The sequence below is a fragment of the Hyperolius riggenbachi genome, chromosome 1, assembly GCF_040937935.1.
Source record: "Hyperolius riggenbachi isolate aHypRig1 chromosome 1, aHypRig1.pri, whole genome shotgun sequence".
NCBI classification, from domain to species: domain Eukaryota; kingdom Metazoa; phylum Chordata; class Amphibia; order Anura; family Hyperoliidae; genus Hyperolius; species Hyperolius riggenbachi.
Window position 1 is genome coordinate 327252455 of NC_090646.1, and position 72089 is coordinate 327324543.

Here is a 72089-nt window from a genome sequence, read left to right on the forward strand (position 1 = left end):
GATGAAGAAGATGAAGAAGAAGAAGAAGAAGACGATATAAAAGAAGAAGAAGATATAGAAGAAGATATAGAAGAAGAAGATATAGAAGAAGAAGATATAGAAGAAGAAGAAGAAGAAGATATAGAAGATAAAGAAGAAGAAGAAGAAGTATATACAGTACTGAACAAATTTCTGGACACAACTTCTCTTTTCAACTTTTTTTTTTTAAAGGAACATCCCCACATAATCACTTGCTGTTGTTACTTGGAAAAAAAGAGGTTTCTTGCATCATTCACCCTCAAAACAAGTGTTGGAAGCTATTTAAGGCCATTTCGAATAGTCAGCTCGAATAATGAGCTCGAATACCGACTCGAATAGTGAGCTCGAATTCCGAGGTCGAATCGAATAGTAAAAATTATTCGACTCGAATATTCGACTGACCTCGAATAATTTACTATTCAAATTCGACCTAACTCGAATTTTGAAAAGGGGTATTTGAGCACCACTGCACTAGAGTCTCTTGAAAATTTTGCAATCTTTAGGGTACAATTTTTCTTTTTTTTTCGATTAGATAATTTAGTTTGATTATTCCGTTAGATCGAATATAAAGATTTTTCCAGCATGTCCGATCTGATTTTTCTTGAAAAAACGGGATAATCGTTCGAATTTCTTGATCGAAAAAAAAAATATTTTCAACTTTCATTCGATTCCATCATTTAGATCTAATAAACAGGATACTCGAACGTTTTTATTGTACCGTGTACTGTGTATGGCCACCATTATAGGCGTATAGTAGATTGGGTGAAACCAGCGAAATTGAATAAGTTTGTCTCTGGAGCTAATGACAGTTTTCATGTAAGATTCTGCCATTCAGACACCTGAATATCTTCCCCCCCAATCCTTCTAGCTTGATCTGGCCTTGGCCAGTTTAAAGCCAGATTTATAATCCATTAAATTGGAATAGGATCTTGAGATGAGTTTATCAGAATCTTTGAATAAAAGCCATTTTCAACAATGCCTGGAGATAAAGCAACAGTGAGACTACCAAATTGGGATTTGGCTGCATGACGGAGTTGATAATATCGGAATCGCGCGTGTTCAAGGAGAGAAAATTCTAGTACCATTTGGGACCAAGATTTAAATTTATTATTATGAAAAAGATGATTAACATACTTCAATCCCTTATTTACCCAGAATCATGCATCATCCAAAAGTAGACATTCGGGCAGTTTTGGATTACTCCATAGGGAGAACAATTCGATTTATTATCACCTACATTTTTTGGCACATATAGTAAACCTTAAGGGAATATTAATGCCATTATTACTAAATATTTCTCCCTTAGAAATGATATTGCATAAGGTTTAATTGAGTATGCCATATCCGCTTCAGCGTCCATAGAGGCATTGTCTCTTATATTATGAAGCCAACAGTAAACATACATGAGTTGGGCCGCATACTGTAATAATATATTTGAAAGTGAGGGAGGGCAAGGCCTCCTTTGCTGATGTTTTATAAATTTAATGAGAAGATCCTTTTTTATTAATACTTATCCAAATTCTATTTAATGGGAGCTTAGACAGCCAGGACAACAGAAACATGCTGGGAGTCAATACATCATATAGGGCACACCATGTTGGTGTTTTTTTTTACTGTCTGTGTTACAGTGGCATAGTGGATAGCACTCTTGCCTTGCAGTGCTGGGTCCCCAGTCCAAACCCCAGCCAGAGCTCTATCAGCACAGAGTTTGTATGTATTTCTTGTGTCTGTGTGGGTTTCCTCTGGGTGCTAAGGTTTCCACCCACTACCCAAAACCAAACAGATATGTTAATTGGCAATGGATTGTTGTCTGTCTAAAATGGAGAGATCTGCACACACAGAGAGTAAAATTAGTCTCTCTAGTGGGCCATAGACATTGAAACAAATCTGACAGAGGTTGCAAGCCTTCGCTTTTAATCCAAAGCTAACAAAATGGTGAGAGTTCTTCTTTAATGTACCTATTTATTGAACTGTAAAGTACAATGTATTGAGCAATTCAGAAGTACAAATCTATGTACTAAATTATTTAGTACTCAGCCAACTTTGTTACAGGAAAGGCAAGATTATGATAACAGGAAAGGAAATTGTTTGTGAGCAACACATGTGTCTGTTTTACTTCAATGCTATTGGCCCGCATCACATTTCAGTGATTTTCTGTTCCTCATTTTCATTTTCCCACTTGGCCTTGTTCTGGGGCTTCTCTGTCATCTCTTCGTAGGCTGGTTCTGCCTCCAGTCCATCATTGGTGTAAACATTCATGTCAACTCTTCATTTATTAAATAAAAACAGAAAGAAATAAGGTGACTAAAAATTATACACATGCAGGCAACCTGCATTTTTCCCTTAGCTTAAGGTGACCACACACAATACAACCAAAATGCTCAGTGCGTTTGGTGAAATTATAAAATTCGTTTTGCTCATCTATTTATTGAAGAAATGTTTCCTAAGTAAACTATTTACCAGTAGCCAAAGTATGTTACTATTTGCTTTCAGTAAGGGCTTACTGTATTTCCAATGGGAGCCGCAGCCATCTCCAATTTGTCCGTGGCTGTTGTTTGCTGTGTAGCCTCAGCCTGAATCGCTAGCCATGCCATGCATAGTTAAAGTGGACCTGAACTCTTGCACAGGACAGAAGGAAAACAGAGAGAAATGCACCCTGTATGTATTTAGAGAGTTTAGCCTGTCTTATTCCCCCTTATTTGTGTGTAATCACAAGTTGTAAGCTGATCTCTCCCCTGTGTCACATGACTGCCATAGGCAGAGATGGCAGATAAGCCCACTTGAAAGCACAGGAGCAGGAGGTTAACAATATGTCTGCTTCCATGAATCAGGAAGAATAAACAGTGCAGATTTATTTTAAGATTTGTATCAGCTGGAACAAAGAAATGATTTTTGTTTAAAGGTTATTATGCTGTGGTGTATCTTTTAGAGCAGAGAGGACTTATGAGTTCAGGTCCGCTTTAAGGGATTCGGCTGCATGCCGTCCAGATTTGCACCTGGACAGCAAGCCACTACAAAGATAGGCGTTTCCTCGTGCAGCTCGCATGCAGGGAAATGTGAATCTGGATGTAGTAGAAAGGGGCCCTAGCTGTTGTTCCCTGCACTCTGCTCACCAGAATTGAAGCAATGGATCTATTGGCAATGGATATGTCAGAATAGATACTATGCTTAGCACGGTATCTGTTAACACATTGGCAGGGGCGTAGCAATAGGGGGTGCAGAGGTAGCGACCGCATCGGGGCCCTTGGGCCAGAGGGGCCCCGAAGGGTCCACCCTTCATCACAGTATTAGCTCTCTGTTGGTCCTGTGCTGGTAATAATCACTTTTATAGATGCTTTGAATAGTAGTAATCCTTAAAACACTGTTCCCCATCTCCTTCTTGCAACTCTGACTCTGTGGTTGTCTTTGGCAGGTTTTGGTGCGCCAAGTCAATTGTTATGTATAGAGTGCTTGGGGGGGCCCCATGTAAAACTTGCACCGGGGCCCACAGCTCCTTAGCTACGCCACTGCACATTGGCTTTCAATCCGATAAATTACCATTTTCACTTTCAATGTGAACCCAGTCGTAAACCTTTTTCAGAGTACATTTAATAAGAGTGCCTGTTAATTTCGGCACTAGCCTTGCCATTAGTTGGAATATCCGTAATGTAAGATCAGCAATATTCTACTATCTCAACCCCCCACCTACTAACCTCCAACCTACACCTGACACTATCCCTTCACCAACACATAATAATAACCAGTATAGCCAAGCGCCACGCCAAAGCCAATTTGGTGCTATCTGATAGTCGTACCCCTGTGCCTATTAATCACATGATGTCTACAGTCGTACCCCTGTGCCTATTAATCACATGATGTCTACATTTCAACCATATAACAGCCAGTTAACAGGTGTTGCTAATTCACCACTGCTCCACATGATTGCTGATATTCTGAGTTCAGCTACATAGTAGCTGAACCCCGGAGGCCAGTTATCCATCCCCCTGCTGTCTGCTCATGTTAAGTTTACCATCCTTTTGTACATATACCCCATGTACTGTACATTGTGATGAGCCCACAATAAAGAAGCATTATAAAATGACAGTGCACAGTGGGTTTTCTATTTTTGGAAAAACAAACACTTGAATATTAGATTCTGAGCCCCTCTGAGGGACAGTTAGTGATAAAAAATATATACTGTGTGAAGTGTTGTGGAAGATGCCAGTGCTATATACAGGATCTTCTCAAAAAATTAGCATATTGTGATAAAGTTCATTATTTTCTGTAATGTACTGAGAAACATTAGACTTTCATATATTTTAGATTCAAATACACACAACTGAAGTTTTATTTTTTTAATATTGATGATTTTGGCATACAGCTTATGAAAACCCAACATTCCTATCTCAAAAAATTAGCATATTTCATCCGACCAATAAAAGAAAAGTGTTTTTAAAACAAAAAAAGTCAACCTTCAAATAATTATGTTCAGTTATGCACTCAATACTTGGTCGGGAATCCTTTTGCAGAAATGACTGCTTCAATACGGCGTGGCATGGAGGCAATCAGCCTGTGGCACTGCTCAGGTGTTATGGAGGCCCAGGATGCTTCGATAGCGGCCTTAAGCTCATCCAGAGTGTTGGGTCTTGCGTCTCTCAACCTAGTCTTCACAATATCCCACAGATTCTCTATGGGGTTCAGGTCAGGAGAGTTGGCAGGTCAATTGAGCACAGTAATACCATGGTCAGTAAACCATTTACCAGTGGTTTTGGCACTGTGAGCAGGTGCCAGGTCATGCTGAAAAATGAAATCTTCATCTCCATAAAGCTTTTGGAGTATGTCTCCTAGTATGTCTCCTTTGTTTACATTTACTAAAAAAGTGTCACACATGTGGTATCGCCGTACTCAGAAGAAGTAGTATAATGTGTTTTGGGGTGTATTTTTATACATACCCATGCTGGGTATGTGTAAAAATACACCCCAAAACACATTATACTACTTCTCCTGAGTACGGCAATACCACATGTGTGGCACTTTTTTGCAGCCTAACTGCGCTAAGGGGCCCAAAGTCCAATGAGCATCTTTAGGCTTTACAGGGGTGCTTACAATTAGGCACCCCCCAAAATGCCAGGACAGTGAACACACCCCACAAATTACCCCATTTTGGAAAGTAGACACTTCAAGGTATTCAGAGAGGAGCATAGTGAGTCCGTGGCAGATTTCATTTTTTTTTGTCGCAAGTTAGAAGAAATGGAAACTTTTTTTTTTTTGTCACAAAGTGTCATTTTCCGCTAACTTGTGACAAAAAAATAAAATCTTCTATGAACTCACCATGCCTCTCACTGAATACTTTGTGATGTCTTCTTTCCAAAATGGGGTCATTTGGGGGGTATTTGTACTATCCTGGAATTTTAGCCCCTCATGAAACCTGATAGGTGCGCAGAAAGTCAGAGATGCTTGAAAAATGGGAAAATTCACTTTTGGCACCATAGTTTGTAAACGCTATAACTTTTACCCAAACCAATAAATATACACTGAATGGGTTTTTTTTTTATCAAAGACATGTAGCAGAATAACTTTCGCGCTCAAATGTATAGGAAATTTTACTTTATTTGAAAAATGTCAGCACAGAAAGTTAAAAAAGTCATTTTTTTGACAAAATTCATGTCTTTTTTGATGAATATAATAAAAAGTAAAACTTGCAGCGGCAATCAAATAGCACCGAAAGAAAGCTGTATTAGTGACAAGAAAAGGAGGTAAAATTCATTTAGGTGGTAGGTTGTATGAGCGAGCAATAAACCGTGAAAGCTGCAGTGGTCTGAATGGAGAAAAAGGCTCTGGTCCTTAAAGAGAATCTGTACTCTAATATTCTTACAATAAAAAGCATACCATTCTATTCATTATTTTCTCCTGTGCCCCTCTGTGCTGTTTCTGCCACTCTCTGCTGCAATCCTGGCTTGTAATTAACAGTTTTAGGCAGTGTTTACAAACAAACTAACCAGCTTCTAATAGGCTCAGCTAAGCATAGTGTATGAGTCATTCAGAGTATGCAGGGGGCCTGCAGAGGGTGTGTATCGCTTCTACCAATCACAAGCAGCCCTGCACATTCCACACAATCAAGCTTTAGCCCGACAAACAGGACAGAGGAAAGATACATTGATTTATTACAGAGACAGTGCAGTGCAGTTAGGAAAGACTGCAGTAAGCCAGAGCAGATTAGAACAGGCATAGGAACTTATAGGGTAGAAGAACTAAGGCTGAAAAATTTGTTACAGAGTCTCTTTAAGGGGCGAAAAGACTGTGGTCCTCAAGTGGTTAAACTCTGCAAATGCAGTACTACATCTGCTGTGAATTTGTGTTTTCATGTCCACAAAGTTCTTGATGCAGGTGCAACCCCAAATGATCCTTCAAAATCTAGGCCAATATTGCAGAATCACATAAAGCTTGTGACATAGAACTTGTTTGTATTCTGATTGAAAATAGTCTAATGCAGTGCAGCCAATTGGTCCAGTTCCAGTTTACATACAATTTGCAACCAAATTTTCATCAACTCACAAAAAATAGTGCCTCATTGGTGATCTCTAATGCGAACAAGAAAATAAGCTCTTATATGCTACTACTAGGTAATGCCCAGTGGTGTTGGTCTAGGGATTTTACAGTATCTGATTGCCATCTGGAGTCTGGAAGGAATTTTTTCCCTTTTGGGGCTAATTGGACCATGCCTTGTAAGGGTTTTCGCCTTCCTCTGGATCAACAGGGATATGTGAGGGAGCAGGCTGGTGTTGTACTTGATTTTCTTGCACTCGATGGATGTCTGTATATGTAACTGTAACTATATCTGTACTGTCTTCTTCCCCATTTTCCAAACGAAAAGGCAAGGGGAAAAAAAAAATGAAAACTATGATTTTTAGCCCTATTTTTGACCTGAAATAAAAATTATCCTCATTGATGAAAGTGTTATGACCCATGACTCTTAACCACCTTGGTGGTTTGATTATGTTAGGGTTTTTTTTCTTTTTTTTTAATGTGAAGTGGTATATTGTTTACCAATAAAAGTATAGGTAGTCATAAAGTGCCCTCCGTATTGGAGGCCAGTGAGTGCCACTCCGTATAAGTATCCAGTGAATGCCCCCCCCCCCTTCTTACCACAGTATATATAGCCAGAGAGGGCGTACCCGTCCACATGCATGTGCAACAACTCACCTCTCCAGGATCTGGCAGATGCATGCGACCGGTTTTCATACTCTCCTCCTAGGTGCTCCATATCTATGGTGCAAGTACATCAGCACGTGACAGATGGCGCTCGCACCATCGAGACGGAACATCTAGGAGGAGAGAATGAACATGGGTGGCTTGGGGCCAGTTCCTGGAGGTTTCAGTTGTTCACCACCCTGTGGCATTCTCTCATTGGTATCTCTGAGTGTGGCTCAGGGTTACCACTTTTGCTACTTTTGATTAATGCTGGGCCACACTCAGAATTACCACCAGGGAGGGTAAGGTGGTCATACATGGGATAGATTTTTTGGCAGTAATCAATTTACCTGTGCAAGCCCACTGATAAACCTCCAATTGTTTTCAGATCCTTTATTATTTATTAAAATTGTTACAACATCTTATATTATTTTGATTAAGATGATGAGGAGAGAATATTGTTACCACTTCTTTATTTTTGTGTTGTGTTGTTCTTTTTTTTTTTACCTCGTTAGGCTTAATTTGTTGATATGTTAACTTAAAGCGGAATATAACCCTGCATTTCAACTTTGCTCTAAAACATTATTTACAGCATATTATATGCAAAAAGCATATTTTTTTTACTAGACCAGCATTGGAAGGGTTAAACACAGAGGTTTTAAGTTCCGTGCAGACATTCAGATAGTTACATTCTATTTAGTTAGATGTATCTATTGATAAACAGTTACACACTCTTTGGCTGTCCTCCAAGCTCCTTCTCAGTGAGAGAGATGAGTCACAATAAACACTTAAAAGATACATATTTGTAAACAAAAAGTATCTAACTGAAGTTCGGATGGGTCTGCAGAAATCTCTAGGGACTTTAAAGCCCTGTGTAACCCTTCCAATGCTGGTCTAGTAAAAAAAAAAAAATGCTGGTTGCATATAATATACTGTAAATAATGTTTTAAAGCAAAGTTGAAATGCAGGGTTATATTCCGCTTTAAGCAATGTATATTTTATATCTCTTTTTTTCATTCCAAGGGATACAAGCTGTGTTTTTGCCATGATGTTGTATGCACCATTAAAAAGACATAAAAATACTGTTCTTAATAAAGAGCAAAAGATAATTCAGTAGTACGGTAATTAAAGCATTGCAATAGTATACAAAACACAATAAATATAGTAATACTGTACCTTTGTTTGTTACTGTAGTCCTCTTCATACTCATTCCTAGAAAATATAAAGCAGAGTTTTGTTGTATTTGAGACTCAGAAAATATATGACTTCACTAAGCATGGGACGTATATTTTCACAACAAAGATACTTAAAGTAACTAGAGATGTCTCGAAACTCCGATTTTAGGTTCGCAAACCTCGAACGTGAAGTTCCGCAAAAGTTCGCGAACCAGTGAACTTCGAGAACCGAAATAGACTTCAATGGGCAGATGAACTTTGAAAAATACAAACACTGTTTCTGGCCACAAAAGTGATGGAAAAGATGTTTCAAGGGATGGAGGGGGGCATGGTGGAGTGGGAGACACGCCAAAAGCCCCGGGGAAAATTACGGATTTGACGCAGAGCAGGGTTTTAAGAGCAGAAATCACATTGCATTGCTAAATTGGAGGCATAAAGTGCTTGAAAACATCTTGCGTGTATATATATATATATATATATATATATATATATATATATATATATATATATCAATCAGGTGGCGTAATTTGTGTACTGCTTCACACTGACAGACTAAACTCACTGTGTAACGCACCGCAAACAGCTGTTTGTGTAGTGATGGTCATGCTGGACTGGTGCGCACCATGTCGAGAGTGCAAGCAATGGCGGTTTTCAAGCTCATATGGTCGGGCTGAGGTAGCTCAATGACAGAACAACAATGACTGTCCAGCTGATCGAATTTCGTCTGTCTACAATGAAGCAACGACCTTATTTTCTTTGGTGTGCCCCCCAACACACTCATATAGGTCATTGCTTCATTCTGATAAACCCCCTTCACCGCGGCAAGGTACATGTACATGCCTTTTGTTTTGTTGTTGCAGCCGCAGTGCAGCCAGAAAAATTAGGCAGGCATGTACACGCACCAGAAAAAAATTATTATTCTTTTTGTTAGTGGCCGCTGCTAGCAGCTGCCTTGAAAATTCAGGAATCCACCTGGAGTCCTGGACTCTGTTGGTGGTGGCAGAGAAGGCAGTCAAGCGGCCTGCAGGCAGAGATGCTGTGTGGGGACTGACTTAGTCAGTCTTGGGGCAGGCAGTCACACGGCGTGCAGACAGAGATGCTGTGTGTGGGGACTGACTTAGTCTTCAAGCAGGCCTGACCATGCTTTGCAGACCTGGCATCCGTGGTCATATGGACCCCTGGCCCAACGCTGTGTGCCAGAGATGACACCACTTGCCTTTCAACATCACGGTACAGTTTGGGTATCACCTTTTTTGAACAAGGTGATAGCCTGGTATCTTCCACTGCAGTGTGTGGCTTTGCTTTTGTGTGCTGCTTTTCCTCAGGTGGTCATCCCATTGCAGTTTGTGCTTTCTCATCATGTGCCTTCGTAAGGCAGTTGTCCCTATGCGGGTCTTGGTCTTTCTACGGCTCAATTTTCTGTGGCAGAGAGTACAGATGGCATCGCTCTCATCTGAGGCAGACACAAAAAAAAATTTCCACACCGCTCAGCCCTGGGATGATGACACTTTGGTGATGGCTGCTGACTGAGTGTTAAGTGGGGTGCCAGAATCAGAGCAGGAGGAGGAAGATATGTCACGCTTCCGTGCCGAAGCTGTGGAAGATGAGGTGTTCTGTGTTAAATAGTCAACTACGTCCTGACAATATTTGGGGTTGATGGCACATGCCTTCTTTTGAACACTGTACTTTGGTCGAGGGCAGCATGAAATCACGACAGCATGACCTTGAACAGACCTGCCGAGTGGCCTGCCTCTGGCTCTGCCTCTGCCTGTTGTTCTGTCCATATTAGGGGGGGATGACGTGAACGGTCGCATGAGCCTGCAGGCATTTCGCATGAGTGTCCAGTTCTTCAGCCAGAACATCCCCATCTCCCCAGAGCATGTCCTTCTACTGTAGTTGTAGAGATACTGGGTGATGGCTTTCTCCTGTTGTAGCAGGTGGTCGAACATCAGGAGGGTCGAATTCCAGTGAGTCGGGCTATCGCAAATCAAGTGCCTCACCGGCAAGTTGTTTCTCCGCTGAATATCGGCCAAGCGTGCCATGGCCGTGTAAGACTGCCTGAAATGGCCACACAACTTTCTGGCCTGCTTAACGTCCTGTAAGCCTGGGTAATTACACACAAATCTCTGGATTACGAGATTGAGCACATGTGCCATGCAGGGTACATGTGTCAACTTTCCCAAATTCAAAGCCGAAATGAGATTGCTGCCGTTGTCACACACCACGTTGCCGATCTCCAGTTGGTGCGGGGTCAGCCACTGATCCACCTGTTTGTTCAGAGCAGCCATGAGAGCTGCTTCAGTGTGACTCTCCGCTTTGAGGAAAGACATGTCTAAGATGGCGTGACACCGTCATACTTGGCATGCAGCATAGGCCCTGGGGAGCTGGGGCTGTGTAGCTGGAGAGGAGATTGCAGCACCAGTAGAGTAGCACTGCCACTCAGCCAAGGAGGAGACGAACGACTGCAAAGAGGATGTAGCAGGAGGAGTAGGAGGAGAAGGAGATGAGGTGGCAGCAGGCCTGCCTGCAAGCCGTGGAGGTGTCACAACTAGGTCCACTGCACAGCTGCGTTCTGCCTGCTTGCCATTTGTGTCTCCACGGCCTGCAAGCCGTGGAGGTGTCACAACTAGGTCCGCTGCACAGCTGCGTTCTCCCTGCTTGCCATCGGTCACCAGGTTGACCCAATGGGCTGTGTAAGTAATGTACTTGCCCTGATTGTGCTTGGCAGACCAGGCATCCATGGTCAGATGGACCCTTGACCCAACGCTGTGTGCCAGAGATGACACCACTTGCTTTTCTACTTCACGGTACAGTTTGGGTATCACCTTTTTTGAGAAATAATTGTGGCCTGGTATCTTCCACTGCGGTGTCCCAATGCCACAAATTTTCGGAAGGCATCAGAGTCCACCAGCTGGTATGGTAACAGCTGGCGGGATAACAGTTCCACCAAGTAAGCTGTCAGACGCCGGGCAAGGGGGTGACTGGCAGACATTGGCTTCTTCCGCTCAAAGATTTCCCTCACGGACACCTGGCTGCTGCTGTGCGCAGAGGAGCAGGAGCCGCTCAAGGTGAGAGGTGGAGTGGAGGAGGTTGGCTGTGATTGTGAAGGTGCAAGGGAGAAAGCAGCTGAAGATCATGCACCTGAAGTAGGAAGAGGAGAAGGAGGGTGGCTTTGCTTTTTTGTGCTGCTTTTGCTCAGGCGGTCTTCCCATTGCAGTTTGTGCCTTTTCTCCATGTGCCTTCGTAAGGCAGTTGTCTCTACGTGGGTGTTGGCCTTTCCACGGCTCAATTTTTGGTGGCAGAGAGTACAGATGGCATTGCTCTGATCTTTGGAATACACACAAAAAATTGTCCACACCGCTGAGCCCCCTGGGGTGTGGGCACTATGGTGGCGTCAGCAGCTGCCGTTGAAGGGCATGTTGGCTGGCTGTCCATAGGTGGCGATACATGGCGCCGGACACTGCCACCAGCTGTTTCTGATGACGAGCTCCCCCTGTTTCTTTCAGGAACTCGTCTCCTCCTACTCATCTCTGACTCCCCCTCTGAACTGTCCCCTTGGTCATCTTGTCTCTTAGGAACCCACGTGGCATCCATATTATCATAATCATCCTCCCCAGCTTCGCTTGCCTCAGACACCTCATAAACTGCACCAACAGCAGGTACTTCATCATCCTCCTCCTCACACCTTACGTCCATAGTGTCACCTAACTCAGACATATGAGGTGCTGTAACTTGCTTAGCACCTTCATCTTGTTGTAACAATAATGGCTGTGAATCAGTGAATTCCCCACCAAATAACTCCTGCGAAGTGTCAAATGTAGCAGATGTGGTACTTGGAGTAGCATTGGTGGCTGCGGAATATGAGGCGTTTTGTGTTAAATAGTCAACCATGTCCTGACAATCTTGGGAGTTGATGGGACGTGCCTTCTCCTGAGCACTGTACTTTGGTCTAGGGCGCACGAAATCACGTCAGCACGACCTCGAATAGACCTGCCGGGTGGCCTGCCTCTGGGTCTGCCTCTGCCTGTTGTTTTGTCCATATCGGGGGGATGCGCAGGGGGGCGCCTATTCCTAGTTACGCCCCTGGCCGGGTCTGACGCTGGCTGTTAAGGTAAGGGGGGCACCTGTCACTACCTAACTGGGGGTCCCTGTCACTACCTAACCTGGGGGGCGCCTGTCACTCACTACCTAACCTGGGGTTCCCTGTCACTCACTACCTAACCTGGGGGGCGCCTGTCATTCACTACCTAACCTGGGGGGTCCCTGTCACTCACTACCTAACCTGGGGGGTGCCTGTCACTCACTATCTAACCTCGGGGTCCCTGTCACTCACTACCTAAACTGAGGGACTCCTGGCGCTACCTTAACTAGGGGGCACCTTTCACTACCTAACCTGGGGGGCGTCTGTCACTCACTTCCTAACATGGGGGGTGCCTTTCGATCACTACCTAATCTGGGGGTCCCTGTCACTCACTACCTAACCTGGGGGGTCCCTGTCACTCACTACCTAACCTGGGGATCCCTGTCACTCACTACCTAACCTGGGGGTCCCTGTCACTCACTACCTAAACTGTGGTCTCCTGTCTCTACCTAATCTGGGGGCTTCGGTCACTACATACACTGGGGGGTTCCTGTCACTACCTGGACTGGGGGGCACCTGTCACTACATACACTGGGGGGCTCCTGTCACTAAATGAGCTGGGGGGCTCCTGTCACTGCCTGAACTGGGGTGCTACTGTCACTACCTAAACTGGGGACTCCTGGCGCTACCTTAACTAGGGGGCACCTGTCACTACCTAAACTATCCAGGCCAGCCAGCCCAGAATCACTGTCAAAAAGGCCACAGCATCACCACCAGTCAGGCCAGAATTTACTTCAAACAGCCAAGCACAGCCCAGCATTACCGCCAGCCAGGTCACAGCATCACCGCAAGCCAACCCAGCCACAGCATCGGCCATAGCATCAACACCAGCCAACCCAGCCACAGCATCACTGCCAGCCAGGCCCCAGCATCACCGCCAGGCCTTTCAGCCCACACATCATCCCCAATCCACCCAAAAACAGTATTGCCAGGCACAGCAGCCAGTAGAGGAGAATTCAGAAGCCAGGCGAGAGGTGTCTACCATATTAAGGTGGCATTCTGCCTATTTATGTGAAATGCTGTCTATTTATGTGCCTCATGACTGCTGAATTTGTCTTGTTGGGGGCCTCATTATTGCTGAATTTGTCTTGTTGGGGGCCTCATGATTTGTTGGGGGCCTCAAAATTGCTGAATTTGTCTTGTTGGGGGCCTCATGATTTGTTGGGGGCCTCATGATTGCTGAATTTGTCTTGTTGGGGGCCTCACGATTGCTGAATTTGTCATGTTGGGGGCCTCATGATTGCTGAATTTGTCTTGTTGGAGGCCTCATGATTGCTGAATTTGTCTTGATAGGGGCCTCATGATTGCTGAATTTGTCTTGTTGGGGGTCACATGATTGCTAACTGCGAGACTATGGGAAAAGCTGAATCATTATCATATGAGACAATAGCATTAAACCTAATTTTTTTTTAGCTTTTCAAAACAGAAAATAACACTGGGAGGTTCTACAAAAATGAATACATTTTTCAGTAGTAGGATGGATGAAATTGTTTATCTTCACAGTTTATTTTCAACTTGGATTTTCCATAATGTTCATGTATGAGTTAAAACGTTTGTACAGCATTTAGTTTAAATTGCTGTTGCCACTTTGCGATAGATAAGTGACTTTTGGGTTGCAGTTTGGGCACTCGGCCTCCAAAAGGTTCGCCACCACTGTCCTAATCTAATGTCCCACCATTGCTAGGTTCATGTAAATTTGTCTCCACCCGTGACCACGCCCACATTCTGGTCCATGGCCTCACCCATGTTTCATGTGTGTGTGTGTGTGGGGGGGGGGGGGGCGACGACATGCATTTATGTCTGATGTAACATTTGCTGTGTCTTATAAATGCTGAGTAATATATGCATTTCACATGTGCGATAACGGTGTCTGTATTTGACATTTGAGGTATTTCTGCATTTGCCATCTGGGGTAGCAGTTTCTGCATTTTATATTTGGGGTAGTGTTTGTTTTATTAGTTATGTCTTGCTAGTTGGACCTTTTTTTGCTTTCAGAACTGCCTTAATTCTTCATAGCATGCCTTAGATTTTGTTCATATTGACATGATAGCATAATACAGTTTATGCAGATGTATTGTCTGCACATCCGTGATGTGAGACCACCACATCATGGAGAAAAGCTGCGTGTGTGTGTGTGTGTGTGTGTGTGTATGAGCAGAGTGTGTGTGTAGTGTGTGTGTGTGTGTGTGTGTGTATGAGCAGAGTGTGTGTGTAGTGTGTGTGTGTGTGTGTGTGTGTGTGTGTGTGTGTGTGTGTGTGTGTGTGTGTGTGTGTGTGTGTGTGTGTGTGTGTGTGTGTGTGTGTGTGTGTGTGTGTGTGTGTGTGTGTGTGTGTGTGTGTGTGTGTGTGTGTGTGTGTGTGTGTGTGTGTGTGTGTGTGTGTGTGTGTGTGTGTGTGTTTTCTTTGCAGGGGAAATGCTGCTTTATTAAATTTGTTGATGCCCCAAGTTGCCCCGGATCTTTTGGGATCCTAGACACCAGACCACCCTTGTGTGTATTCTCCAATTTTCTGTTACATATAACATATAATGTAATCCTTACTTTTTCTTCTTACACCACACTCTGTTTATTATCATCAAGATAAACACAATGAACAGGAAAACCACCATGGCAGTCAGACCCAAGAGCCATGGCTCAAGTGATTTAGAACTTGATGTAGATGACGCTCGTTGTTTATCTAGAAGAAAAGTGGGACAAATATTTATTAGTATTTTCTGAAACCCTGATGTAGTGACAATTTCTTATTTTCTTTGGTATGTTATATTGTAATGATACAGAACACCTAGAACTAGGAAGGAGGAAGGAATCCCGGGAGGTGAATAACAGCTTCTGCTGCACGCTCTGCAAGCACCCTCCCACCTGTGGCTGCCTGGGTACCCAAACAGAGGCTCTCTGGCTACCTAAAGGGGGGGGGGGGACTCTCTGGTGACCTAAACGGGGGCTATCTGGCTACCTAGAGCGTGGACTCCCTGACTACCTACGTGAAGGGGGGCTCTCTGGTTACCTACACTGGGAGTAGGGGCGCTCTGGCTACCTGTACTTCAGGGTATCTTATACTGGGGGCTGCATCTATGTTGAGGGGGCTGCATCTGTCTAATACTGGAGGCTCCTCTGGCTACCTATACAGGGTAATGGGGGCTACATCTACAGGGGAAAACACTGGATTTTTAAAGGTGGCATTCCTGAAAGGTCCAGAAGCACTTATGTCCTCAAGTGCTTCCAAAGACAGGCGGCTCCATACTGTCCATGCACAAAAGTGCGCTGGCGTATTATGGAGCTGCCTAGCTTTGGAAGTACTCAAGGACACGAGTGTTTCTGAGGGCTTTTAGTAGCAGAAAATCTGAACAGGGGACAGCACTGGAAAAACTCCCCGAGAGAGGAGATAGACTTAGTTTGGACAATTCAGTGGAATATGCCACATAGGGCCATATTCTATTGCTGAATTTGCCAGCGCTAAGCACTGGCGAGTTCTTAACTTAGGCGATAGGGGCATCGCCTAATCTAATTAAACTTTAGACCCCCCCAGGCGGAAAAGAACTCGCTTGGGCGATATAATCGCCCAGCGAGTTCTTACCACGGAATCCAATTACCCTTATCATGTCCGGGAAGCGATGTGTTACGATACCTCTGCACTGGTAACATAAAACATCACATGCAGTGCATAGGAATTGCAGGTTAGTCACTAATGTGGAAATACACCATAGACCAAGACTCCTGCAAAAAAGGAAACCATACACAGGACTAGTAATAGTCAGGGATATATATACACTAAGTGCTCCTTGCATATAGTGAATATGCAAGGCAGCCTTAAGCATATATCACTAGTGTGCACACTAAACCCTGGAACCTGGTTAATATATATATACACATAAACTATATACAATATATACATACACAAGGCGACTAAAGCAGATATCGACAGGCAACGGATAGTCATACAAGCAGAGTCAAACCAGGAAATCATACAGAGATATAATCGCTTAGGCAAAAGATTAGTCGAGGAAATAGCAAAAAGGTCATACACGGCAGGAAACAAGAGCGAAGCAGGGAAGGCTAGAACTCGGGGATCAGGTCCAGGAAACAGGCTTGAAGAACTAGCACTGAACTGGTCTGCTGAAGCTGGTTAAATAGTGTGTTGGGAGGTCAGGTGACAATGTCCATGTGATCCCATCCCTGCCTTCATTAGCAGTCTAACAGAAATGTTTCTGGAAATAGAGACCTCTGCTGGTGGGCAGAGAGCAGTTCAGGCTGCACAATCCCTGAAGAGATTGGTGACATCTGCTGGTGAGACATAGGAAGTCCATCCATAGAGTTCATGATGTTACCAGCAGATGCAGATCGTGACACGATGCTTCTTGGCAGACATGAGCGTTAGCTTAGACCTGCAAAAAGCAGGTCTAAACTAGCTTGCGCACGTCGTCGCCGCAGCATCTGGGGGTCTCCTTTAATAAGGAGACCCCCAGAGCTCCCCGTCGGGTCGCCGCACAGTTTAGAAGCCCCCACGCAGCTCTGCAAAGGCTCCCCTGTCATACGTACCACCGCCGATCACCCGCCGCCTCTCGCCGCAAAATCCGTCACGAAATTACTGTCCGCATAGAAGGAGCCCGGGCAAAGCATCTTTGAATCTGCAGCCTGGGCTCCCCATTGGTCCGCTGTCTGAGCCATTTTATTGGCATCTGCAAGCTACTTATCACCTTGAATAGGATATGGCCCATAGGCTCATATGCAATTAATTTTTTCACCTAAGTTATCTCCTAGGAGATAATTTTCACCTTCTCTATAAACTAAATTTTCAGCATTTTACAACTGAAAAAGTACCAAAAAGTCAGTGAAGAGGTACTATCAAAATTATTTTGAGCATTTTGTTGTTTGCTGGTGGTTTAAATAGCATTTTATGACAACTTTTGAAAATATCACCTAGGAGAAAACTCAGGTGAAAAAGTGAATTGCATATTCACTTCTGAGTGTGACACTTTATAGTGTCACATAGCGCAAGCGATAGCCATATGATGCAGGGATATATGCATCTGCGGAAGATGTCGGCGCTATATAAATACTAAATAATAATAACAACATTAGCACCTGTAAATAAGCTACTTATCACTTCAGAGGATAGAAACAAATTTCAAGTCTCACAAACCAATTCCAGTAGAAGGGTACATACTGTATATTGTCAGTATATAGATCAGTACATCAGTTCCAAGGCTTGAAAAGGGACAAAAGAATTTGGCACCAAAAGACCTGTTCCTCTGTAGAAGGAACAGCTAGTACCCAGTTTTTACAAAACTTTCAAAGTGATACAAAGGGCTCATTCACACTAGACAACGCATGCATGAACGCAATTTCATACATGCGTTGCAATGTGCTAAATTGCATAGGTCGGCATCTTCCATTCTATAAAAAAAAATGCATGACAGTGCTATGATGTTCCCGGCTAAGTTACGACGCAGCACACGGGAACGCAAACTGTAGTGTGAATGGTAACATGAAAGTCTATAGACTTTCATGCTACCTGCATTGCAGGCATTATATATGGTGCTGTCTGTCATGACTCACCACACATAGTGTGAATGAGCCCTAAAGCAATACCAATACCAACTGCCATCTAAATAGTATATTCAGCAATGAATAGACAAACAAATCCTTGCAGTGCAGGGCCTTTTAACACCTAGCTTTAATTACAACACAGCATAGAAAGCAAACATATCTCCACATTTAATGTTCATATCAGAAGACACACTTTTTGTCTCAAAGGTGCAATTTATGGCAGCATGGACCAGGGGAGGACTGGGCCCTTTTGGCCTGAGGGAAACACAAACTAGAGGCTCGTTATCATGGCAGGCCCAGCCCAAATGATGTCACACATGCACCCCACATCGTATATGCCAGTAGTCACGTGGGGCGCCAATGCGGAAATACAGAAAGAACACTCTAGGAACAGTGTGACAGGTAAAGTACAGGCACCGGGGGGTACATAATTCATTTTGAAGGACAATGGCCGGGGTTTATGTCATGTCTATCATTCATGGTTATCGCATGCTGTGATTATCGCACCTGACAACCACACCTGACAACCGAGATTTCCCAACATCTCAGATTGATACATTCAACCAACTTCCACCCAAAATTTGTATCCGCTTTGATAATATCAAAACGGTTGGCTGATCGGCTGTCAGGTCAACAGATGTATGGCCACTTTAATTCCCCAAAGCTCATTGCTCCCCCCCCCCCCCCCACACACACACACACTTACTTATGTCCTCCCCTTCGCCACCATCTCTACTAATCCCTCACTGCGGAAGATCGTGGCGCTATATAAATACTAAATAATAATAATAATTTGCCTCACCAGGATTGCACTTTTACTTAGCTTTCCTGTATGACAAGAAGACACAGACACCCAGCATTAGGGGAATAGGAAAACAAAGGTGAATGAGGGAGGGCTGGTGCACACCAAGAGTGCTTCTGAGCGTTTTTCAAATCGACAGTGATTTGAAAAGCGCTTGGCTAATGTTACTCTATTACGGTGTTCTCACAGCCGCGTTGTGATTTTTTAAAAATCACAAACACACTGCATGTAGCATTTTTTTTTTGAGCAATTCATTCAAAAATCGCTCTGAAAATCGCTTCACAAAAATCGCACTCACAAATTACTAGCGATAGCTATTGTGATTTTGGCTTGCACTAGCCCAGAGAGAGGAGGAATGCAGAGAAATTGAGAATAGCCTGAGATGGAGCAGAGAGCTTATCTGTATTGCAGTCCCACATCACACAGAGGCTACTTGCCTGTAATAGTACTCCTGTCCTTGTCAGTCTCTCACACAAGTCAGACAACAGCCCTCTTGGAGTCTAGGGACTGTCAAAAACTTTTCAACTTGTTTAACATCTTATCCACACATGCAGTCATCAGTGGCGTAACTAAGGAGCTGTGGGCCCCGATGCAAGTTTTACAGTGGGGCCCCCCAAGCACTCTATATATAACAATTGATACGGCACACCAAAACCTGCCAATGGCAACTACAGTGATTGCTAATGATTACCACTATTCAAAGCATCTATTGAAGTGGTTATTATGAGCACAGGACTAATAGAGAGCTAATACTGTAGTTGAGGGAGGGCCTTTCAGGGCCCCTCTGGCCCGAGGGCCCCGATGCGATCGCTACTTCTGCACCCCCTATTGCTACGCCCCTGGCAGTCATTATAACATAGGGGAGAGACCAGACAGATATTTTTCCACGGACCCTCCAGGCAACTCTGCATCATGATGTGTATATTTACCAGCTTACCTGTCCTCTAATTGCACTTTAGGGCTGGTTCAGACGGACGCTTGCAGAGCGTTTACTGCCAGCGTTCGGGGCTTGGCGTTAAACGCTCCCATTCAAGTGAATGGGAGGGTTTGTACCAAGCTTTTACGCGCGTTTGCACAAACGCGGCGTTCGGGTCCCGATTTTTACTGGCGTTCAAGGAGCCCCTGGAAGCTACATGTTGCTTCCAGGGGCGGTTAACCGCGACGAGTAATGTTCCCCTAGGGGAAGAAAAAACGCGACCGCATCCGAACGCAATGCGAACGCTGCTGAAAGCCCGAACGCATTGCCGCCGCGACGCCAACGAACGCGACGCCTCCAAACGTCCGTCTGAACCAGCCCTTAATCAGCTAGCCTAGTGTTTCACATTGCCTTACAACAACACACCTGAATACACCAGGCACCTGACCAGTCCTAAATCACTGAATGAAAGGTGGCCTGAGGGGAGATTGCCCCCCTTCCCCCATGGCCAGTCCAGGCCTGGCCTGGACACATCCAGCCAGCACTAGGGGAAGGGGGAAAACAAGGGTGAATGAGGGAGAGAGGAGGAGTGGAGAGACTAAGTGTTGGTTCACATTAGGCTAAAATAGCTTACGTTCTGCTCCAATGAGTGGAACGCAGCAGCGGAAGCAATGCTTTCCCGATGGGAAAGTTCACATTGCTACGTTCCGCTCAGTTCCGCACTCTGCGTTCCGCTCATTGGAGCAGACGTTCCCGACCTGCACAATCCTTCTGCTCCACTCTGCTTCACGGAGCGGAACGCAGCACAGGAGCGGATGCGTGCCAATGTGAACCCGGCCTGAGATAGAACAGAGAGTGTCTCTGTATTGCAGTCCCACATCACACAGAGGCTACTTGCCTGTAATGTGTCTCCTGTCCCTGCCAGCCTCTCACACAAGCTGCAGGCAGCCCTCCTGAAGTTTAGGGACTGTGAGAAACTTTTCAACCTGTGAAATACCTTATGTAGCTGTCCACATGCAGTCTTTACAATAGTGAAAGAGCTGAGTTTTTCCCACAGACCCTGCAGGAAGCAATCCTCTGTATATTTACCAGCTTGTCCGCTTCAGCGATTTCAGCATTTTTTTTTAAAGGCACAGGAGTCTCAAGGGGGGTATTCCAGACATCGGTAACCCCAGGCTAAATGCATCAGTGATCTGGTTAAAGCGTCGGCCATGATCTCACTCTGTCTGCTGCTGTATTAGTGAGAGAAGGGAGAGGTTGCTGCAGAGACATAGGGAAAGCTTAGGCTCTTGCTAGGCTTGTTAGCTTTCTCCTTGCTGATACTTATTGCTAAAAAGCACCACCAAAAGAGCTCTTTTGAGAGCTAATGTTCTTGTTATGTTTTTTTTTTTTTGTGTGGCCCACTGACACTTGCATATACAGCCCTGTCTGTTGCAGCTGGCCCTTGCTAATTGCTATACTGTGCCAGGCCCAGCACATTCAATGCCTACCTTTTCACTGCACCTGTGTGGGTGTCAGCTGCACATTTGTAATACCAGTCCATGCATACCTGTTCACTGCACCTGTGTGACAGCACGCAGTTTTATATACCAGTCACTGCATACCTGTTTACTGCACCTGTGTGACTGCACATTGTTATACCAGCAGTCACTGAATACCTTTCACTGCATCTGTCACTGTACATTGTATTATACCTGGGAGTCAGTGCATACCTTTCACGTGAATGGATGGCAGACTTGCCCTCCATAACAGATTCTCGTTAAAGGCAAGTGGTGTCATCTCTGGCACACAGCGTTGGGTCAAGGGTCCATTGACCACAGATGCCTGGCTGCAAAGCATGGTCAGGGCAGGTACATTACTTATACAGCAAATGGGTCCTTACTTGGATGTGTGGTGGTGGTAGCCGGTTCTCAGGCTCCCACTCTGGACTGGAATCGAACCCTGATTCCCCGGCCATTACCCATGATCACCAAGGTGCAGAAAGTACCAAAGAGAGTTGACCACACAGTTAAATGAATGGCAGACTTGCCCTCCATAACATATTCCCGTTAAAGGATTTCAAGTGTACTCATCATTATACAGGTCCTTGAAAGCCATACCCTTTCTTTAATAATGGTAGAGTCTGAGCAGTGATGAGCCCCTGGACTACTGGGTGCGCAGGCTTGACCTGTGGCCAGAGCTGTCACAATTTGCCATCCAACTTCTGGCTTGCCCTGCCTCAAGCTTCCTAGAAAGGACCTTCAGCGCAGCTGGAGGCATTGTCAGTGAGAAGAGAAGTCGCCTAGGTCAAAAAAAGTGTTCAGTACATCACCTTTATTAAAATGAATGAGGCATGGATCCTGGAGGGCTACTGCCTGCCCAAAGACTAAGTCAGTCTCCACACTCACAGCATCTCTGCCTGCACGCCGTGTGACTGCCTGCCCCAAGACTAAGTCAGTCCCCACACAGCATCTCTGCCTGCAGGCCCCTTGACTGCCTTTTCCGCCACCACCAACAGGGTCCAGGACTCCAGGTGGATTCCTGAACAAAAAGAATAATACATTTTCTGGTGCATGTACATGCCTGCCTAATTTTTTTCTGGATGCACTGGGGCTGCAACAACAAAACAATAGGCATGTACATGTGTCAATTCCCCTTCGTGATCATTACCTTGCCGCGGTGAAGGGGCTTGCGTATCACAATGAAGCAATGACCGCCGGCTATATGAGTGTGTTGGGGGGCACACCCAAGATAATAAGGTCGTTGCTTCATTGTGGACAGACCAAATTCGATCAGCTGGACAGTCACTGTTGTTCTATCATTGAGCTACCACAGCCCGGCAACTATATGGGCTTGAAAATCACCATTGCCTGCACTCTCGCCATGGTGCGCACCAGTCCAGCACGGCCATCACTACACAAACAGCTGTTTACGGTGCGTTACACAGTGAGTTTAGTCTGTCAGTGTGAAGCAGTACACTAATTACACTACCTGATTGATGTATACATATGCAAGATGTTTTAAAGCACTTTAGGCCTCCAATTTAGCAATGCAATGGGATTTCTGCCCTTAAACCCTGCTGTGCGTCAAATCTGTGCGTCAAATTTTTCCCCGGGACTTTTGGCGTGTATCCCACTCCGCCATGCCCCCCTCCAGGTATTAGACCCCCTGAAACATCTTTTCCATCACTTTTGTGGCCACAATTAGTGTTTGTAGTTTTGAAAGTTTGCCTGCCCATTGTAGTCTATGGCGGTTCGTGAAGTTCGCCAGTTCACAAACTTTTTTCGCATGTTCACGTTCGAGGTTCTTGAACCTAAAATCAGAGGTTCGAGACAACTCTATTGGTTAATACATACAGTACTAATAATAATGATAATTCTGGAGTTAGAACCATCTGGGTATCACCTCCATTTTCAAAAAGTCCCTGATGGAAGGCAGGGTCCCCTGCTGCTTTAAGTGTTCCATGATAATCCCAGTCCAAAAAGAAAAAAAAAAAAACCAGGAAACACAGATCACAATAACTTCAGTCCGGTAGCCCAAACCGCAGCCATTATGAAGATCTTTGAGTGACTGGTTCTTGCTTTACTGAAACGCTCCACTGACACTCTCCTTGACCCTCATCAATTCACATAAAAGGCAAACAGATCTGTAGAGGACGCCTTTAATGTCAGCCTGGCGTACACCACGAAACACCTCGATAAACCTGCCTCCTACAACAGGAACCTGTTCTTCGACTTCAGTTCGGTCTTTAATACCATCTGCCCAGACATCCTGCTTGACAATCTCGTGCATCTCTGAGTCAACCCCACCCTCTGCAGGTGGGTCAGAGACTGCCTCTCAAACAAAACACAGTGGGTTAAGCTAGGTAACTCCTCCTCCGGTTATAAAATCACCAACATAGGCACTCAGCAAGGGTGCGTACTGTCCCCGCTCCTGTTCTCCCTGTATACCAACTACCTCATCTGCCGACTCCGTTAAGGTCATTAAATTTGTGAGACTGAGAGGATCTGCAACTGATGTAAGGACAATAATCTCATCCTCAACATGGCAAAGAATGTTGAGCTGATCGTGGAATTCAGGAAACACCCTTCCACCCTCCACCCAGTCCTCATTGGAGAGACTATGCATTTAGTTCCTTGGTAGAACTATAACTAATGACCTAAGATGGGGGCAAAAAACCACTAGAATACAGAAGAAGGCGCAGCAGATGTTATTCTTTTTGCGCCAACTGAAAAAATGTGGTATCCCACGTGAGCTGCTTATCAGCTTTTACATCACTACTGTTGAATCCATCCTCTGCTCCTCCCTCATCATTTGGTATGCAGGGGCAACCGCAAGAGGAAAGTACGAACTTCATATGGTAATCAGAGTTGTGGAAAAGATCATAGGATTGCCCTTGCCACCTGTAGACCTCCTCCATGATGCCAGAATGAGGACGAGGGCCATCAGGATTTCTTCATCAATTTCCTCCCATTGGGCCGTCACTTTAGAGCCATCCCCTCCAGAACCACCAGGCATAGAAGCACCTTCAGGTCAGCCTGCCTGCAGCACTATAGCCTCTTGGACGGCATTTTTTTTGCTCCTGATGCCCACCATGAACATTCAAGCACCCCTCCTCAGGACTTGTCCCTTACCCTAGCTGTTAGTTTTCTTCATGCCCCCTTGCTTAGTATGAAAGCTTTTCATTTCTATGTTTGTATCATGAACATTTCTCATGCTGTCAACTCTATGGCTGTTTATTTTCTACTGCCTTTGCCATGTGTACCACCACAAACAATTCTTGGAATGCCATTTGGCATACTTGGCGAATAAAAGCTATTCTAATTCTGACTGCTTATTTTACAGATTACTGTCTCTCCCACAGCAAACATCACCTAGATAACAGTTTTACATCACTGTGTAAACTCTTCAAGAGTGGGGGCGGGGGAGGGGAGGGTGGCAGGTGGGTTGAGGGAATTCATTTACGTTCTGGTCATGATGTCCTTATCTGAAATGGGAAGTTTCTCTTATTTGCATTCTGAGATAAGCTTGTTACTGTAGCTAAAATATTACTAATAAAAAGACCTCCAACAATCCACTTGGCACTGCACAGTTTGGCACAGTTCAGTGTAACGATTGGTGTCAGCACGCAGAGAGAATCTGATTATTGGCGATCTGCAGTACCACCAAGAATGCAGATATACGCCTGATTATCGATGATCTGCAGAATCAGCGATAATACAGATGTATTGCTAACCTGTGGACACCAGAATAGTGAGAGTGTTTGGTGTAACAGTAACAACTCTGAGTGGAGACCATCAGAGGAGCTGGCGGCCTAAGACTCCTGAGGAATTCACCCCTGACTGTGGGTGATATTCCTGTAGCCTGTGGACCCCTGGGCGAGGGACCTAGGTTGGGTTGCAGGAAGCCCTGCAGCTAATATGAAAGGTATTGCCCTAGACTGGGCTAACGTAATACAGTAATAGCACAATCCTAGTCTGAGGTGTGAGGTCCGTAGTCACAACACCCTGGAACTAGTCTGGAGCATAACATAAATGATAATACAATTCCCTAGTCTTGGATGTGAGGTCCGTGATCATCAACACCCTGGAACTAGTCTGGAATATAACACAAAGACAATACAGTTCCCTAGTCTTGGGTGTGAGGGCCTTGATCTCAACACCCTGGAACTATGCTAGAGAATACACAGAAGATACACAGTATTCCTAGTCTGGGGTGTGAGGGCCTTGATCTCAACACCCTGGAACTGGTCTAACAAATAAACAGTACAAGGTAATCTGGCTCAGTGTGAATTCCCAGGTCCACCTGGTTCAAACACATTGTAAGGATCTGACTATGGGCTGAATGCTTCCACAAAGTGTTTGCAATGGCAGACAACCAGCAACTGACAAGCAAGCAGAATATATAGTAGCTGAACTCTGCTGCCCCGCCCGAGCCACCAGGGGCGGACTGGCCTGGAGGGATAGGGGTCATTCTCCCCCCGGGCCGCCTCCTGCCTCTGTATTTTGGGCCGCTGCATGCTCGGCAAAAGAGGAAGGGGGCCGACTTCTTTCCTTCCTCCTGTGTCCCCCTAAGCACAGTGTGGCTGGCTGCGCTGGTCGGTCTCACCAGTACCCTGTGACAGAGGATCAGCCTGAGAAGCTACCTTGACAAATACTGTATGTATGCAGCCAGGCAATGCACACCTGGGGACAGAGACGGCTGTGCACACAGCAATGCTCTGCTTCCTGCACGGAGGTTGGGCTCCGCCCCCTGTGGGTTGACCGTGGCAATTTCAAAGTCAAGAGACAGCCTGCGCTGCACCAGCATGACTGAGTGTGGACTCTAATCCAGCCAGCGTGAGCAGAGAAAGAACTGCTGCACAGCCTGGGAGCTTTCCCTGGGACACAGAGAAGGGTGAGGAAGGACGTGCACACTGCTTTCACTATGATATGACTGTAAGATACGGAGATTAGCCTGATTGCTTTGTGCTCTCTTATCTCTTGTTCTTCCAGAGTGTCAATTTCTTCCCAGGCCCCTTCCTCCCCCACTCTCTCCTCTCCCAAATGCTATGGCTTCTTTCATCCCTGCTAAATGGGACAGAACTAGCCAGTCCTGGTGGGATCTCTCTGCTGTTTCTCCTCTCCCCATGTTTTGTGCTTCTACCTTAATCCCCCTCCCCCCCTCATGTCTCCCCTTCTTTTTTATGTTCTCAATTTCTCCTTCTCACATCCCTCTTGTCTCCTTTTTATGCATCTGTCTCTCCCACAAAGTTCCTACTATTTGGTCATTCTATCTCTGACTTCTGGCATCTTCTGCAGCATGTTGCAGAGATTAGTACACAGTCATGTCACTGATTGTCATCAGAAGAGCTCACAATCAAATCCTACCATAGCCATACTCTAATGTCCTATAATATTATTATTACTAGTCTGCCTAAGCCCGTTTAAAAACAGGCTCTAGGTAGTCAAATTACCAGTCAGTGCCGGCGCATGCGTGTGCACCCGCCCGCCCTGCTCCCTGGGCCAACCTAACGTCCCAACAGTACTAAAAGCCACTAACGGACAGACAGGGAAAGTGGATGACGTAGGGACAGTTATCTTTTATTGTATAGGATTATTATTATGTATTTATATAGCACTGGAATCTTCTACAGCACTTTACGGAGTACATAGTCATATCACTGACTGTCCTCAGAGGGGCTCACAGTGTAATCCTGCCATAGTCTAATGTCCTACCATATTATTATGTATTTATATAGCACTGACTTCTTCTACAGCACGTTACAGAGTACATAGTCACGTCACTGACTGTCCTCAGAGGAGCTCACAGTCTAATCCTGCCATAGTCATAGTCTAATGTCCTACCTTATTAGTATTATGTATTAATATAGCACTGACATCTTTTGCAGCACATTACAGAGCACAGTCATATCACTGACTGTCCTCAGAGTAACTCACACTCTAATACTACCATAGTCTAATGTCCTACCATATTATTATTATGTATTTATATAGCACTGGCATCTTCTACAGTACTTTTACAGAGTCATGTCATAGTCATGTCACTGACTGTCCTTAGAGCAGCTCACAATCCAAACCTACCATAGTCTAATGGCCTACCATATTATTATGTATTTATATAGCACTGACATTTTCTGCAGCACTTTACAGAGTACATCGTCGTGTCACTGACTGTCCTCAGAGGAGCTCACACTCTAATCCCACCATAGTCTAATGTCCTCCCATATTATTATTATGTTTTTTATAGCACTGACATCTCCTGCAGCACATCACAGAGTACATAGTCATGTCACTGACTGTCCTCAGAGGAGCTCACAATCTAATGCTACCATAGTTAGTCTGTTTTCACTATAGGCTTGTTTTAAAGGGAACCAAAGAGGATCAAGAAAAGGTTTTATACATACCTGGGGCTTCCTCCAGCCCCATACGCACGGATCGCTCCCACGCCGCCGTCCTCTGCTGCCTGGATCCGCCGGTACCGGGTCCGGTCATTGCCGCGAGTCGGCCAGTCGGCCGGCAGACGCGGCCGATTCTCCGCATCACAAGGAGCTCCCTCCATAGACGTACGCATGAGGCTGCCTACTGCGCAGCCGCATGCGTACGAGTATGGAGGGAGCCCCTGTGATGCGGACAATTGGCCGCGTCCGCAGGAAGTGACGGGCGCGGTACCGGCGGTTCCAGGAAGCGGAGGATGGCGGCGTGGGAGCGATCCAGGCTTATGGGGCTGGAAGAAGCCCCAGGTATGTATAAAAGCATTTTTCTATTTTAAGAAACCATTCCTCTCTGCTTCCCTTTAAGGGAAACCAACTAACTTACTAGTGTATTTCTGGGATGCCATGGAATCTAAAGTCTCTAGCTAAAGCTTGTGGAAAGAGATTTTGTCCTGACCAAAAATTCAAAGCTAGGACACCATAATACAAAAGTGTTATCCACTATGCCTCTGCCCAGCTCATACTGTATCTATCTGCTCATCCATGTCATCAATTCTGACCTCCGACCACCCCTCCTCCCTCCATTCTACTTCTCTAATCTTGTCTCAATTCCAACACACTGTGCTTATCTCCAGAATGGGTTATGAATCGCCAAACTATTGTACCAACTTACTATGTCAGCCCTTCAATATCATGAATATACTCACTTCAGTCCACATCTATCCTAATAGGCGGTCACATATTTGCATTCCCATAATGTTTGTGAAAATGTACTTTGCAATGAAGAGTCAGGAATTGCTTGATAATCTGATCCTGCAGTGTGAAGGATATGATACTTAAAATTGTTCTGTTGGGACATGATGCTGGAACTTGTTTTGTGGGCAACATTATATCTGCTGTTTTTATTTGAGGCGCATGGTGGCAGCATGTTCTGTATGGCAAGTGGTTTATATCATATGCGATGTATTCTATAGAGTGTGTGGTTTTTGTTTTTTTTTTAAATGGAATTGGAGTAGCACAGATTTCCTGCATAGGATGACAAGAAGGCTAGACACGGCCCTGTTTCTTGGGAAGAGGTTTCTGCAGCAGCGGGACGTGTTCATAAGAACGCAGATTCTTTCAGTGGTACTACGGAGTGCTAATAACAGAAAGTGTCACGGACGATTGCGGGGATGCAGGCGCGTCCTGGAACCGCCCGTGAAGAAAAGAACGATCGCACTCGATTCCTGCATCGATTGCGCTTCAAAACGGTACAATCTGGGTTGAGTGTGTAGGGACAGCTGAAGTCCTTTTCTTAGCAAAGAGAGCACCATTCCAAAGGCTGGATGGCTCTTTTGATATGCTAATGAGCCTGAGCCTAATCTGCCCCAGAGAGTCCCTGGCTTCAAGCTGTGCTGATGGCCCATCCATCAGGTATAAGGTGACAAGCACCATGGCAGGAGCAATCTAGTTGGGCTAAAAGCCAGACCCACTGGCTCATTCCCAGCAGGGGAGGCGACACCTCGCTGGCTGCTCCAAACTTCAAAGAGCCTTTGCCTGGGAATAACCTGAGTCTCATAGCAAATCCATAACTTCCCAGATCTGTCATATTTCTGGGGTTCCTGAGATGGCAGCTTCACCAAACGTGGGGGAAGTGTAGCATGAGCCCCGGTGCTGGTTCTGAGGAAGTTTCAGAACATTCTGAGGTAAGGACGGCCAGTTAGGCAGTTTGAAAAGGCCCTGATGATACCACAGGGGTCCCACCCCTCATGTCTGGTATCAGGGCGCTGGGTAAATCGAGACAGACCTGAAAATGTTAATAAATCTGCCCTGACCTGTACGGTTCTGTGAGATAGAGCCCATATATGGGTAGATATGATTTCTAGCCCCAGTACAAGGGGAGGGCTCATCTCATCTTTGAAGGGGGTGTATGGCTCCCCGCCCTCACTCCCTCCTACTGAAGTAGGGGCATAAGAATGGCTGAGGACCCAAACTCAGTGTCCTCCACACTGAACCATCTTGCACTCATCAGATGCCAGCTTGAGGATATGCTGGCATCCACCTGGTCTGAACTCTGAACTCTGGACTTTGAAACCAAGAACTTTATGATTCTTCCCACAATAAGGACATCTTTCCAGGAACTAAGTATTTTTCTCCCTTCTTTTATTTTTCATACTGGCTATTACTGTTTTAATAATTGTTGATTTTCATAATTGTCTGTATATATTAATTATTTATATTGCGTGAATAAACGACTTTCCCCAAGTCATTCACTGTTTCGCTACCCTGCTTATCAGCACACACAGAAATGATCCCGGGTCTCTGAAGATACGCTACTGTTTGTTTGTTGTTGGCTAGACAGAATATCGTGTGTTTAACCGTTTTATTCGCAGGATTAGTCAGTCAGTTAGTGGGCCCCACGGTCCCATAGTAACCGCGGTGGTGGCAGTTTACTCTGAACCAGTAGGTGACGTTGTAATTACCCGTGTCTCACAGGCTCCCTTCTGAGTTGTCTGCGGCTAATTCTTAACGGTTCCTGCGCATTGACTGCGACCAGAGTTCGCACGATCTGTGCGCTGGCACCGTTTAGAAGGCTAAGTGCGGTCAGCCACGAGGGCTCCTGTGACAGTGTTAGGCAGCGGTTGGGACCTGTGTTGTGCTGAAAGTATCTGCGATAGCGCTAGCGCTATCGAGAAACGAACTAATTCGTTGGTGTAGCTGGAAGGCAATATATTTTTTATATATACAGAGAGACTGTGTAGCCAGTACCCCTCCCCAAAAGTTTTATTTTATTTGGCGTGGAAATGTCCGGGAACTACAAGAAAATGTGCCTGGCGGACCTGCAAAATCTTTGCCAAGAGAGAGGCATTGATGTCGGCCGCAAGAAACAAGGGGACCTGGTAACGGAATTGTTTCAATGGGATACCCAGCAACTGCAGGAGCTGGATGTGTCTGCTGAGGTAGACGCTGACCCATCTGACTCAAGGCAAGGGGAACCAGAGACTGAGACTCCTGACCGTACAGAGGTTGTGCATCCTGAGGGCCCTGCATCAACAGTTACGCAGGAGAATGTCAGTGTGGACCCCAACCCCAAAGTTTCTGAAAATACTCGCCCGGAACTGGCCAGTACTGGACTGTCCAGGGGTGCTGACCCGGTAATGCAGCAGGCATTACAAAAGCTGATGGAGACTGACCTGGACAAGTACATGCAGTACATGGAAGCCGGCGAGGAGCGGGAACGCCAATCTGCAGAACGCAAGGCTGCTGCTGCTGCTGCAGAACGCCACGCGGAGAGGGATGCCGCTGAGCGAGAACGGGAGCGCCAACGACAGCATGAGCTAAACATGGCAAAAGTGCAACAGGCCAGCCGGAGTTCACCGCCCAGCCTCCCTGCTGAAGGAGCTGCAGCACCCGTAAGTGAAAAATTTAAATTTGCTAATATCGAGAAAGACACAGACATTGACTTGTTTTTGCGATCTTTCGAAAAAGCATGCCGTCAGTATCGTCTGTCCCAAGACCAGTGGGCCAGACATCTGACACCTTTGCTGCGCTACAAAGCGCTTGATGCTTTCGCAGAATTGCCTGCCGAAAAGGATAATGATTATGCTGCTATAAAAGACGCTATCATTACTAAGTACCAGCTGACGCCAGAAGCCTATCGGAAAAAGTTTAGGGCCTGGCAGAAAAAGTCTTCTGATTCGTACCGAGATGTGGCCAGCAGCTTGCTCACCACACTCCGCCAGTGGACGCTAGGCCTCACCAAAGGGTCTTATGGCGTCCTGGAGGACTTGATAGTCCTCGAACAATTTCTGAACATTTGCCCTGCTGATGTACGACAGTTTGTGTTAGAACGCAGGCCGGCTTCAGCCACTGTCGCTGCAGACCTTGCTGAGACTTTTGCAACTACCCGGGTGGCTGATACCCGCAGAACTGTCCCATCCAGCTGGAGAGGAGGTCAGCCCAATACCTCGGCAGACCCTCCTGCCCCTGTGAGCCGTCCGCCACAGAGGCCACCCAGCGCAGCTGCTGCACCCAGGCCTGCAGCGCCTGGAGAGGTCACCTGTCACTACTGCCGCCAGCCCGGACACATGAAATTCGACTGTCCGGAGCGGAGACAGACACCACCAGCACCTGGATCATCTGCATCACCTGCACCTCACCCACAGCAGAGGCAACCCGCCAGCGAACCACAGCCTGGATCATCAGATTTTGTCCTGTTTGCACGCGGACAGGAAATCCGCGACCGAACCGACCAGCAGCAACTTGTTAGAGTGAACGGCAAAGTTGTCACCGGATTTCGAGACACCGGAGCTGACATCACGTTAGTTCACTCACATCTTGTGCCAAAGGAGAGCATCAGCTCCAGCCGATCCCTTGCCCTTACTGGAGTAGAGGGCACCCTTTTCCACATAGCCCACGCAAGAGTGAAGCTGGATTGGGGAGTGGGAGGGGTCCACGAAAGGGTTGTTGGGGTTATGAAGGATCTCCCAGTCCCTGTGTTGCTGGGGACTGATTTGGGCAAGCTTGTGTCCTACTATGAACCTGCCGCGACCGCCTTGTCGCACACGGAAGGAGACGGACTCTCCACCCACCACCAGGTACTTTATACACTTGGGGGAGCACCAGGGGGAGGTGGGTTGAATGTGCCCAGTTCAAGGGTACCAGGTTCAATAGTGCCTGCTTCAAAGGCACCTGAGTTTGATGTACAGGCTGTCTGTTGTGATGATGCTGTAACTGTACCTGAGTTTCTTGTACAACCTGTCTGTAATGAAAAAATGTCTATACCTGTCAATGTCATTACTGCATGCAATGATGATTTGAGTAATGCCCGTCTGTGCCATTCTGACAGTGTATCTGTGCTAGCAGTACCGCGCAGCTGCACTGCTCAGAACCCGAGCTCAGAACAGGTGGAGGGGGTTCCGGCCTCCTCCCCCTCCTCTGACCGCAGGGATGAGACCTTTCAGCCGCTGGCCTCGTGTGACATGAGCCAGTTGGCTGAAGCTGACAGCGCCATATTCTCAGCCACACTACAAAGTGACCCAAGCCTGGAGGTGCTCAGGCAGCAAGCCGTTGAGCCCCTCGCAGACGGGGCCGCTTTCAAGGTGTACTGGGAAGGTGGGAGACTGTACAGTGAGTCTGTACAGCCCCCTACAGGTAGATCCCATGCGGATACCAAGTGGCTTGTGGTCCCGAGTGCGTTCAGGGGACATGTGCTGAAATCCGCACATGGTAATCCTCTGACAGGGCACTCGGGTGTCCGCAAGACACTCGCCGGTATTCGGAAACAGTTTTATTGGCCCCGGATGAACAGGGATGTAGCCAACTACTGCAGGGCATGTGCCGTCTGTCAGGAGCTGGGAAGGTCCAGGGATTCCCGCGGGGTTCCCTTAGGTCCACAGCCACTCAGCAGGGGAACCCTGCGTGGGCTGGCTGTTGACCTAACCAACCCACTGCCCGTTGTCAGCAGTCCCGGCAGACACCACGTCCGACTGCAGTGGCGCAAACGCCCTGTCCAGAACGGTCCATGTTGGGTCAACCCTGAGGGTAGCAGACCGCGACCGGTCCAGGGGAACCGAGCCACAGGCTCCAATAGGTTTTCCCGCCGTACCGGCAACTCGAGGCCCGTCAGCCAGGTTAGCGGCGCCGCCACACATCTTGCGGATGAGTGGCTAAGCCACGGACAAGGGGGAGGGCTGTCACGGACGATTGCGGGGACGCAGGCGCGTCCTGGAACCGCCCGTGAAGAAAAGAACGATCGCACTCGATTCCTGCATCGATTGCGCTTCAAAACGGTACAATCTGGGTTGAGTGTGTAGGGACAGCTGAAGTCCTTTTCTTAGCAAAGAGAGCACCATTCCAAAGGCTGGATGGCTCTTTTGATATGCTAATGAGCCTGAGCCTAATCTGCCCCAGAGAGTCCCTGGCTTCAAGCTGTGCTGATGGCCCATCCATCAGGTATAAGGTGACAAGCACCATGGCAGGAGCAATCTAGTTGGGCTAAAAGCCAGACCCACTGGCTCATTCCCAGCAGGGGAGGCGACACCTCGCTGGCTGCTCCAAACTTCAAAGAGCCTTTGCCTGGGAATAACCTGAGTCTCATAGCAAATCCATAACTTCCCAGATCCGTCATATTTCTGGGGTTCCTGAGATGGCAGCTTCACCAAACGTGGGGGAAGTGTAGCATGAGCCCCGGTGCTGGTTCTGAGGAAGTTTCAGAACATTCTGAGGTTAAGGACGGCCAGTTAGGCAGTTTGAAAAGGCCCTGATGATACCACAGGGGTCCCACCCCTCATGTCTGGTATCAGGGCGCTGGGTAAATCGAGACAGACCTGAAAATGTTAATAAATCTGCCCTGACCTGTACGGTTCTGTGAGATAGAGCCCATATATGGGTAGATATGATTTCTAGCCCCAGTACAAGGGGAGGGCTCATCTCATCTTTGAAGGGGGTGTATGGCTCCCCGCCCTCACTCCCTCCTACTGAAGCAGGGGCATAAGAATGGCTGAGGACCCAAACTCAGTGTCCTCCACACTGAACCATCTTGCACTCATCAGATGCCAGCTTGAGGATATGCTGGCATCCACCTGGTCTGAACTCTGGACTTTGAAACCAAGAACTTTATGATTCTTCCCACAATAAGGACATATTTCCAGGAACTAAGTATTTTTCTCCCTTCTTTTATTTTTCATACTGGCTATTACTGTTTTAATAATTGTTGATTTTCATAATTGTCTGTATATATTAATTATTTATATTGCGTGAATAAACGACTTTCCCCAAGTCATTCACTGTTTCGCTACCCTGCTTATCAGCACACACAGAAATGATCCCGGGTCTCTGAAGATACGCTACTGTTTGTTTGTTGTTGGCTAGACAGAATATCGTGTGTTTAACCGTTTTATTCGCAGGATTAGTCAGTCAGTTAGTGGGCCCCACGGTCCCATAGTAACCGCGGTGGTGGCAGTTTACTCTGAACCAGTAGGTGACGTTGTAATTACCCGTGTCTCACAGGCTCCCTTCTGAGTTGTCTGCGGCTAATTCTTAACGGTTCCTGCGCATTGACTGCGACCAGAGTTCGCACGATCTGTGCGCTGGCACCGTTTAGAAGGCTAAGTGCGGTCAGCCACGAGGGCTCCTGTGACAGAAAGGTTACCCTATTTACTCATTTATAGTTTGTTAACCTCACTATCCCCCCAGCCTATATAATTTAATTTCTTCCTTCATGGGGAAAAAGAGTACAGATGGAGGACAATCTGGGAAGAGGGGACAAGCTTTGTGGGGCCTAGTGACAGGATAGCATCATGCAGATGCTGTAGATTTGTCAGCTGCATCCTCAATTTTGTTCCACTGCATCCTAAAGGCACTCTATTGGTTAAGATCTGCTGACTGTGGAGGCCATAGAACACTAAACCATTATCATATACAAGAAATCAGTTTGAAATTGTGTAAGCTATGTGACATGGTGCATTATCCTACTGGAAGTATCCTTCAGTTATAAATCCAGCCCCGCTGTGCTTTGTGCCATAACCTGCTTGGCAGTCACCCTGACCCAGGCTTTTGATTACTGCTAATAAAAAAAAAAATTTTTTACCCCAAACTTTGGTTGCTAGGAGGGGTAATCTATGTATTTGCATGAAATGCTGCATTACACTATATACATTTGTTAACAAAAAAGATATGTATTTGGGCTGGGGCTGCCGTGGAAGGGCCTCTAGGTTGTGTTTTCCCCCCAGGCCAAAAGGTCCCAGTCCTCCCCTGCGAGCCACTCAGCCAATCATGAGTCCAGCAGGAATCAGCTGATCGTCCTGATCAGCTGACACTTCCCCTGCTGGTATAAAGGTCCTGACTTCTGGCCCGCGCGCGCGTAGCTCTTCATCCATCTATGTGGACTAACAGACCCAGCCACTCCAAAGGCACGCTGCTGCGTATAAACCGCCACCTTGGACGCGGAAACAGCCGCTTTGCTGTTAGAACATGCGGCGGCTTTTCCGCGTTCTGCCACACTACCAGACGCGTGCCTACGCGTGCAAACCGCCGCGTTGGACGCGGAATCAGCCGCCTTGTTTTCAGCAGACGCGCCGGCTTTTCCGCGTTTTCTCACAGTACCCCCCCCCCCCCCCTGAGGAGTGGACTCCGGACATCTCCTTCCTGACTTTCCAGGATGTAAATTAGAGAATTCCCTTTTTATCTCATACTCAGGCCGGTCATCAATCAACACAGGGTGGGAGGGAGTGGAATCCACCTGCACTGCTGGCTTGAGCAAGGGCACCTGAAATGATTTTTAGTCAGCTTGTTTTTTCGGTGATAGAAAGATTTTGGGCCCAAAACCCCTGTCTAAAGCGTCTGCTTTGGCGCTTTTGCTATCTGATTCATGCATGAGAGGTACCCGTGAGGAACAGGATCCGTTAGAAATATCTGTACACTGTCCTGTCTTTCCTGCGACCTGTATCTTGGTATTATCCACCTCACCCCTCTTTAAACAGTGCTCCTGACAATGGGCTGACCAGTTCAGTAGCTGTCCTGAAGCCCAGTCAATCAGCGGCGAGTGAAGCCGTAACCAGGGCATACCGAGAACAACAGCAGAGCCCTTCATCGGCAGGACCAGGAACTGTAAACTCTCTTCATGCACTGCCCCTAAACAACATGACAGTAGGGATGTTTGGGAAAGAAACTGGGCACTGCGCAATGGAGAGTCATCCACCGCAGTGACCGAAATCTGCCGGTCGGGTGCGGATAAAGGTATCCCCAAGCTTTTAGCAAAATCGTAATCTATGAGGTTCGCTGCTGAACCTGAGTCCACCATGGCTTCTGCGGACTTGGTCCGACCTTCCCACGTAACCGAACAAGGAAGGATCAGCCAACCATCATTCAGAGATGAACCCTGCTCACCTATGGTATTGACTCCCCCCAGGTGGTAGCATTTGTCTGGTCTAGAGGACCCATATAAAGCGTTCTTCTTTGGGCTCCTGTGACCCCTCTTCCCCAGACTCAGCCTTGTGTACCCAATTTGCATAGGTTTGCCTGGGGGTTAGGGAGACCGAGAAGAGTCTCGTAAGATAGACCTTCTGGCCACTCTACCACGAACCTGTCTCTGGTGGCGCAAATGGCGGTCTATCTGTATAGCCAAAGAAATTGCCTCATCCAATGATTCGGGCTCAGGATGGTCTATCATTACCTCATGAATAGTATCTGACAATCCGGCCAAAAAACAGTCCAGGAGGGCAAATACGTCCCACCTAGCCGAGACTGCCCACCTCCTGAACTCCGCAGCATAATTCTCTACCGGACCTTTACCTTGATGCAGAAGCTTGAGCTTCCATTCAGAAGTCGAGGCAATGTTCGAGTCATCGTAAATCATAGCCATAGCCTCAAAAAATTCATCCACAGAGGTCAGGGCCTGATGCCCAATAGGAAGACCATATGCCCAGGTCTGGGAATCCCCTGACAACAGAGTCTTAATGAATGTAATTCTCTGTGCCACGGTTCCAGACGAGTTAGGCCTTAACTCAAAGTATGATAACACTCTATTTCTAAAGTTCTGAAAGTCAGATCTGTCGCCAGAAAACCTTTCAGGTACAGGCATACGTATGTCTGTGCTAAGAGGAGATCGCACTGATTGAAGTTCCTGAATAGCCCCAAATATCTGACATATCTGGGTCTGTTGGTTCAAAACTGCCGTGTAAAGTTGGATTACCGCGGTGGTCAGGACTTCAACATGGCTATACAGTGCGTCCATTTGGGTTCGGTCTGCCATTCTGTAACGATTGGTGTCAGCATGCAGAGAGAATCTGATTATTGGCGATCTGCAGTACCACCAAGAATGCAGATATACGCCTGATTATCGATGATCTGCAGAATCAGCGATAATACAGATGTATTGCTAACCTCTGGACACCAGAATAGTGAGAGTGTTTGGTGTAACAGTAACAACTCTGAGTGGAGACCACCAGAGGAGCTGGCGGCCTAAGACTCCTGAGGAATTCACCTCTGACTGTGGGTGATATTCCTGTAGCCTGTGGACCCCTGGGCGAGGGACCGAGGCTGGGTTGCAGGAAGCCCTGCAGCTAATATGAAAGGTATTGCCCTAGACTGGGCTAACGTAATACAGTAATAGCACAATCCTAGTCTGAGGTGTGAGGTCCATAGTCACAACACCCTGGAACTAGTCTGGAGCATAACATAAATGATAATACAATTCCCTAGTCTTGGGTGTGAGGTCCATGATCATCTACACCCTGGAACTAGTCTGGAGTATAACATAAATGATAATACAATTCCCTAGTCTTGGGTGTGAGGTCCGTGATCATCAACACCCTGGAACTAGTCTGGAATATAACACAAAGACAATACAGTTCCCTAGTCTTGGGTGTGAGGGCCTTGATCTCAACACCCTGGAACTATGCTAGAGAATACACAGAAGATACACAGTATTCCTAGTCTGGGGTGTGAGGGCCTTGATCTCAACACCCTGGAACTGGTCTAACAAATAAACAGTACAAGGTAATCTGGCTCAGTGTGAATTCCCAGGTCTACCTGGTTCAAACACACTGTAAGGATCTGACTATGGGCTGAATGCTTCCACAAAGTGTTTGCAATGGCAGACAACCAGCAACTGACAAGCAAGCAGAATATATAGTAGCTGAACTCTGAATCATGAGTCCAGCAGGAATCAGCTGATCGTCCTGATCAGCTGACACTTCCCCTGCTGGTATAAAGGTCCTGACTTCTGGCCCGCGCGCGCGTAGCTCTTCATCCATCTATGTGGACTAACAGACCCAGCCACTCCAAAGGCACGCTGCTGCGTATAAACCGCCACCTTGGACGCGGAAACAGCCGCTTTGCTGTTAGAACATGCGGCGGCTTTTCCGCGTTCTGCCACACTACCAGACGCGTGCCTACGCGTGCAAACCGCCGCGTTGGACGCGGAATCAGCCGCCTTGTTTTCAGCAGACGCGCCGGCTTTTCCGCGTTTTCTCACAGTACCCCCCCCCCCCCCCTGAGGAGTGGACTCCGGACATCTCCTTCCTGACTTTCCAGGATGTAAATTAGAGAATTCCCTTTTTATCTCATACTCAGGCCGGTCATCAATCAACACAGGGTGGGAGGGAGTGGAATCCACCTGCACTGCTGGCTTGAGCAAGGGCACCTGAAATGATTTTTAGTCAGCTTGTTTTTTCGGTGATAGAAAGATTTTGGGCCCAAAACCCCTGTCTAAAGCGTCTGCTTTGGCGCTTTTGCTATCTGATTCATGCATGAGAGGTACCCGTGAGGAACAGGATCCGTTAGAAATATCTGTACACTGTCCTGTCTTTCCTGCGACCTGTATCTTGGTATTATCCGCCTCACCCCTCTTTAAACAGTGCTCCTGACAATGGGCTGACCAGTTCAGTAGCTGTCCTGAAGCCCAGTCAATCAGCGGCGAGTGAAGCCGTAACCAGGGCATACCGAGAACAACAGCAGAGCCCTTCATCGGCAGGACCAGGAACTGTAAACTCTCTTCATGCACTGCCCCTAAACAACATGACAGTAGGGATGTTTGGGAAAGAAACTGGGCACTGCGCAATGGAGAGTCATCCACCGCAGTGACCGAAATCTGCCGGTCGGGTGCGGATAAAGGTATCCCCAAGCTTTTAGCAAAATCGTAATCTATGAGGTTCGCTGCTGAACCTGAGTCCACCATGGCTTCTGCGGACTTGGTCCGACCTTCCCACGTAACCGAACAAGGAAGGATCAGCCAACCATCATTCAGAGATGAACCCTGCTCACCTATGGTATTGACTCCCCCCAGGTGGTAGCATTTGTCTGGTCTAGAGGACCCATATAAAGCGTTCTTCTTTGGGCTCCTGTGACCCCTCTTCCCCAGACTCAGCCTTGTGTACCCAATTTGCATAGGTTTGCCTGGGGGTTAGGGAGACCGAGAAGAGTCTCGTAAGATAGACCTTCTGGCCACTCTACCACGAACCTGTCTCTGGTGGCGCAAATGGCGGTCTATCTGTATAGCCAAAGAAATTGCCTCATCCAATGATTCGGGCTCAGGATGGCCTATCATTACCTCATGAATAGTATCTGACAATCCGGCCAAAAAACAGTCCAGGAGGGCAAATACGTCCCACCTAGCCGAGACTGCCCACCTCCTGAACTCCGCAGCATAATTCTCTACCGGACCTTTACCTTGATGCAGAAGCTTGAGCTTCCATTCAGAAGTCGAGGCAATGTTCGAGTCATCGTAAATCATAGCCATAGCCTCAAAAAATTCATCCACAGAGGTCAGGGCCTGATGCCCAATAGGAAGACCATATGCCCAGGTCTGGGAATCCCCTGACAACAGAGTCTTAATGAATGTAATTCTCTGTGCCACGGTTCCAGACGAGTTAGGCCTTAACTCAAAGTATGATAACACTCTATTTCTAAAGTTCTGAAAGTCAGATCTGTCGCCAGAAAACCTTTCAGGTACAGGCATACGTATGTCTGTGCTAAGAGGAGATCGCACTGATTGAAGTTCCTGAATAGCCCCAAATATCTGACATATCTGGGTCTGTTGGTTCAAAACTGCCGTGTAAAGTTGGATTACCGCGGTGGTCAGGACTTCAACATGGCTATACAGTGCGTCCATTTGGGTTCGGTCTGCCATTCTGTAACGATTGGTGTCAGCATGCAGAGAGAATCTGATTATTGGCGATCTGCAGTACCACCAAGAATGCAGATATACGCCTGATTATCGATGATCTGCAGAATCAGCGATAATACAGATGTATTGCTAACCTCTGGACACCAGAATAGTGAGAGTGTTTGGTGTAACAGTAACAACTCTGAGTGGAGACCACCAGAGGAGCTGGCGGCCTAAGACTCCTGAGGAATTCACCTCTGACTGTGGGTGATATTCCTGTAGCCTGTGGACCCCTGGGCGAGGGACCGAGGCTGGGTTGCAGGAAGCCCTGCAGCTAATATGAAAGGTATTGCCCTAGACTGGGCTAACGTAATACAGTAATAGCACAATCCTAGTCTGAGGTGTGAGGTCCATAGTCACAACACCCTGGAACTAGTCTGGAGCATAACATAAATGATAATACAATTCCCTAGTCTTGGGTGTGAGGTCCATGATCATCTACACCCTGGAACTAGTCTGGAGTATAACATAAATGATAATACAATTCCCTAGTCTTGGGTGTGAGGTCCGTGATCATCAACACCCTGGAACTAGTCTGGAATATAACACAAAGACAATACAGTTCCCTAGTCTTGGGTGTGAGGGCCTTGATCTCAACACCCTGGAACTATGCTAGAGAATACACAGAAGATACACAGTATTCCTAGTCTGGGGTGTGAGGGCCTTGATCTCAACACCCTGGAACTGGTCTAACAAATAAACAGTACAAGGTAATCTGGCTCAGTGTGAATTCCCAGGTCTACCTGGTTCAAACACACTGTAAGGATCTGACTATGGGCTGAATGCTTCCACAAAGTGTTTGCAATGGCAGACAACCAGCAACTGACAAGCAAGCAGAATATATAGTAGCTGAACTCTGAATCATGAGTCCAGCAGGAATCAGCTGATCGTCCTGATCAGCTGACACTTCCCCTGCTGGTATAAAGGTCCTGACTTCTGGCCCGCGCGCGCGTAGCTCTTCATCCATCTATGTGGACTAACAGACCCAGCCACTCCAAAGGCACGCTGCTGCGTATAAACCGCCACCTTGGACGCGGAAATAGCCGCTTTGCTGTTAGAACATGCGGCGGCTTTTCCGCGTTCTGCCACACTACCAGACGCGTGCCTACGCGTGCAAACCGCCGCGTTGGACGTGGAATCAGCCACCTTGCTTTCAGCACACGCGGCGGCTTTTCCGCGTTTTCTCACATTCAGCAAAAGCGACATATAGGCGACATATAGGGACCTATTTTAGAAAAAAAAGGGGTTTACATATATTTAGGGCACTAACAATTTTTAGGCAATTGTTTATTTTTGATGTTACCACCCCATTTAAGTACATATTCAGGGACCTGAAAAGAAAGGAATTCGGAGCCTTCCATCTTCATTAACCCAGTGCATGCCTTGTTTGGCTGTTATGCTGGGCGTTTGGCTTTAGCTGTTTTTGAGACAACTGCAGCAAACATGCAGACAGTGGAGTCAGACCACAGTCAAAGCATCTGATCCACATGCTCATTCTAGGACAGTGGCTTAAAGAATTAGAGGCAGAGCAGAAAAATGGAAGGAAGTTAAGTTAAATGTTAGATGTCTCTGTCTTTTTAAGAGATACCCAATTCTTGTCCTCATAGGATGCGAGGAAAATTGTTTCCAATAGAGACACTGACAGCAATGATTGATTGAAAAAGGTCATTTGAGCAAGTAGTGTGAGGCTGAGGAGGATGATCTTCTCTGATGATACTAAGGAAAAGTTAAACACTGGGGATTGGACGATAGATAGGTGGTCAAAGAGTGAAGGAGATGGTTACAGAGGAAGATCTAGAGAATATAGGACAAGATACAGGCATACAATGTGGATAAATGCAGCCATACACCATGGGTATTTTCTTTTAATACATTAGATTTTAGAAAAAAATTAGTGTGTAAAAACAAATTCCACATAACGGATTTTAAGTGGTTTTATTAATGAAACATTAATGGGTTTGAGCACTTTTATGTAAATGTGATGTATGGCAGCATAGCTATTGAATCTAGCAATGATTAAATCTGATTACCGGTAAATGTGCAGTAGTGCAGGGAGCTAAACAGGTATCTAGTCAAAAGTTGTCTGCTGCAAAATTTAAAAACAGGCAAATTATTAAAGAAACTAGCTAGTGCAGTGAGCTATGCTGCAGGCGTACTCAAACAATGGCGCTTGCCATCTGGAAACACGTATTCCACCCCGCCTCACGTGCGTGCCATTTAATTGGATCTGTGGTCCATCACAAAGGGGCAGGAGGGGATGCGTGCAAGGCAGATGGACACAGCACTTCGGCCAATCAGAGCAGAGTAGGGCACTCTGAGGGGGGCACGTGCAGGATGGAAGGACATACAAACACACACACAGGCAACTTGGAATTAGGATTATAGTTACATAGTTTGGTTGAAGACATCCGTCCATCAAATTGAATCAGAAAAAAAACCCACCATTTTCTCCCGCTTCATTCACTTTCCCTCTTTTCCACCACAACTTCACTCCCTCTCCCTCTCCTGCACCCCCACTTCACTCCCTCTCCCTCTCCTCCACCCCCACTTCACTCACTTTCCCTCTCCTCCACCCCAGCTTTACTCACTCTCCCTCTCCTCCACCCCCACTTCACTCACTCTCCCGCTTCATCTTTTACCACCACAGTTTACATTAAGTAATTTTTTGGGGGGGATCTCATGATCCACACACTGAATGGAACCGGTGAAGATGTGGTGGTTGGAGTACAGCCGGAACAAGAAGCAGAGGTAGCCGATAGTTGGGTCACAGTTAGAAGGGGTAGAGAAAAAATGTCAGGGAGGCTAGTCCTGATTTGTCCCTCACTAATAAGTATACTTATTTGCGTAATATTGGGGATGATGATTCTGGAGTAGCAACGCTGCAGCAGGATGTGTCCCTTAGAACCAAGGGAAAGACCGCTGCAACGAGAAAGGAATAGGAGTAGGAGAACAGAGGCGCCAGCAGGATAAAAGTGGATAAAAACTTTAAAATTTGCTGGGAGGAAGTGGTGGACTTACCTCCATAAAGCAGACACGAAAGACTGTCTGAATAGTAGTCACATTTATTAATTAGTACCCCAAAACAGTGCAACGCGTTTCGCAGGCCCAGCCCGCCTCATCAGGCAATAAAAATGGGGACAAGACAGAATTTCAGCAATAGCAGGTGTAGCGCCTCAGGGCCTGCTATTGCTGAAATTCTGTCTTGTCCCCATTTTTATTGCCTGATGAGGCGGGCTGGGCCTGCGAAACGCGTTGCACTGTTTTGGGGTACTAATTAATAAATGTGACTACTATTCAGACAGTCTTTCGTGTCTGCTTTATGGAGGTAAGTCCACCACTTCCTCCCAGCAAATTTTAAAGTTTTTATCCACTTTTATCCTGCTGGCGCCTCTGTTCTCCTACTGCTATACCGTGTCGACCCCTGGTGGAGGGGTGATCTACCCCCTTTCGCATCTACAGAGAGCGACTTCTTATCCCTGAGTGAGGACAGGTCTAATCTCCTCACCTGCCTATACAGTGGTTGCCTGTGTGGTAACCCATGTTTGTGAGTATAATTTTCTCACGATAACCTTTACTTCATTTATGCTTAACATACTACACTATATTGGAATCTCGGTTTCTCTACTCTTGAGAAAGGAATAGGAGTGCAGCTAAGGCTAGACAGGCACTGGTGGTAGGGGATTCAATTATTAGGCACACAGATAGGAAATCTGTAGAAGAAACCGTGAATGCCATACAGTCTGTTGTCTCCCGGGTGCTTGGGTTCTACATGTAGCAGAACAAATTGACAGATTATTGGGTGGAGCTGGGGAAGACCAGGCTGTCATGGTACACATTGGTACCAATGACAAAGTTAGTGGGAGATGGAAGGTCCTCAAAAATGATTTTCAGGTACTTGGAGATAAACTTAAAGGGTCTCTCCAGGGGGGTTTGAAAATAAAATCTGATATTTACCTGGGGCTTCTATCAGCCCCCTGTAGCTGTAATGTCCCGCGCCATCCTCCTCCGATCTGCCCTGGTCTAGCGCTGCAACCCATCCAACTGCGGCTGTGCAGCCGCGCGCGTGCTTGCTCCCGCGCGCACAATCGGAAGCATACTGCACAGGTGCAGTACAAGAAAACTGCGCAGTAAGCTTCTGCCTGCGCAGTAAGCTTCTGATGACTAGAGCGGGAGCGCGCATTATTCATCTAATAATCTCCCGGTGCCGGCGGCAGGGAACGGCAGATCGGAGTAGGATGGCGCGTGACATTACAGCTACAGGAGGCTGATAGAAGCCCCAGGTAAGTGTCAGATTTTATTTTCAAATCCCCCTGGAGAACCCCTGTAAAGCAAGAACCTTCAAGGCGGTGTTTTCTGAAATACTGCCAGTGCCACGTGCTACCTCTGAGTTAAATAAGTGGCTGAGAAATTGGTGTAGGAGAACTGGGCAGACTTTGCTGTCGGCTACAGGTTCTATAGCAGGGATGGGCTGCACCTAAGTGGGGAGGGTGCAGCTGTATTGGGGGAGAAGATGGCTAAACGGTTGGAGGAGATTTTAAACTAGGTTCTGGGGGGAGGCGGGAGGGTAAAGTATCAATATGTAGACAAGATAAGGTAAAAAAGACAGTGGGAGCCTAACATTACTGGGGATGGAGAGGGGGGTGGGGGCAGTGTAAAGAGTAAGGAGGTTGGTAAAACTTCAATATAACCAAAATTGGAAAATGTGGTGGTAAAAATATAAAGTGCATGGTAACCAATGCTAGAAGCCTTGCACGAACTAGAGTTCATTCTGATTGACAAAGGCTATGACATTGTGGGAATTACAGAGACATGGATGGATGAAAGCCATGACTGGATAGCAAATTTAGAGGGATACAATGTGTTTAAGAAGGATAGAGCAGGGAAAAAAGGTGGAAGGGTGTAAGATCCTCTGGCCACTCATGGCGGCAGAACACTAAGACCCACGCTGAGATGCAAGCCTCTGGGTCTTGGCAACTCACTGACGTCACTGGAGCGCAGGGAGCTCAGCTCCCATTGGATAAGCGGCGGACGCGTTCTCAGTACGCGCTCCGCCGCTGTAAACAATAATCACATGTGCTCACTGTGTGTCAGCTGACTTGCTGACACGCTGCTACGTGATTGGGTACTTTGGATTCCTTTGCTTTCTGATTGGTTAGTCCTTGTTTAAATGTTAATGTAAGGTGACCGCCATCAGTTATCGTCTGTGGTAGCCTATGCTGGGCTTGCTGCTGAGATTGCGCTCACAGTTAATTGATATTGTTGCTGCCTTTGCCTGTATCCTGACCAAGCTTACTTCCAGATTGATTTCCTGTTACCGACCACTGCTTGTTCCTGACCATGCTTTCTGATTGGATCACCTGTTACCGACTCTGCTTGTACCTGGACTTCCCTGATTGCCGCCTGGATCGACCTCGGGCTGAATAAGGATTTGCATGAACGCTGCCTGCCCTGACATCTGGCTAGTACTGACCACATTATCTCTAAACACCTGATCTGCATACCATTATTCCTGCTTGCAGTCATCCGATTCTCATCTGGATAGTCTCATCCGTCAGGCCTCAGGTGACTATACCATTGTGATACTGTGCTTTTTATTATCGCTATTGGTTCTGTTTGGTGGATACTCTCTGTCAGTTTGTATGCTACATCTACCTGCAGGGTTAATGTAGTTTTGTATTAGGTAGGACTAGCTTGTGCAGGTGTTACGGAATGGGCTATAGGTCACTCATATGGGCATACAGCCTGACCTATAGTCATTGACCAGACAAGCCTGACAAGGGGTTTGTCTCTTTGTTAAGAACCCTTTTACAGATGTCATGAACGATGAGATGGATGAAGATTGGGAAGATGTGGAGTCCGTTTGGGTAAATATTCATGGTGGAAATAACTGTTGCCAATTGCTTATATTAGGGTATGCTACAGGCCACCACATATTCACGAAGCTTCAGAACTGCAATTACTACAGCAGATTGAAAAAGCTGCAAGTAAAAATGAGGTCATAGTTATGGATGCCTTCAACTTTCCAGACATTGACTGGAGTACTGAGGCTACCCATTCTGGTAAAAGCTGGCAACACTACAGGACAGTTACCTGACTCAAATGATAACTGAACCAACTAGGGGGAATGCGTTACTGGATTTGATCATTTCAAATAGACCAGATAATGTATTAAATGTGCAGGTTCAAGAACATTTGGCAAATAGTGATCACAACATGATAACGTTTGATCTGGTGACTGATAGGCCGCGGGGCAGCGGGACAACTAAAACTATGAATTTTAGAAAAGCAAAGTTCAATCTGTTATAAACTGTTCTAATCACCTTTTGCTCCGGCACCAGCAAACTCCTCAGCGAGAGTTGCAAACACGACTCATCCCACAGCAAGCAGGAGATAGACTTTTCTCAGGCTTCTTCAGTATTTAAGGAGTTTATTCACTACACAAATATACAGATGCAGTTCATCATATCCTAGCAAAGCAGATCCTCATGTTTAAGTTCTTGGCGTTACAGCTCTTGACTAACCTTCCTCCTGAATGTTAGTCAGTTACCTTCTTTCTAGACTACATTACTCTAGACTACCTATGTACAGCATACATTAGATCAGATTACATAAAGAATGAAAATACTTAGAGGTCCCAGTCAGCATCTAGATAGCATGAAAGTAGGAAGCAGAGCAGGAATCAGAGTAAGCTCTGTTAGCCCGTCCGGCTCTTTAATACCGACTAGGAAAGAGTTAAATGTGACCTCATCTTCGCCATCCCCCAGACCAGACTATTGGCTTAGCCCCCTCGTGGTGTCATAATACACACCTACTCGATTAATATTTAATGATGCTTTTGCCTTACTTACAAGAATTTGATATTTAGTAAACATGGCCTATGTTTACTGTTCTTGTGGTGTACATGTTGAGGTTGGTGTAGGCCTGTGGCCTTCTTTTAGGAACATGTTCTCAGTATCTGCTTGCTATTCATTTTGCTTCAAGCAGACACTGAGATGCTTATGCCTGCATCACAAGAAACTATTTTAAAGGCATACTCTGCTGACAAGCCTTTTACCTAAAACTCAGGCCAAATAACTGAGGCCTACTTAAATTATAACACAATCAACTCAGGCAGGCACTAAGTTTGGTGTACTAGGATAATGTGCTACAAGGGAAGGACACTGAAGGGAAATGGCAAGCTTTTAAAATTATTCTCAATCAATATTGTAGTAAGTACAGGGGTTGGACAAAATAATGGAAACACCTAACATTTTGGCATCATAATCTTTGAACATGTTTTAAGCATTCAAAACTTGACATATGCACATTTTTTTGTTTATTATTTTTGTTATTTGATATGTTTAATTAAAATAATAGTTTTTTACAGATATTTAAACAAAAGTTGTTAATAAGTTATAAAAATAGCAGATCTCTCAGACTTTCAAAGAGGCTAAATTGTTGGTGCTCGTATGGCAGGCGCTACTGTAACAGAAACTGCCCGAATGCTTGGCATTTCAAGAGGTACTGTCTCAAAAGTAATGACTGCCTTTGAAAGAGAAGGAAAAATGTCTTCAGCAAAGCACAGTTGTGGCCGAAAGTCGAAGTTGTCTGAGAGAGACCGTCGGACTCTAAGTCGAATTGTTAGAAAAGCTCGCAAGACCACGGCTCCTAAAATCACTGCAGAGCTGAATGAACACCTATAGAACCCAGTTTCCACAAAACCTGTTCTGGATTCCACGGAAGAACTGCAATTACGAAACCTCTGCTCTCAAAGACAAATGTTTCAAAGCGTTTAGAGTGGTGTAGAAACCACCAGAATTGGTCCCTCAAGCAGTGGAAAAATGTGATTTTCTCAGATGAATCATCATTTACCTTATTTCCGACCTCCAGACTGCCTTCTCCCAATTGTAAAACATGGCAGGGGTTCTGTGATGACCTGGGGTGCTGTTTCTTGGAAATCCGCCGGACCAATGATTTTCCTTCATGGAAGAATTAACAGCCGAGACTATTTAGGAATTTTGGGCGACCAAGTTTATCCTATGGTTCAAGAACTGTTTCCGGAGGGGAATGCCATCTTTCAAGATGATAATGCCCCAATCTATACAGATAGAATTGTTAAAGAATGGCACAAGGAACATTCTAATGAAGTTGAGCATCTCATCTGGCCACCACAATCCCCAGACCTCAACATTATTGAGCATTTATGGTCGTTATTAGAGATTCAAGTAAGAAGTTGATTTCCGCCACCATCGTCTCTAAAAGAACTGGAGGGTGTTTTAACTGAAGAATGGGCTAAAATTACTTTGGAAACAATTCACAATTTGTATGAATCAATACCTCTGAGAATTGAGGCTGTAATTGCCGCAAAAGGTGGACCTACACCATATTAAAATATATTTTGTTGATTTTCAAGGTGTTTCCATTATTTTGTCCAACCCCTGTATATCCCATATGGAAACAAAACGTCTAGGAATAAAAAAGGCCTCTATGGATGAATGGAAAGGTCAGAGATAAAATGAAGTGGAAAAATAATGTCTATAAGGTCCTAAAATAGGAGGGGACCGAGGCTGCATTAAGCAATTATAAGGAGTGCAATAAAATTTGTAAAAAAAAAAAAAAAAAAAGAAATTAGGCTGGCAAATATTGAAGCTGAAAATCAAATTTCTAGGGATATCAAATCTAACCCAAAGAAGTTTTACAAGTACATCAACTCTAAAAACAGAAAGGTTGACTGTATTGGACTTCTAAAGGAGGAGAGTGGGAACTCAATGGTGGATGACCAAGGTAAGGCAGAGTTATTAAATGCTTTCTTTGCTTCTGTCTTCACAAAGGAAACATCACTGTTGCAAATTACAGATGCAGAAGAGTCTCAATTTTCCAATTGTAATATTAAATACTTAACGCAGGAAGAAGTGAAGGCAAGACTAAATAAATTAAAAATAGACAAGGCACCTGGCTCGGATGACATGCATCCTCAGGCCCTAAGAGAATTAAGTTCAGTTATGGATAAAGTACTTTATCTTGTCTTTTGTGACTGTCTTTCAACTGGCAGAGATCCAGTAGATTGGTATACAGCACACATTTTTCCATTATTTAACAAGGGCAAAAACTCAGATCGAGGAAATTATAGACCTGTAAGCTTAACATCAGTTGTAAGCAAACTATTTGAGGGGCTATTAAGAGATACTATACAAGACTTCATAGTAGAAAAGAATCTTATTTCTCAGCATCAGCATGGGTTTACTAAAGACAGGTCCTGTTTGACTAACATGCTCAGCTTTTATGAGGTAGTGAACGCTAATGTGGATATTGGGAATGCTGCAGATGTGATATACTTGGACTTTGCAAAGGCCTTTGACACTGCTCCCCACAAAAGTCTGGTGCAAAAGTTGAGGATGCAAGGACTGGGGAAGAGTCTGTGTGTATGGATAGGGAACTGGCTAATGGACAGAAAACAAAGAGTTCTGGTCAATGGATCATATTCAAAATTTAAAACTGTTAGCAGTGGCGTCCCACAGGGGTCAGTACTGGGTCCAGTGCTCTTCAATTTATTTATTAATGCAATTATTTTATGAATTTATTAAAGTAGATGCAGTTGCTATTTTTGCAGATGTTACAAAATTGTGCAGAATCATCAACTCTCAGGAAGATAGTGACATATTGCAACAGGATCTGGATAGGATGGCTATATGGGAACATAAATGGTAAATGAAATTCAATGTTGAAAAATGTAAAGTCACGCATTTTGGTCATCACAATGGTCTAGCACCATACAAAATAAACAGGATACAGATAGAGACATCAAATTTGGAGAAGGACTTAGGAGTACTCATTGACAACAAGTTAAATAATCATATTCAATGCCAAGCCGCTGCAGCTAAAGCTAATAAAATTTTGGGATGCATTAAAAGGAAAATAAAAACTCGAGATTCTAGCATAATATTGCCCCTGTTTAACTCTCTAGTAAGGCCACATCTGGAATATGGAATTCAGTTCTGGGCACCACGTTACAGGAAAGATATTGCAGTTTTAGAGCAGTTGCAGAGACGAGCAACAACGGGGTTAGATAAACTGGGTTTATTTAGTCTAGGGAAAAGACGCCTCAGAGGAGATCTAATTAACATGTATAAATACATCAGAGGGCAATATAAAAGCTTGGCGGATGAGCTTTTTGTCCTTGGGTCTTCACAAAGGACTAGAGGACATGATCTGCGCATGGAGGAAAAACGTTTTAGCCATTTATTTAGGAAAGGTTTCTTTACGGTTAGATTGAGTAAGATGTGGAATGCATTGCCAAAGGAAGTAGTTATGCTTTCCTTATCCAGGGATTTTATCTGATTGCCATCTGGAGTCGGGAAGGATTTTTTTCCCTTTTGGGGCTAATTGGACAATGCCTTGTAAGGGTTTTTCGCCTTCCTCTGGATCAACAGGGATATGTGAGGGAGCCGGCTGGTGTTGTTCTTGGTTTTCTGGTTGAACTCGATGGACGTATGTTTTTTTTCAACCCAAATAACTATGTGACTATGTAAGGCCTAGACCAATTAGCCTTATAAAAAAAAGGGGAAACATTTCTTACCGACTCCAGATGGCAGTCAGATAAATCCCTGGATCAACTCTCCTGGGAATTACCTAGTAATTGTAGCCATGGATACCTTTCAATGCAAGGAAATCATCCAATCCCTCTTTAAATGCAGATATAGAGTTTGCCGTAACTACTTCCTGAGGTAAGATTTTAACCACTCTCACTGGGAAGGACTCCTTTCTAAATAGATGGAAAAAACTTTTTTTTCCTCCATACGCAGATCATGTCCCCTTGTCCGTTGTAAAACCCATGGGACACAGAGCTCATCTCCCAAACTTTTGTATTGCCCTCTAATGTATTTATACATGTTAATCAGGTCACCTCTCAGTCACCTTTTTTTCCAAGCTAAATAAGCCCAGCTTGTCCAACCTTTCTTGGTAAGCGAGATCTTTGATCCCGCTGATTAATTTAGTTGCTTGTTCTAGAAAGTCAATGTCCTTTCTATAGTGTGGTGCCCCAAACTGTATCCCATACTCCAGATGTGGCCTCACAAGTGATTTATACAGAGGGAGTAGTAACTAGCATCTTGAGATATTATTTCCCATTTTATGCATCCCAGAATTGTATTTGCTTTAGCTACCGCTGCTTGGGATTGTATACAATTATCTAATTTGTTATCAACCAGTATTCCTAAATCCCTCTCCAAGTCTGATGTCCCCAGCTGTATGCCATTTATTTTTTATGGTGATCTACCATTGGTACGTCCTAGGTGCATGACTTTACATTTATCAACATTAAATTTAATCTGCCTGCCCATATGGCCATGTTGTCAAGATCCTGTTGAAATATGTCACTATCCATCTTAATGTTGATAATTCTGCATAATGTTGTATCAACTGCAAAAGATGGCTACATTACTCTGCATTACATCTACTTTATCATTAATAAATAATTTGAAAAGAATTGGACCAAGTACTGATGTGACAATGGGTTATTGGATTAGGAATGCAGACTACTATATAAAGTACTTTATTTGGTGTCCCATAGAAAGCTCACCTTCCCCAACACTCTAGAGACATCAGAGATGCACCTTATCAGCATTAAGCCATTCACCATCTTAACCTCTTGCCGACCGCGTCAAGCCGATGGGATTTACTAAAAATGGCCTGGTCACTAGGGGGGTTTAGCCCTGCAGTCCTCAAGAGGTTAAGGAGCCCATACACTGTTTGATTTCAGCCTTCGATCGATTTATTGATCGATTCGATCGAATCAATCAGAAATTGATTGCCGATCGATTGGACAATTGATCGATTTGCGGCAGATTTCGATTGCTTTTGATCAATTTGATCTATCTGACAGGATGAAAGATCTAGGTCGATCTGCTGCTGCGAGCAGATCGATGGCCCATAGAGTTGCATTGGATCTAATAGTCCAATAATGCATTTAGATAGATTTTCAATAGATTTCCAATGGATTTCATTCTAAAATCTATTGGAAATCTGTTCCTAGTGTGTGGCACACATCAGATTCCTGTCAGATTCGACTTGACAAGCATCTGACAGAAATCTATCTGATGGTCGAATCTGCTGTAAATCTATAAGTGTATGGCCACCTTAAGCTGCTTTGTAGTTCTCACCAGGGGAGCACCTCAGTGAGGCACCTCAGAGGAGAGCTGGTATCATGCTTGTACCTCATTTTTGCAGTTTTTGTTACATGTACCAGCGCAATCTTGTCGCATAGGCGCAAGTACGGTCTACATATACGCAGTAGCAGAAAAACGCCTGTGCACGGAGATAAGAGCTGTGTACAGGTGCCTTCGTGCCACTATGCAGGTGAGTACCGTTCTTGGGCATGTGCATTATGGTTGCCTTTGTACACAAAAAGGATTGCAGAGACATGAAACCATATTCCATTAAAGTGATTCAACGCTGGATCAGTGGCCTCAAGGACGAACATGGGATAGTGGAAGCTTCCCTTTACTGAGGTAGGTATCTATATTATTTTTTTTATTTTTGGGGGGTGGGGGGGGGGGTTCTGGTAACCTTTTAAGCAATCTTATAGTTCTACGTCAATTTACAATGCAGTCTTCTGCAGGTAGGTTATTTGGCTCTTCCCTCGAAAAACGGACCCTAGGCTTTTGTAGGGCCATTTCCACAGCATCATGTTTGTGCTTCAAAACACATGTATGCAGTGGAGGAGCATTGTGTTTTGTGTATGTATACATTTTGTGCATTTTGTATACAGCGTTCTCATTATTATTATTATACAGTGCACCCCTTTATTGCTTTGTTAAGGTACCTACTGTGGGTATTGTAGCATCATCTCAAGTACCCCTGGATGCATACATATTTACTACAAGTTGTCCATATTTGTGTATAAATGGTTTTCAAGCATTCCATAATGATTTTAATTAACTATAAATACTTATTTAGGATAGTTTATACATAATGTATCATTTTTTAAATCTTAAACCTTCCTGTAATGTATTGACTATGACAAGTTCAAGTACCTCGAGACCTTCTAAAGTTCCTTCTAGGCAGTGGCATCCCTACCATTGGGCGTAGGGGGCCGTGGCGCCCCGGGTGACTGACACTCAAGGGGGTGTCGCCACGACCCCCCCATGGTAGGGGTAGAGCAGCGCTAGAAGGAGGGGTAGGGGACAGTGGTGGGGAGGGGGGACAAATCCCCACCTCCCTCACCTGGGTCCCCTCCTTCTGCCTCTCTTCCCCGCTACCCGCCTGGGACCCCCCAGGTGTTGAACTCCCTGCAGCCCACTGCGGGGACTGCCTCCCGGAGGCAGAGCAGGGCTACGGGAAGATGGCTGCCAAAGCCCTGCACTGGAGATTATTTGTGTCTCCAGTATAGGGCTTCGGGCGCCATCTTCCGATAGCCCTGCTCTTTGCCTGTCAGCGCGGGAGATTTACACTGGCTGCAGGAGTATCGTCGCTGGAGGATCGTCGGGAAGCTGCGCGTCAGAGGTCGGCCAGGTGAGTGAATTTTTTTTTCCACAGGTTTATTTTCTGGTGAATGCTCCCCACATAGCAATTATTTTCTGGTGAATGCTGCCCACATAACGATTATTTTCTGGTGAATGCTCCCCACATAGCGATTATTTTCTGGTGAATGCTCCCCACATAGCGATTATTTTCTGGTGAATGCTGCCCACATAGCGATTATTTTCTGATGAATGCTGCCCGCATAACGATTATTTTCTGGTGAATGCTGCCCGCATAACGATTATTTTCTGGTGAATGCTCCCTACATAAAGATTATTTTCTGGTGAATGCTCCCCACATAGCGATTATTTTCTGGTGAATGCTGCCCACATAACGAATATTTTCTGGTGAAATGCTGCCCACTTTACGATTTCTGGTGAAATGCTGCTCTCTTTACGATTATTTTATGGTGAAATGCTGCCCACTTTACCATTAATTTCTGGTGAAATGCTGCCCACTTTACGACTAATTTCTGGTGAAATGCTGCCCACTTTACTATTATTTTCTGGTGAACGCTCCCCACATAGCGATTATTTTCTGGTGAATGCTCCCCACATAGCGATTATTTTCTGGTGAATGCTGCCCACATAACGATTATTTTCTGGTGAATGCTCCCCACATAGCGATTATTTTCTGGTGAATGCTCCCCACATAGCGATTATTTTCTGGTGAATGCTCCCCACATAGCGATTATTTTCTGGTGAATGCTCCCCACATAACGATTATTTTCTGGTGAATGCTGCCCACATACTGATTATTTTCTGGTGAATGCTCCCCAAATAGCGATTATTTTCTGGTGAATGCTCCCCACAATGCGATTATTTTCTGGTGAATGCTGCCCACATAACGATTATTTTCTGGTGAATGCTGCCCGCATAACGATTATTTTCTGGTGAATGCTGTCCGCATAACGATTATTTTCTGGTGAATGCTCCCCACATAACGATTAATTTCTGGTGAATGCTGCCCACATAACGATTATTTTCTGGTGAAATTCTGCCTACTTTACGATTTCTGGTGAAATGCTGCTCTCTTTACGATTATTTTATGGTAAAATGCTGCTCTCTTTACAATTATTTTATGGTGAAATGCTGGCCACTTTACGATTATTTTCTGGTGAAATGTTGCCCACTTCACGATTATTTTCTGGAGAAATGCTGGGTGTCTTATAATAACCAGCACCGGGTGTCAAATGCCCTAGGTACGCCACTGCTTCTAGGGTACGCGTACCTTGGGTTGAGAAGCTAGGTATTAGAGAAAGCCCAATGTTGTACGCAAATGCAACACATAAGTCTGAATTATTTCATTTCTTCCAAAACGATCCAGCACAGCTCTTTTACCAAAAGGTATACTTTATTGGATCTAACAAAACATACAATTAAAAAGCTGTATAGTGGCTGTATAATGTATAATGAATTATTTCATCAATTTTATATCTGGTATATATTTTTTAAAATGTATGTTAACCTGTATTATATATAAAACAATATTTTTGCATAGAGTTTCTCTTTAAAGTATGATATATAAAAGCATGACAAGTCTTCTTTTGAGAAAATCTCATTACAGCTGGCTTACCTTGTTGGCATGAAGTACAGACAGCAAGAAGTAGCCCAATGAGAATAGTATTAAGAGTGACCATATTGGAGAGAAGTTTAACCACAACCATTACTGTGAAAGCACAAAACGGAATGCACGTTCTAGCACTGATTCCACCTCAGAATACACTCCCTGTTTTGCCTTTTATTTAGTGCCCCATTAATCACTCAGCTATCTGCACTTTTATGGCAGTACAGAGGGTAAAATCCACTTTTTCTATCTTGGTGTTCAGTGACAAATTAACCTTTTCCAACACAGGAAACATATTACTGAATACACTTGCAGGACAAGCATTACATTTTTACATTTTCATTTTTGTATTCAATGTTTACAACATGTTATTTAAATGATTACCCTGGAGATAGTAATGAGTAATGAGAACATTGTAAATATAATTACAATGAGATGGCGATTCCCATTAATTGCTGAAGCGCTAGCACTTTTTAGAGCACTGGTGCTATTCTAACCCTATGGCAGTGATCTCACTGCCGAGATTGGCACCAATCGCAAAACGTGTTACCTGCAGCATTTTGCCGCAATTCTGGAGCGATCGTGGTACAGTGCTTAATAAAGCACTGATCGCAATCGCTCTGAATCGCGGAAGTGTACAGTGAATTTACCGCTTTCATCGTGGTAAAATCACTTGAGCAAAATGGTAGCTCTGAGCGCTATTATTTTGCGCTTTTAAGTGTGAATGGGCCCTAAAGGCAGTACACTAAGATTGTAGCAGAAAGATTACATATGGATGCACCTCTTAAATCATTTCCTTAAAGTTTATCAGAGCAGGAAGAAATAAATATATGTTGGTCTGCAGAGTTTTAGGTACTGCCAACCCTATAAAAATGTTATCATGTTATTCATATTGCAGTTCATTCACAAATCTTATGTTGTAGGGCTTGTTTTTAGGCACATGTTTCCAAACAAATTTCAATGTAAAATACTTGTGGTCAAAAATCTTCGGTGTGCCATTTTGTTTTATACAAAAGGGTACAGTATGTCATCATGTTCTTGTGTATCATTTGCTACATTTCACGTGATATCATCACGTGAAAATTGCACTTGGTAGTTGCAGTAAAAATTGCACTTGGTAGTTGCATACAGAATTGTGATAGGTTACATTTACAGTGGTGCATTGCGGAATAACAGCTGCTTTGTATAGTGGCTTGCCACACTGTAATGCACCACCTATGCAACATTCACAGTGCGGTGGGTGTGTTGCAGTATATCGGTGTGTTGCAGTGTGTGCCACCAGTGACAGTGAAGTATACTTTTCAAATACTTCACTGTATGAGACACAACACGCTTTTCAGCGTGTTGTGTCTCATACAGTGAAGTATTTGAAAAGTATTTGAAAAGTTTCCTGATCCATTGTGTTCCTGCTGTACAGGGAATGAAATGCAATGCCCACTGTGAACATAGCCTTGGTGAATAAGCATTATTGTTCCCAAGGCTGCATTGTCATCCCCATGTGTAGAATTGCAGGAGTTTTTTTAAAGGACAACTGTAGTAAGAGGTATATGTAGGCTGCCATAAACAATACCAGTTGCCTGGCAGCCCTGCTGATCTATTTGGCTGCAGTAGTGTATGAATCACACCAGAAACAAGCATGTAGCTAATCTTGCAAGATCTGGCAATAATGTCAGAAACACTTGATCGGCATATGCTTGTTCAGGGTCTACGGCTACAAGTATTAGAGGCAGAGGATCAGCAGGACAGCCAGGCAACTAGTATTGCTTCAAAGGAGGTAAATTTAGCAGCCTCCATATACTACTGTACAGTTGTCCTTTATATTAATAATCTCTGCCTAGCAACAGCTGTTCACCTAGTAATTAGCATGTTACAACTTCTGCCTATTTTCTACTTCCAGTGTGGGTTAAAGGAAGGCGATTGGAGATAGGAAAGAGAAACCACAATGTGATTTTTTTTGCCCCAAAACGTCATAGATATGCGATCCTGTTCAGCACCATAGGAATTGATTGCTTATCACATGCTTATATGGTCATAGTTTTTTTCACAGATTTACACACATGCAGAAAATGGCATTATATAGAAACTTGTCCATTCACTGGCATTGCTGTGCATTTTTGCAGGGCAGAAAAATGCACAGATTAGCATGATGTGGAAATGCAGCCTTAGGCATTGCAGTGCGGCATAACAGTCGCTGTGGCTTGCTGCATTGCTATGCACCACCTATGTGACGTTCACAGTGCGGCATCGTAACCCACTGCAGCATGCAGTGAAGCGTAACCTCACAGTTATAGTGAAGCATACTTTTCATCGACTGTAGACTTCACTATATACAACACAACGTGCGGCACTGCTTTCCTGATCCGTTGGGTTCCAGCTGTGGCAGGAAACGCAATGGCCACTGTAAACTTAGCACTTGAGGGGCTTGATTCACTAAAGCGTGCAAAGTATTAGCACGCCAGTGAAAAGCCACTTTGCACATGCTAACATGCTTTGCATGTGCTATCTAGGGTGCTAAGTAGTTTGCACGTACAAACTACTTAAAGAGACACTGAAGCGAAAAAAAATGATGATATTATGATTTGTATGTGTAGCACAGCTAAGAAATAAAACATTAAGATCAGATACATCAGTGTAATTGTTTCCAGTACAGGAAGAGTTGAGAAACTCCAGTTGTTATCTCTATGCAAACAAGCCATTAAAATGAACCTCCAGACTAAAAATCGACTCAGCAGCACTGAAAAGGCCTGGTGTTTCTTTAACAGTTTCACAGCATCAGAACTTTGTTTCTCTTATACAAGCCTCATTTTTAGCTGCACAGAAGAAAACTGCCCGGGCATTTTTCTCCTGATGCTGTGCAAAGCATGATGGGATTTCTGATGTTGTTGTTCTTCTGCTGTTTTGGTGCATTTTTTTTTTTTACATTTTGAATTTGACATTTGAAGCCTATGGTGTGCAGCTGGGAGGGGTGATCATGACAGGACAGTTGGAACTGTGTCTCCTACTCCCTGTCACCTCCTTTCAACCAAAAAGATGGTTGCCCCCATGACAAAGATGGCAGCCCCCATGAATCACAAACATTTGCCTGTTCTTTTAAAACAGGGTGGGTAAGAGATTATATTACCTATCTATTCTAATTAACATAACTAATGTAACTTAATGACAGTATGTTTGTTTAGGCTGAAGTTCCCCTTTAAGCTCTCCGACTAAGTTAGTCGTGGAGAGGGCTGTTATCTGACTTTTATTATCTCAACTGTTCCTGGACTATTTACTTTTCCTCTGCTAGAGGAGAGGTCATCACTTCACAGACTGCTCTGAAAGACTCATTTTGAATGCTGAGTGTTGTGTAATCTGCACATATTATAGAATGATGCAATGTTAGAAAAAACACTATATACCTGAAAATAAAAGTATGAGAATATTTTCTTTGCTGCTAATCTTCTAGTAATTATTCATAGTACACAACCAATTCACTATATAATATTTTTTTTTCCGCTTCAGTGTCTCTTTAACCTCCCCGGCGTTCTATTGAGATCGCCAGGGAGGCTGCGGGAGGGTTTTTTTTTAATTAAAAAAAAACTATTTCATGCAGCCAACTGAAAGTTGGCTGCATGAAAGCCCACTAGAGGGCGCTCCGGAGGCGTTCTTTCGATCGCCTCCGGCGCCCAGAATAAACAAGGAAGGCCGCAATGAGCGACCTTCCTTGTTTTGCTTAGATCGTCGCCATAGCGACGAGCGGAGTGACGTCATGGACGTCAGCCGACGTCCTGACGTCAGCCGCCTCCGATCCAGCCCTTAGCGCTGGCCGGAACTTTTTGTTCCGGCTACGCTGGGCTCAGGCGGCTGGGGGGACCCTCTTTCGCCGCTGCTCGCGGCGGATCGCCGCAGAGCGGCGGCGATCAGGCAGCACACGCGGCTGGCAAAGTGCCGGCTGCGTGTGCTGCTTTTTATTTGAAGAAAATCGGCCCAGCAGGGCCTGAGCGGCAGCCTCCGGCGGTGATGGACGAGCTGAGCTCGTCCATACCGCTCAGGAGGTTAATACCCTAGTTTGCACATGCAAAGCTTTTAGGCGTGATAACTGAGTTATCACGCTTTTGTGAATCAAGCCTGTGTTGTGTAATGCATAGACGACTCCACTGCACTGGCAGCCAAGGTATTATCATGGATGTAAGTGAGAAACAATTATTTGTTGGACTTTGGTTGCTTAATGTGCGATTTCTACAGCAACCATATAACAAATCACTTCACAGTAACTCATTGAATCATTACCTTTAAAAGCTTCACTACAGCCCTCCCCACTTTTTATTCTGGCCAGTTTGCGAACACTCTTTGTTCTTTTCTTATGTGATCATTCTTATTGGCATTAAGAGTAATCCTAGCTGACAATTATCATTTTCCCAAGCAAGCATTGATTTCAAGAATCATTTGTTGCAACAATATTTTTCTGTACATGGATTAGCATATCCTGAGCTCTGGTGGAGTTCAAAAAAAGTCTAAAAAGACCTTTAGGGTTCATTCACACTTTTGGTCTTTTTTTTTGTTTAAATAAAAAACACATTTAGTCGTAATCTACTATGGGGCAGGAAAAATCCCAACCACAATACTTATGGAAAAAATACAAAATTGGAGAAACCCCATCAGAGCAAATTTCCAAGCATTTTTGTGACAAAACCAATACACTAGCAGCTGTACTGTACATAAAAAAAATGCTTCACACTCCAACAAAAGCTAGGTATAAATAGAAAATAGCTAAGCACATCACTAGAATCACATTGAAAAATCACTTCAAAAAGCGCTGAGCGTTTGCGATTACGCTAGCACTGTTTGGTGTGCACTGGCTCACCCTGGGGGTATGTATGTTACTAGGGTGTCATGGGGTGCTGTTTGTTACTGAGTTATGCCATGGGGATCGGCATGCCTCAATCCATGCATGCCTCAATCCATGCATGCCTCACTTTTTTTCATTAACCACTTGCCGACCGCGCACTCATACCGCGCGTCGGCAAAGTGGCAGCTGCAGGACCAGCGACGCAGATCTGCGTCGCCGGCTGCAGGCTAATTAATCAGGAAGCAGCCGCTCGCGCGAGCGGCTGCTTCCTGTCAATTCACGGCGGGGGGGCTCCGTGAATAGCCTGCGGGCCGCCAATCGCGGCTCGCAGGCTAGATGTAAACACAAGCGGAAATAATCCGCTTTGTTTACATTTGTACAACGCTGCTAACAGTAGCAGCGTTGTACAGGCTCAGCGATCCCCGGCCAATCAGCGGCCGGGGATCGCTGTCACATGACAGGCAGGAGCCTGTTAGAGGCTGCACAGGACAGATCCGTTCCTGTGCAGCCTCCAATCTCCGGGGAAGGGAGGGAGGAGAGGGGGAATCCTGCGGTGGAGGGGGCTTTGAGGTGCCCCCGCCAGCCACACGCAGGTAGGAGCGATCAGACCCCCCCAGCACATCATCCCCCTAGTGGGGAAAAAAAGGGGGCGATCTGGTCGCTATGCCTGGTGTTTGATCTGTGCTGGGGGCTGTAGAGCCCACCCAGCACAGATCAGCAAAAACAGCGCTGGTCCTTAAGGGGGGGGTAAAGGCTGGGTCATCAAGTGGTTAAAGGACACCTGAACTAAAAGGGATATGGAGGCTGGCATATTTATTTTCTTTAAACCCCTTTGCTACCATGCGCCGTTTATAAATGACACGCGGCTGTCAGTTTTCAGCTACAGCGCCGTTTATATACTGCGCTCTGGGTCCCATGGGTAGTAGCAGAGTGGCTAGTCGCCGCTCTGCACAATCTCTGCCTGTCACATGACTGCAGTGATCATGTGATCACTGCAGTCATAACAATGGAGGAGAGGTTGCATGGTCCATGTGCCTCTCCTCCCGGTGATGTTCTACGGGACCGGCTCTGTACTGTAGCCGAGTCCCATAGCTACCAGCAGAGCATGTAATCACTGTGGTCATACTTGAGCTGCAGACTGGAAACAATCTGTTCTCTATAGAAAGAACAGATCATTTCTAGTTAGTAAAAAAAATAAAAAAAATAAAAAAAACTATTTAAAAAAAAAAGAACTAATAAAAATAAATAAATTATAGGACAGAAGAAGGAAAACATAGAGAAATTCACCCTGTATATAGAGAGTTTATATATAGAGTTTAGCATGTTTAATTCCCCCTCATTTGTGTCTAATCACAAGTCATTTGAACTCTCCTGTATCACCTGACTGCTATGGCAGAGATGACAGAAAAGCTCATTTGAAAGCACAGGCTGTTACCAATACTGTATGTCTGCTTCCATGAAAGCAGAAAGTAGAAACAGTCCAGATTTATTGCAGGATTTTTATCATCTGTAACAAAGAAATGTTTTTAATTAAAAGCTGGGTACTCACTGCCTGACGTCTCCTTAACGACGGCCGGCGGGTGTGCACGACGTCACACAATGCTACATGCCAGGAGTGAACGAGACTTCAAGCGATCGCAGTACTTTGCGCGGGAGTCATTGAGCATCTTCGTGATCTGATTTGTGACGGTCGTTATTGCGGCGCGATGCTAAGTGAAGTTTGTGTGGTCATGCACCTGTACCCACGATATGCAATATCACAGAAACGACCGCTCGGCGCTCAAAAAATTCGTCGGGAGAATCGAGATGTGGGTACATAGCTTTAAGGTTATTGTGTTGTTGCTTATCTTTTGGAACAGAGAGGAAGTTCTGAGTTCAGGTCCACTTTAAAAAAAATTCAATAAAATAAAATTCAATAAATAAATAAAATAAATGAGGCCATACATCAGGTGATTTGGCGGCCGATCATCCATCCGATTTGATTATTATAATCGACTCGGATGAAAGTCGGTGGCCGCCAACTGCATGCACAATCGATGATGCAACCACATTTTGTGCCGAAATTGGTCACATAAACCGGTCGGACATACTGCAAGATGTCGGGCCTCTGTGATCTGTCAGGTGCGCGGCGGTAATGGTGAGCAATATCGGGATGAGCGACGAAACCCCTGATGCTGCCCCCCTAATGCTTAATGTGCCCCTCCCCCAGTGCCATGTACATTACCTGTCCGCGTCTGCTGCTTGCTCCGAGATTCGCCCTTCGTCCGTACACGCGGCCCACGTGGTTGCTGGAGTTTCGTGGGCATGCGTGAGATGTTTCACATGTGTTTTTTATGGCTGAAGCAATTTGAAAAAGGGCATGCTGCCCGAAACAGCGTCTGTTATTGCTGCTGTCTTTCACATGAATAAAAGAGCATAAATACTGGAGCTGAAGTGGTACTGATCCATTTGTCTTCTAGGATCTGTGATGTCACACATGTGCCTACATGCATTCCAGCAACCACGGGGGGCGCATATATGAATAAAGGATGGATCCCGATAAGCGGCATGCATGGAAAGATAATGTATAGTGCTCTGGGCACCAGGATGGAGGGCGAGGGCACATTGACCATAAGGGGGGGGCAGCGTTGGGACAGTGAGGTAGTGGATGTGGCGTCACAAGGCCGATTCCAGATACATTTTAGCATAAAATTGATCAGGAATCGGCCTGTGGTGTATGGGTAGGCACAAGATTTCTCTCTGATCAGATGACTGCGCAGGCGCTGCCCAGCAACGCACATCCTGGATCGTGCGTCCATGGATGGGAGTGCTCTGTGCATGTGCATTACATAGTTGTGACATATGGCGCACATGCAGAGTGCTCCCAGCCACGGGATCACGGACGAGCGTCGCTGGACAGTGCCTGCACAGTCCGCACCAATCCTCCTAACCAGGAAGTGAGTTTGGGGGGTCGGTATACAGTAACGGAGGGGGGTGGAGGAGAATGGGAGGGGGGAAGCAGTGGGCATGAGGAGAGCCCACTACACATGCCTGCTCCCCTGCTTTTAAATGTACATTTGTGCGGAGTTATCGTTTAATTGAAACCCCTTGCCAAATACATTTGGTCTAGTTTTGTAGATGGGGTCATTTTGGGGATATCCAGGGGTCTTGATCCCTCTGCACCACTATAAATGAAGTATAGTGCAAAAATTCTGCTTCGGATTTTCAGTCCATGGAAATGTACACGATTGTGGGCCCCCCACTTCTCTAACAATGCGACTGAGGCATTGGTATTTGGTATCCCCATTCACGGGAGAAGTTGGGGAATATGTTTTAGGGTGTATTTTGTGGCCTCCAAACAGCATGTGTACATTATGTGCTTTCAAATTAGCATGTTTGCCACCCAAAAATGAATTTTTACATTTTACCCGATTTTTCCAATCAAAATTGAGAAAACACCAGATGGTCAAATCTCCAATTATACCCCTTGTTGAATATGTTTAGGGGGTCTAGTTTTCAAGATGGGGTCATTTTGAGGGGATAATCTGGGGAATTGGTCCTGCACCGCTATAAATGAAGTATGGTGCTAAAATTTCTGTTTTCAATTTTTAGTCCATAAAAATGCAAAATGCAGCTAGTTGGATCCGGGCCCCCTGGTTCTCTGACAATATGACCGAGGCATTGGTGTTTAGTATCCTCATGCACGGGAGAAGTAGATGCATATGTTTTAGGATGCAGTTTGTGGCCTGTAATTAGCATGTGGGCATTATGTGCTTTCAAATTAGCATATTTGCCCCCCAAAAAAATAATTTTTCAATTTTACCCCATTCTTCTGACCAAAATCAAAAACAGTCAAATCCCCAATTTTACCATTTGTCGGATACATTTGGAGGTCTAGTTTTGTAGATGGAGTCATTTTGCGGGGTATTCTGGGGTCTTGGTCTTTTTGCACCGCTATAAATCAAGTATGATGCTAAAAATTCTGCTTTGGATTTTAAGTTCTTAAAAATGCAAAATGTATTCAGTTGATTTTGCCCCCCCCCAATGGAGCATGTTTGAAGACAAAAAAGGCATTTTTAAATTTTACCCATTTTTTCCAATCAAAATTGAGAAAAGACCAGAGGGTCAAATCCCTAATTATACCCCTTGTCGAATATGTTGATGTGGGGATCTTGTTTTGTAGATGGGGTCATTTTGGGGGATAGTCAATGGTCTAGTACCTTTAGCTATGCTATAAATTAAGTATGGTGCTAAAAAAACTTGCTTTACATTTTTAGTCTTCCGAAACCCGAATACATACAATTTTTCCTGTGACATCCAATAATACCAAATTGGAAATAAATACACAAATTTGGTGTCTCTACACTCAAGAGACATTGAAAACAAATAGTTTTCAGAAAAAAATACATTTTTACTCCCATTTTAAAATATTTTTTGTAGCGTCAAAGTGAAAAGAACGTTTTTAGTTTTTTTAAATTTTGTGTTGTTTTTATGGTTTTATCGTTTTGGAAAAAGTAGGGAAGAATTATAAGCTGTGGAAATGTAACACTCCCAAAGGCAAAAAAATGCTCCGGTACTGAGAGCTGCTTTCACAGAAGGTAGCGAAGTGGTTAAACAATGCACATTGCCTGGCTGTCCAGTTGATCCACTGCCTCTAATACTTTTAGTCATAGACCCTGAACAAACATGCAGATTAAATGTTCCTGACTGAAGCCTGACTGGATAAGCTTGATGCTTGTTTCAGGGTTGTGACTCAGACACTACTGCAGCAAAAGAGATCAGCAGGACTGCTAGTCAACTAGTATTGTTAAAAGGAAATAAATATGACAGCCTCCATATCCCTCTCACTTCAGGTGCCCTTTAAAAGCCTTAGACAGGTTGGGTGGGTGGGGGAGTGTAAAATATAGAATCCAGCTTTTATGCAATGCTACTGACTTTTAAATTCAACATTTAAGTACAGTAATAGAACAAATAAAGCTCACCTTAGAGCAGGGGTGTCAAACTCAAAATACAAGTTGGGCGAAATTGAAAAATTGGAACCAAGTCGTGGGCCAATGTCTATGTCTATTAGCCACCTCCCTCCCTTATAAAATTCCCCAGTGTCTAGTGCTCTTCTCCTTCCCTTATACAGTCACCTGGGGCCATATGCTATTCACTTTTTCACCTGACTTTTCTCCCAGGAGATAATTTTTCATATCCGACTTAAAATAACTGTTCAGCACTTTTGAACTAAAAAAATACCAAAAAGTTGGTGAAATAGTACTATCAAAATTATTATGAGTATTTTCTTGCTTTCTGGTGGCTTCAAGGGCAATTTATTGACAAGTTTAAAAATATGACCTAGGAGAAAACTCAGGTGAAAAAGTGAATTGCATATGGCCGCTGGTGTCTAGTGGTCCTCCCTCCCCCTGAGTTTTTCCTCCTGAGTTTTCTCCTAGGAGATAATTTTTCATCTTCAATTTAAATTAATTTTTAGTACTTTGCAGTGGAAAAAGTATCACAAAGTAGGTGAAAAAGTACTGTATAAATTATGTTGAGTATTTTTTTGTTTGCTAGTGGTGCAAAAGGCATTTTATTTACAAGTTGTGAAGATATCACCATGGAGAAAACTCAGGAGAAAAAGAGAATTGCATATGGGCCCTGGGCCCATATGCAATTCATCTTTTCTCCTGAGTTTTCTCCTAGGTGATATTTTCAAAACGTGTCATAAAATGCCTTTTAAGCCACCAGTAAGCAAGAAAATACTCAAAATAAATTTGATAACACTTTTACAATATTTTGGGGGTACTTTTTCATTTGAAAAATGCTGAAAAATTAGTTTAACCTTCCTGGCGGTTCAATTTTTCTGCCAGATAGGCAGAAATCCTTTTTTTTTAATTTTTTTTTTTTGTTCAACCTATTTTGGTTTCTGGACGTAGAAACTACGTCCAGAAACCATGCGCGCTACCGTGCGCTCCCGCGGTCGATCGCGCACATGCACGCGCACTCCCGGCCGCGGATTCGGTAGCCACGGAATCAATGTATCGGGCTATGGTGCCCGATCACGGATTCCTCTCCCCCGCTGAAAAAGCGACAGCTTCTCTCGGAAGCTGTGCTTTTTCTGGCCGTTGCCTCCCCACTGCGTCACTCTAAGCGTGTGTTAAGCTTAGAGTGACGTCATGTAAACAAACTCATGGCCGCCATCTTGTGGCCAAAAAGTAAAACTACAACTAAAACTAAAAAAAATTGAAAACAACACACAATTACATTATAAAACTATAGTTTACATCCCACCCTCCCAAAAATACCCAAATAAAATGTTTTAATATAAAAAAAAAAACAAAACATTACAATAAAAAAAAAAAACATGTAAATATTTACCTAAGGGTCTAAACTTTTTAACCACTTCCCGACCGCCGTATTGACAAATGGCGGCCGGGAAGTGGACCCCGCAAGGACCGCCGTATTGACAAATGGAGGCGGTCCTTGTAGGGGCATGGGCGGAGCGATCGCGTCATCCGTGACGCGATCCTCCGCCTGTCTCCGCTCACCCGCCGCAACATCCCGCCGGCGCTTCCGTATGGCCGACGGGATGGCCGTCGGGATTAACCCGACGATCGCAGCATCCAAAGTGTATAATACACTTTGTAATGTTTACAAAGTGTATTATACAGGCTGCCTCCTGCCCTGGTGGTCCCAGTGTCCGAGGGACCACCAGGGCAGGCTGCAGCCACCCTATGTCGCACCCAAGCACACTGATTTCTCCCCCCCCCCCTGCCCCAGATCGCCCACAGCACCCCTCAGACCCCCCCCCCTGCCCACCCCCCAGACCCCTGTTTGCACCGAATCACCCCCCTAATCACACATCAATCACTCCCTGTCACTATCTGTCAACGCTATTTTTTTTTTACCCCCCCTGCCCCCTCCTGATCACCCCCCCCCCACCCCTCAGATTCTCCCCAGACCCCCCCCCCCCTGTGTACTGTATGCATCTATCCCCCCTGATCACCTGTCAATCACCTGTCAATCACCCATCAATCACCCCCTGTCACTGCCACCCATCAATCAGCCCCTAACCTGCCCCTTGCCGGCAATCTGATCACCCACCCACACCAATAGATCGCCCGCAGATCCGACATCAGATCACCACCCAAGTGCAGTGTTTACATCTATTCTCTCCTCTAAACACCCACTACTTACCCATCAATCACCCATCAATCACCCCCTATCACCACCTGTCACTGTTACCCATCAGATCAGACCCTAATCTGCCCCTTGCGGGCACCCAATCACCCGCCTACACGCTCAGATTGCCCTCAGACCCCCCCCTTATCAATTCACCAGTGCAATATTTACATCTGTGCTTCCCTGTAATAACCCACTGATCACCTGTCAATCACCTGTCAATCACTAATCAATCACCCCCTGTCACTGCCACCCATCAATCACCCCCTGTCACTGCCACCCATCAATCAGCCCCTAACCTGCCCCTTGCGGGCAATCTGATCACCCACCCACACCAATAGATCGCCCGCAGATCCTACATCAGATCACCACCCAAGCGCAGTGTTTACATCTATTCTCTCCTCTAAACACCCACTAATTACCCATCAATCACCCCCTATCACCACCTGTCACTGTTACCCATCAGATCAGACCCTAATCTGCCCCTTGCGGGCACCCAATCACCCGCCTACACGCTCAGATTGCCCTCAGACCCCCCCCTCTATCAATTCGCCAGTGCAATATTTACATCTGTGCTTCCCTGTAATAACCCACTGATCACCTGTAAATCACCTGTCAATCACCCATCAATCACCCCCTGTCACTGCCACCCATCAATCACCCCCTGTCACTGCCACCCATCAATCAGCCCCTAACCTGCCCCTTGCGGGCAATCTGATCACCCACCCACACCAATAGATCGCCCGCAGATCCGACATCAGATCACCACCCAAGCGCAGTGTTTACATCTGTTCTCTCCTCCAAACACCCACTAATTACCCATCAATCACCCCCTGTCACTGCTACCCATCAGATTAGACCCCTATCTGCCCCTAGGGCACTCAATCACCCGCACATACCCTCAGAACGCCCTCAGACCCCAGCCCTGATCACCTCGCCAGTGCATTGCTTGCATCTATTTCCCCCTCTAATCACACCTTGCGACACCCATCAATCACCTCCTGTCACACCCTAGCACACCTACCCATCAGATCAGGCCCTAATTCGCCTCGTGTGGGCTCCTGATCACTCGGCCAAACCCTCAGATCCCCCTCAGACCCCCTTCCGATCACCTCCCCAGTGCATTGATTGCATCTATTTTCCCCTCTAACCACCCCCTGAGACACCCATCAATCACCTCCTGTCACCCCCTAGCACTCCTATCCATCAGATCAGGCCCAATACATCCTGTCATCTAAAAGGCCACCCTGCTTATAACCGGTTCCACAAAATTCGCCCCCTCATAGACCACCTGTCATCAAAATTTTCAGATGCTTATACCCCTGAACAGTCATTTTGAGATATTTGGTGTCCAGACTACTCACGGTTTTGGGCCCGTAAAATGCCAGGGCGGTATAGGAACCCCACAAACTGACCCCATTTTAGAAAAAAGACACCCCAATGTATTCTGTTAGGTGTATGAAGAGTTCATAGAAGATTTTATTTTTTGTCAAAAGTTAGTGGAAATTGATTTTTGTTTTTATTTCACAAAGTGTCATTTTTCACTACCTTGTGACAAAAAATAAAATCTTCTATGAACTTGCCATACACCTAACGGAATACCTTGGGGTGTCTTCTTTCTAAAATGGGGTCACTTGTGGGGTTCCTATACTGCCCTGGCATTTTAGGGGCCCTAAACCGTGAGGAGTAGTCTAGAAAACAAATGCCTCAAAATGACCTGTGATTAGGACGTTGGGCCCCTTAGCGCACCTAGGCTGCAAAAAAGTGTCACACATGTGGTATCGCCGTACTCAGGAGAAGTAGTATAATGTGTTTTGGGGTGTATTTTTACACATACCCATGCTGGCTGGGAGAAATATCTGACAATTGTTTGATTTTTTTTACACACAATTGTCCATTTACAAACAATTGTCAGATATTTCTCCCAGCCAGCATGGGTATGTGTAAAAATACACCCCAAAACAGCACCATATGTGGCACTTTTTTACACCCTAAGTACGCTAAGGGGCCCAAAGTCCAATGAGTACCTTTAGGATTTCACAGGTCATTTTGCGACATTTGGTTTCAAAGACTACTCCTCACGGTTTAGGGGCCCTAAAATGCTAGGGCAGTATAGGAACCCCACAAATGACCCCATTCTAGAAAGAAGACACCCAAACGTATTCCGTTATGAGTATGGTGAGTTCATAGAAGATTTTATTTTTTGTCACAAGTTAGCAGAAAATGACACTTTGTGAAAAAAACAATTAAAATCAATTTCCGCTAACTTGTGACAAAAAAATAAAAACTTCTATGAACTCACCAAACTCCTAACGGAATACCTTGGGGTGTCTTCTTTCTAAAATGGGGTCATTAGTGGGGTTCCTATACTGCCCTGGCATTTTAGGGGCCAAAACTGTGAGGAGTAGTCTTGAAACAAAAATGACCTGTGAAATCCTAAAGATACTCATTGGACTTTGGGCCCCTTAGCGCAGTTAGGCTGCAAAAAAGTGCCAATCATGTGGTATCCCCATACTCAGGAGAAGTAGTATAATGTGTTTTGGGGTGTATTTTTACACATACCAATGCTGGGTGGGAGAAATACCTCTGTAAATGACAATCTTTTGATTTTTTTACACACACCATTTACAGAGTTATTTCTCCCACCCAGCATGGGTATGTGTAAAAATACACCCCAAAACACATTGTACTACTTCTCCCGAGTACGGCGATACCACATGTGTGGCACTTTTTTGCACCCTAACTGCGCTAAGGGGCCCAAAGTCCAATGAGTACCTTTAGGATTTCACAGGTCATTTTGAGAAATTTCGTTTCAGGACTACTCCTCACGGTTTAGGGCCCCTAAAATGCCAGGGCAGTATAGGAACCCCACAAATGACCCCATTTTAGAAAGAAGACACCCCAAGGTATTCCGTTGGAAGTACGGTGAGTTCATAGAAGATTTTATTTTTTGTCACAAGTTAGCGGAAATTGATTTTTATAGTTTTTTTTCACAAAGTGTCATTTTCCGCTAACTTGTGACAAAAAATAAAATCTTCTATGAACTCACCGTACTTCTAACGGAATACCTTGGGGTATCTTCTTTCTAAAATGGGGTCATTTGTGGGGTTCCTATACTGCTCTGGCATTTTAGGGGCCCTAAACCGTGAGGAGTAGTCTTGAAACAAAATTTCTCAAAATGACCTGTGAAATCCTAAAGGTACTCATTGGAATTTGGGCCCCTTAGCGCAGTTAGGGTGCAAAAAAGTGCCACACATGTGGTATTGCCGTACTCGGGAGAAGTAGTATAATGTGTTTTAGGGTGTATTTTTACACATACCCATGCTGAGTGGGAGAAAGATCTCTGTAAATGGACAATTGTGTGTAAAAAAAATTAAAAAATTGTCATTTACAGAGATATTTCTCCCACCCAGCATCGGTATGTGTAAAAATACACCCCAAAACACATTATACTACTTCTCCCGAGTACGGCAATACCACATGTGTGGCACTTTTTTGCAGCCTAACTGCGCTAAGGGGCCCAAAGTCCAATGAGCACCTTTAGGCTTTACAGGGGTGCTTACAAATTAGCACCCCCCAAAATGTGAGGACAGTAAACACACCCCACAAATGACCCCATTTTGGAAAGTAGACACTTCAAGGTATTCAGAGAGGGGCATGATGAGTCCGTGGCAGATTTCATTTTTTTTTTGTCGCAAGTTAGAAGAAATGGAAACTTTTTTTTTTTTTTGTCACAAGGTGTCATTTTCCGCTTACTTGTGACAAAAAATAATATCTTCTATGAATTCACTATGCCTCTCAGTGAATACTTTGGGATGTCTTCTTTCCAAAATGGGGTCATTTGGGGGGTATTTATGCTATCCTGGAATTCTAGCCTCTCATGAAACATGACAGGTGGTCAGAAAAGTCAGATGCTTGAAAATGGGAAAATTCACTTTTTGCACCATAGTTTGTAAACGCTATAACTTTTACCCAAACCAATAAATATACACTGAATGGGTTTTTTTAATCAAAAACATGTTTGTCCACATTTTTCGCGCTGCATGTATACAGAAACTTTACTTTATTTGAAAAATGTCAGCACAGAAAGTTAAAAAAATCATTTTTTTGCCAAAATTCATGTCTTTTTTGATGAATATAATAAAAAGTAAAAATCGCAGGAGCAATCAAATAGCACCAAAAGAAAGCTTTATTAGTGACAAGAAAAGGAGCCAAAATTCATTTAGGTGGTAGGTTGTATGAGCGAGCAATAAACCGTGAAAGCTGCAGTGGTCTGAATGGAAAAAAAGTGGCCGGTCCTTAAAGGGAAGGTTCAGGGACTGTCTAAAAAAAATAAAAATCCGCTTCCACTTACCTGGGGCTTCCTCCAGCCAGTGGCAGGCAGGAGGTGCCCTTGGCGCCGCTCCGCAGGCTGCGGGTGGTCTCCGGTGGCCGACCCGACCTGGCCAGGCCGGCGGCCAGGTCGGGCTCCTTCCGCGTTCCAAAATGCGCCTCACGGCGGCGCGCTGACGTCATCGGACGTCCTCCGGGCTTTACTGCGCAGGCTCAGAACTACAGAGCCTGCGCAGTAAAGCCCGGAGGACGTCCGATGGCGTCAGTGTCCGATGACGTCATGACGTCCAGGTAAGTGGATGCGGATTTTTTTTTTTTTTTTAGACAGTCCCTGAACCTTCCCTTTACGGGGGGTAAAGCCCACGGTCCTCAAGTGGTTAAATATCAATGTAATGATGAA

General features: G+C 45.2%; 1 protein-coding gene across 1 annotated transcript; it reads right to left on the reverse strand.

The window, feature by feature from the left end:
* Positions 1–2060: 2060 nt before the first annotated feature.
* LOC137517504 (PDZK1-interacting protein 1-like) lies at positions 2061–37023 on the reverse strand. Its single transcript, XM_068234515.1, has 5 exons — positions 36914–37023; positions 25893–25999; positions 15045–15180; positions 8365–8400; positions 2061–2284 (listed from the first exon to the last, which is right to left on the reverse strand). The coding sequence occupies exons 1-5, from the start codon at positions 37021–37023 to the stop codon at positions 2155–2157; spliced, it is 519 nt and encodes a 172-aa protein (XP_068090616.1). The 3' UTR covers positions 2061–2154.
* Between the last annotated feature and the right edge of the window lie 35066 nt (positions 37024–72089).

Coding starts and splice junctions, on each gene's coding strand:
- LOC137517504 (XM_068234515.1), bottom strand. CDS start 37,023: ATGGCTATGATTTACGATGACTCGAACATTGCCTCGACTTCTGAATGG. Junction 15,181..25,892: donor TACATACAGTATTTGTCAAG/GTAGCTTCTCAG, acceptor CTTTTCTTCTAG/ATAAACAACGAGCGTCATCT. Junction 8,401..15,044: donor GTGTGGTGTAAGAAGAAAAA/GTAAGGATTACA, acceptor TATATTTTCTAG/GAATGAGTATGAAGAGGACT.